Source organism: Haliotis rubra, unplaced genomic scaffold (assembly GCF_003918875.1).
Source record: "Haliotis rubra isolate DU_JTF1 unplaced genomic scaffold, ASM391887v1 Scf614, whole genome shotgun sequence".
Taxonomy (NCBI): domain Eukaryota; kingdom Metazoa; phylum Mollusca; class Gastropoda; order Lepetellida; family Haliotidae; genus Haliotis; species Haliotis rubra.
Window position 1 is genome coordinate 370919 of NW_025767318.1, and position 72089 is coordinate 443007.

The 72089-nt window shown below is 40.3% G+C and overlaps 5 protein-coding genes across 5 annotated transcripts in view; all 5 read left to right on the forward strand.

The window, feature by feature from the left end:
* The first annotated feature begins 3632 nt into the window (after positions 1 to 3632).
* Positions 3633 to 9355, forward strand: LOC124255966 (nuclear receptor subfamily 2 group E member 1-like). The gene is made up of 6 exons (XM_046689913.1): positions 3633 to 3861; positions 6474 to 6591; positions 6866 to 7245; positions 7526 to 7918; positions 8469 to 8639; positions 9029 to 9355. Exons 1-6 carry the CDS (start codon positions 3633 to 3635, stop codon positions 9268 to 9270), a joined length of 1533 nt encoding a protein of 510 aa, XP_046545869.1. The 3' UTR covers positions 9271 to 9355.
* Positions 9356 to 13138: 3783 nt separating this feature from the next.
* Positions 13139 to 15526, forward strand: LOC124255976. Its single transcript, XM_046689926.1, has 2 exons — positions 13139 to 13594; positions 15451 to 15526. Exons 1-2 carry the CDS (start codon positions 13147 to 13149, stop codon positions 15480 to 15482), a joined length of 480 nt encoding a protein of 159 aa, XP_046545882.1. The 5' UTR covers positions 13139 to 13146; the 3' UTR covers positions 15483 to 15526.
* Positions 15527 to 19422: 3896 nt separating this feature from the next.
* LOC124255972 lies at positions 19423 to 34847 on the forward strand. The gene is made up of 3 exons (XM_046689922.1): positions 19423 to 19657; positions 32276 to 32790; positions 34590 to 34847. Exons 2-3 carry the CDS (start codon positions 32321 to 32323, stop codon positions 34786 to 34788), a joined length of 669 nt encoding a protein of 222 aa, XP_046545878.1. The 5' UTR covers positions 19423 to 19657; positions 32276 to 32320; the 3' UTR covers positions 34789 to 34847.
* Positions 34848 to 45063: 10216 nt separating this feature from the next.
* On the forward strand, positions 45064 to 48155 carry LOC124255959. The gene is made up of 2 exons (XM_046689907.1): positions 45064 to 45526; positions 47271 to 48155. The coding sequence occupies exons 1-2, from the start codon at positions 45138 to 45140 to the stop codon at positions 47467 to 47469; spliced, it is 588 nt and encodes a 195-aa protein (XP_046545863.1). The 5' UTR covers positions 45064 to 45137; the 3' UTR covers positions 47470 to 48155.
* An 8095-nt stretch (positions 48156 to 56250) lies between these two features.
* LOC124255967 (ATP-dependent RNA helicase A protein-like) overlaps positions 56251 to 72089 on the forward strand; it is a 33069-nt gene continuing 17230 nt past the window's right edge. The window contains 15 exon segments of the mRNA XM_046689914.1: positions 56251 to 56441; positions 57561 to 57687; positions 58328 to 58462; positions 59089 to 59187; positions 60310 to 60356; positions 60359 to 60422; positions 60610 to 60749; positions 65334 to 65380; positions 66832 to 66968; positions 67136 to 67225; positions 67940 to 68128; positions 68468 to 68545; positions 68781 to 68900; positions 69403 to 69616; positions 71936 to 72018. Coding sequence (XP_046545870.1) covers positions 57577 to 57687; positions 58328 to 58462; positions 59089 to 59187; positions 60310 to 60356; positions 60359 to 60422; positions 60610 to 60749; positions 65334 to 65380; positions 66832 to 66968; positions 67136 to 67225; positions 67940 to 68128; positions 68468 to 68545; positions 68781 to 68900; positions 69403 to 69616; positions 71936 to 72018 — 1554 coding nt within the window. The 5' untranslated portion in view covers positions 56251 to 56441; positions 57561 to 57576.

Consider the following 72089-nt stretch of genomic DNA (forward strand, 5'->3'; position numbering starts at 1 on the left):
ATTGGACACCGGTGGTACGGCGAAGAACGTAAATTGGTCCTGAATGAAACCGCTTTGCTGGGGGCGTGTCGACCAATCGGATCGCTCCATTTCTTTGTCGTCCCCATCTGCAAATTCCCAGGAGTTGGTGGTATAAGGGTGGGCTGAAGCGATGATCAGTCATTCTTAACCCAGGCTGGAACGTCAGCGTCTTGACAAGACATTACCATTGGGATCAAAGATATATTCAAACTGAAATACAATCCGCTCGGAATCTGTCCGTCGTTTTTTCAACCAATTGAGAAGTTGAGCAATGAGTGCAATTGTTGGTACGGAGAGTTTAGGTAAGTTTATTAATATATTCTTTGAAAAATTAATATCAAGGATGCTTAAGGTTTCAAAAAAAAAATTAATTTAATTCGTTTGCGAAATGATTGCATAATTCGTTTAGTTAATGTATACAAACTGCATCTGCAAACACATCTTACTTTTATATTTCAATTTTATTTATTAGAAAGTATCAACTAATATTTTTTTTTAAATTAATGCATATTACTAAACACCTGGTCTATTTGAACCAAAAACGTTTATGTGATCGAAATGAAAAATACTAGTTATTTAGAAAAAATATTTTTTTTAAAATAATAACAGTTTTGTGTTTGCGTTTAAACTAGCATCTCTTTAAGTAAACTTAAATCATTCATATATGAAGTATGGGTAAATGCCAGCTTTAAATATATTACTTTGGAAGGTTCTGATGGGAAGTCTATCAATTTCCATTGAATTAATTTAATTCAATAATATTTTCCCCGCAATACTGTACAGCCAATGTTTGCAGATATTTTTCCAGTTTAATTCAAACATGAAATTTGATAAATAAGTATATATTTCGTTAATTTGATTTCGTTTAAGACATAATAATTTTTCAAAATGCAATTTCTAAAATTAATATTTATTGTGCACTGTCATGAATACTTAAATCTTTAAAAAATGATGTCACTAAGTGATTGAAAACTTAGAGTCTTTTTAGTCAGAATTTACTTACCCTATTCGCCAACACCTGGTGTCATCAGTGAGTTTCCCGGATACATGTATATCCAAATATCTACTGCTTTTACTTCACGCCAAGTGAATATGTTTCGTCCAGTAAACGACACTGATTAATCTCTGGCGTCAACGTTTCACACCCATGTAGTCTGAAATGTTTCTCCGATCCTAACTATTGGATATTCTTAGACATCCCAGTGGTGTATATCTTAAATCTATCTCTACAAATGTTTAATTTATCTCTACAAATGTAGACGATATATATTTGAAGGGAGGTGGGCTATTTGTAAGTAAGAATTTATGGGTATCCCTTCTAAATGTCAATTTTGCAAGACTTATACATGCGGTATATATTTTGTAAATATAAAATGATAAAAAAGAGCTATGAAATATATACGGTATATATTTTGTAAATATAAAATGATAAAAAAAGAGCTATGAAATATATACGGTATATATTTTGCAAATATAAAATGATAAAAAAAGAGCTATGAAATATATACGGTATAAATTTGGTAAATATAAAATGATAAAAAAGAGCTATGAAATATATACGGTATATATTTTGTATAACACTGTTCTTTAAAATGTTTAACAAGAGCCGTGAAATATACCTAAAAGTTTTGCGGAACAGCTTCTGTAGACCTGAAACATAATTAACTGCCTGTAAACCTGTTAAAACCAGGTAACGCCTCGTACAACAACATCAGCACATGTGTGTTTACAATCACACCTGAAACTAAAATCATTAAAACAATGGATTAATCGCTTCTCTAAACGCTGAGTTAATAAAACACTCTCGCCCCTTTCCCGGTCGGGGTTGATAAGCTCGACGAATTAACAAACCGAATTAAGAAAAACACACGTGCACTTGAGAAACAATAGCCTGCCCCGAAACCTTAATTGAAATGTAAGCTGACGATCAGTCGAGCAGCGAAAGTGACTCTCTCCATCAAACAGTCTTTGGATGCAACCTGTGTTGTTTGAGTAAATTGCCGCGGGATTAGATCATCATATCCCCAAGACGCGAGGGGGCTTAACGCGGGTGTATGTATAATACAGCTACCTACTTCATTTAGGTATCGTTCACCTTACGTTCAGGTAAAAAACACATCGGCGTTGTCTTTGATGTTGTAAGTGCAGGTGTGACTATCAAGTACGTATGATACCTGGCGTGATAAGTTTAATCCTCTATATTGTTATATCAATGAGGTGGCTTTTTACTTAACGAACTGTCCATTCACATTGCAAATGGCTAGCGTTTCAGCGAAACGTTACACTATGATTTAACTGCATAATAACTGTGGACTAGGTCCATGGAATATTTCTTTGAGACCACCCATCTACCTTTGAAATTAGTTGTATAATTTTTTTAAGATTTCAGGAAATGTATAGTCACGTGACAGGGCGATGATGATAATAGAAACCCATTAATAATACGTTTTGAATTTATTTTTGGAGCCGTTAAAACATTTAACATTCGTATAAGAATCCTGATTTTGTCTGCACTTTTCAATTTATTGAAATGTGAAACATAGTTAAGTTGTCTTTAAATATTATAAAATACATTGCACTGAAGTCCTTTGGTAATTTAATCATAAAGATAGCCAAACTTTTACGAACGTAGCCATGAGTATCCGGCGAGTATTGTTATATTTTGTACAGTTATCCTCACACAAAATTGTTCTGTGTGTATGAATACATGTATCAAAATACACACATCGAAATTTCAAAATAACAATTCTGATAAGAATGCGAGAGTGTTACAAAGCAGGTAGTCAAGATTAAGGCTTAATATATTAATTGGTATTTACAACCACATGAGACCAATTCTCAAAAAACCAAAGGATCACGTTGTCAAAGATTACTGCATATATATATTGAAAATATGAATGCTAATCAACTGGCGTAGCTTAAACCGTAATGAGATAACGCTAAATACCGCCCGGTCTGGCTTCTCTACATTGTATTGTAGTAATCAGTTACGGCACCGCACGAAAAGAAATAACTGGTTCAGTTTATTATAACAATGTAAGTCATCAGCCCTCAATTGAACGCAATGTTACCTAAGGATAGCGAGATTACAGCACGTTAAGGGTATTGTTCAGGGTTCTGCTACCCAGGGAGATTAAGGCGAAACATTTGTGGATGGTTGAGACCTGCTCGGGTCAGTCTGAGGGGTGACAGGTGGAAGTGAAAGCTGTAACTTGGATCGGCTTGGTAAAAATATTTTTTTTCAAATTATAGGTTCTGTCCTGATCTTGATGCTATTATCAATATGGACGCAAGTATTGACTATGTGTATGTATTTATGCGTGTGTATATCTGGGTGTGCGTGTGTGTGTTTGTGGAGGTGGGGAACGGGGATTGGTTAATTTGATCTTGGACAAGTAAGGAAGAAAGGAGTCCAGTCTAAATATTGACGATTAATTATCATACCTGCATATGCAGGTAGTATAATTAGTATGCATAATAGAATTTTCTTTCCTTTTTTCATGACATATGCATCAGTGTATGTTATACAGTCGAAGATCACATTCAATCAAATATATGTACAATAGTCAACATATATCGCTTTTCACACAGTGGACAGCAGTAGCCTCAGCATGAAGAAGCCCGACGCCCTGTGTCTTGTGTGTGGTGACAAGGCCTCTGGCAAACACTATGGAGTACAAAGTTGCGACGGTTGCCGTGGTTTCTTCAAACGCAGCATCCGCAGGAACCTCGACTACGTCTGCAAAGAAAATGGCAACTGCATCGTAGACGTCGCTCGCAGGAACCAGTGTCAAGCATGCCGCTTCAAGAAGTGCTTGGAGGTCAAGATGAACAGGGATGGTAAGTAATTTTGAGAATTCAACATTAAATATTATTGAAATGATTAAAGTGATTTTTTAGGAGAAATACTTGTTTTATATTATGTTGACCTCTGCGAAAACATCAACAGCCCATTCAACAACCCTATTCTGGTTTCTCACTGTTTAGAATTAACGAGGAAAATTTCTTTTTAGACGTCTTTAGAAAAAGGGGGGGGGGGCGAAAGCGTCTGGTTTATAATATATTATCACATGCTCGCATCTTCTTGGATGGCTTATAGGCTATAGGATTATGTGTGATTATCTGTGGGTTCGAACTTAACAAGCAAAATCATCACCGTTCAAACTTGAAAGCCCGTAAAACAGAAAGCTACCTGTTTAAATCCTAATCTTCCGGAGTGGCAAATCACAATACTGGCTTTTGTATGAAACACGGGCAATAATAGTTAAAGTAATCGGTGTTTATTTCATATGTGTTTGCAGCAGTATGTGCGTGCGTGTGCGTGCGTGCGTGCGTGCGTGCGTGCGTGCGTGTATGTATGTATGTATGTATGTATGTATGTATGTATGTATGTATGTATGTATGTATGTATGTATTTATATACCGTGCATGTACACATCACCAGAAGGTCTGAACTCAAATGTTACGACATACTGTTACCTCCATGTATTGTGGCGATACAGCGTGAGATGTGATGTGTCGATGAGGAGCGTGCGGTCGGGACGTTCAGAGATACTCGAGATAGCAATATCTCAAAGAAATAGCCCGTCGTTCAATATATCGATGGTTGTGTTTCAACAATCACTTCCACGCTGTTTGTTCATCTAACTAAGAGAGCCATTATCCCAATTAAACAATTGTCACGTCCGTCTTTCTGAGCCGCCGAACACACAGAGGATTGGTTTCAGTCACAAAGTTCAGTAATCATGTTTGGGGGGGTCAAAACCACGAATTGGAATGCAAACATCTGGTTTTATTTCTCGGATATGAATGCAAGTTCTGGTTTTCGATTTTGTATCAGTTTTGATGAAGTTCCCCGGTATTATCACCTGATCATTCTCAGGGGTCCCGGTTTCCGATTTCTCTTGCACGAGCCATTCGATCTTGCACGTGACTTGACACTCTCGCGGGATCTCCGTGAAGTCACGTCAAATAGCTGTTCGTTCTCACTATACGATTATCGTCTGTGGATGAATTAGAAATTCAAACAAATAATTATATTCAAAACAGAATAAACATCATTAGACTATTGACCTCGCATCCATGACCTAGGAATAATTTCCAGACGGCGGTTGGTTGATTCTAAGTATGATGGAAATATGATTAAGTGAATAAGCCAGTAATTCCCTTTGTTGCCTGAAGTACATCTGTCAGGAGCTTATGCCTGTCTCAAAACTCATCGCTTAACTCAGTAATCATATGACACTTCCATGCGCGCGCATCCACGTTCTGCTCTCGCCCGGTGCGAGACTTACACGCGTTTGTATTTACCAGACAGATTAATGCATCATAACCACTTTCCCTCAACCCACAGGTAAACTCAGTCGATTCACTTAGCGTCTAAAGTTACCTCCCTTTGTGCATCTAAACTGCGTAGGGATGATATTATAACGGTAGCCTTCTTCAGGCTTAGAGTCGCACCTGCAGACGGTCACATTCAAAGGAGTCGCGTGTACCGGCAATACGGATAATTGAGAGACAAACACTCGGCGTTAAGAGGCAAATGCCGCAGGACTCAAGAGTTCCCCTCCCCGCCCTCTTTTCCTCCCGGCCCGTCGATCAATCCGGAACGTTACTCCGATTCAAAGGCGGCGCTCACTAACGATACTTGGAGTAGTCTCCTGTCACCGCGTTTACAACACGTGACTTCCGTCAGATATCGAAAATTAGAGATTGGGGCAAGCGAAACGAACTATGTGAGAACTTCAAGGGCCGTCAATGACTATGATTCAATTTTATTGAATATTATCGTCGTCAATTACCTTTGGCTGTTTATTATATGAAGAGGTGGTTTGATATTTATCTGAGAGAAATGTTTGCATCGAGGCATGGAGCAGCGTTCATATGACCGCCATTCCTGTCGTTGGGAGCTGGGAACATGACAGCGTGCCTTGTTTGCTTTCAATTCATCTCACTCCGCGCTCTCTACCCGATCCAAGTTTTGTAAAGAACCTATTGATTCTCTTGCCAGCTTCCTGACTATAGCGCAAGAACGTATGAAATCAGAGCCGCCTTAAAGGCCACTCCAACTTTTGCTTCAACTCCTAGGCTACCTGATATATTGAACATTTGCATTTCATTTGTAAGTCAATTAGACTCAATCAAAACCAACAAGACAGTCTATGAGAATATAAATAATTAATCGGTTAAACAGGCTGCGGCTGGTATTGATCAGCGGTAGCTCCAGAAAACCAGATTAGAACCAGCTTATATTCCTGCCCTATCATTTTTCACGTGCCCAACCATCAGGGAAGAAATGCAAATACACAAAGCGAAGACATCGAGTTAAAACGCAAGAAATTTTTAATTATTTTTTTGTACGTAATTATGGAATTTATGAGATCAATGACATGTATGGAGTTGTGTCCACAGCTGTATTGTGGTATTGTTATCTTATTGTCGCTATGTTCCAGCTGTCCAGCACGAACGCGCCCCCCGATGCTATCAGTACAAGAGAGACAGCCCCGACAATATCAGATTAGACGAGAAGCAAGCTTACGCCCCGCTAACTGACTTCATGGACCGCAGCAGGTAACTGACTCACTCATCTGAAGACTGTACAAATCTGTTAGTGATTGTTAATTGTCACTGCTGTACATCGCTGAGAAGGACACCATGACATCATGTTGAAAATCGAACTCGGCATGACAAGAAGAATCCCTTACCTGAGCCTCTTTCGGTTGTTCGTAATTTATACGTGTCAGCTTAGTCCATCATTTACCTATATTGCCGCATTCGTTTATAAATTACTACTTCTAAATAGGAAGGATTGATGTGTATTAACTGTCGAATTGATTGTTTACAGATTTGAGTACCCCCAGTATCCCCAATACAGCTCTCCCGTTGCTATGGCACCTGAGTATGGTTACCCAGCATTCTCCCAGCTTCATCTCCAGATGGCAGAACAGCAGAGACGGAACAGTCTATTGGCTGGCGCTGGCCTGACGCCACCTACACTGCCAAGCAACATGGTGCACATGGCCGGACTAGCCAATGGGATTCCTTCACACATTCCTCCAATGCCATCCATGAACGAGAGCATCAGCAGCAGTAACAGTAGTCACGCAGAGAGCGACGATGACGTCAAGAAAACGTCATCGAAGGTGAAGGACACACCGTCACCAGCGATAAGCAAAGGGAGGTCACCCAGTCCCAATAAGTCAAGTTCTGATGACAGTATGAAAGGTAATAAAACAGTAACTATGATAATGATATTGCTCTTTGCTTCATTCCTCTATTTAAATCTGTAGAACGTAATGGTGAATCCAAATATAACGCTTTGGTATCCACACCTAGGTATGCCAAATAAGGCACACGATAGAGCGGTAATTTCATAAAGGATACCCTGAATGTCATATACGAATATCAAAAAATTGCTGCTTTAAATATTATTTTATCTTCTTCGACTTCAAAAGTCACATACATAGAATTATACATGCTCTTCAACGACGTGTATTTATTTCAGATTCGCCATCATCCAACCGTTCATCTGATACATCCATGCCCTCTGTCTCCATGGTAACGCCAAACTCATCTACATCATCAAACTCCTCTTTCCACGCCCCCTACAGCATGAAGACCTCTACCCCCGGGGGCGCCGCCCCTCCCCCTCCTCCACAGTTCCCCACCCATCTCCATCTTCTTCAAACAAACGCTGATCACGGAGCGTACGTTAATGCGGCTGCCGAGAATACTTACGAAACTGCGGCTCGTCTCTTGTTTATGTCTGTGAAGTGGGCGCGAAATATCCCATCATTCCTGCACCTTCCGTTCCGGGATCAGGCCATCTTACTGGAGGAGTCATGGAATGAACTGTTCGTTCTCAGTGCAGCTCAGTGGGCTTTGCCTATAGATGCAGGTATATACAACAAATACTTCTTCTGAAGGATAAGCTCATTGTTTCGCAAACAGGCGCGTAGCAAGCCATTTTTCTCGTGTAAGCCCAATAGGTTGCTAAGCTTTATAATTTACATAGTATTGAGAGCTTGCCCAACTATAATAGCAAATATCATGTGTGAGCCCGGGCTCTTTTAATAATGGTAGCTACGCCCCTGGCAAAACAATGTTGTCAGTATTATTTGACAGTTATACAGAATTACATGTATTTTATATTCGGAATCGTTCAATGGACTGCTTTTGGCAGATATTTGAAGGGGTCTTGTATCTTTTCAAATTTAAAGAAAATATTGCTCCTCTATTTAATATTGTATGACCAGTAAATGTGCAGTTTCATTTAATCCCGCGATCAAGTCTGAACTAATTCTCCGGATACGTTGTTATTTTCCAAGCGCTCGAACGAAAAGTATTCGTAAAAAGTCACATTTGCTACAATCCGATGAACCAATAAAATATTATGTTATTGGCTGAGAGAAATTATAGATTATCAAGTTTCTTGATCTTGTTTTCAGCCTCTCTCCTGTCTGCTGGTGGCATGACGACGGAGACTCAGACGTCGGACAAGTCGTCGACAGTGTACACGCAGATTCGGCTGTTACAGGACGTCATCGCGAGATTTAACAACCTCCGAGTAGATGCTACAGAATATGCCTGTCTTAAAGCAATCGTCCTTTTTAAGAGTGGTGAGTAGTTTTTATCCTTGCACAAATCATCCATACCATATTTTACCATTTGAAATACTATCTTATGTCTGTGATAGCATATAAATAAATGAAATTCACATAATTATATATCACAGCTCATAAAAGCTGAAGACAGGTAGCGATTCAGGACATGGGTACAATGTATGAATTCCATTCTGGTTATCCCGTCCCTGATATTGCGGGAATGTTGCCAAAAATGCTGTGTAAAATCATATTCAGTCTTGAATACATACCATTGGACAAATGCATAGCATATATTTTTACCAAGACTCCCGGAGTAATTATATATTTGTTTATAAATCCAAAACTCAACCAACCATCCATCTTGATACTTGCAACAAACTGACCACACGTGTTTCCTGTTCCAGAGACCCGTGGTTTGCGAGATTCCCTCCAGGTGGAGACACTACAGGACCAGGCCACACTCATGCTGAGCGAATACACCTTCACGCAGCATCCCGCCAGTAAGATGAGGTTCGGAAAGCTGCTTCTTCTCCTTCCGGCGCTGAGAACAATTAGTTCCAGAACAATCGAGGAAATATTCTTCCGCCGAACGATCGGCAGCATTCCCATCGAGAGACTTTTGTGTGATATGTTCAAGTCAAGCTAAACCATCTTGATAAAACCGACATTGTGGTTGTGGACAATAGTGCAGACAATATATTGTTGAGTTTGACTGCGCATGCGTTGTTGGGAACGAGTCAAGGTTCATGTCATGGCGGAGAAATGTTGATCAGGACAGCCATGTTGAAATGGACATAAGTCACGCGTGAAACACGCGAAGAAGTGCAATTTATCCATCTAGTCATTTGAATCATAATATATTTAAGTCTTTGTCGTATGTTATTGATTATGTTTCAATGTCCGGTCATGAACCATCGATATTGAGATTGTTGTTGATATCGTGATGAGTGTCTGTTTGTTAATGATAAGTTGTTATTGGCAACGTGACGTGTACAATGTATGTGTTGTATGTTGTCGTGTATATAGCTTGTATATAGCCAGTTTTGTGTATTGATGTGTATCATGAACAGTTGTATATAACATGTATATAGCACATGTGATATGTATCACGTGGTCAGTGTGGTCTAATATAGTGCAATAAACACACAAGTATGAACAAGATACTGTTTTCGTCTGAGAAGTTGCCTGATGTTTATTATACAATATCAAAACTTAATCCTAAGCAGTTATTGAGTGGTATGTCTTCCAATCTGTTGTGTTTGTATTTCGTAAACATTCAACTAAAACTTATGCGTGGCTTCAAATCCAAACAAACCATTACATAACTTCATGCATTACATTTTGTCCTGCCACACAATTTAGTATTAAACTCCAGTAAGTATTCATTCCTAGACTAATACTAGCGTCATGTACAATATTCCGTTATACTGTTACACATATGCCTGATCGTGACAGCACGAAGGACAGTAGGTCAGTAGACCATTACACGCGACCTCGGCGTGTGAGCTCGCCCTCCGCTGTTCCTCCGTAGATGACGAAACGCAACACCTTCACACGTCCTTTCCATTCATAGATTGCCGTAGGTCGAGTATTTTATCACTATTGCATCACAACCGACGGAGGCCCAACATTTGGACGTTTAAGTATTGACACATGTTGAAAATCGAACCCGTTCCCTAGGAGGACCACCGAACGCTTCAAAACCCTCAGCTAGCCAACCTACCCCCTCCCAAGAAGCACACGCAGATCAACGGAGAATACGTCCACACTTACATTTGTTTGTTTGTTTGTTTATTGTTTTGTTTGTTGTTAAACGCCGCAATATTCAAGGTATATCGAGTTGGTCTGTAAATAATCGCATCGGGACCTGACAAATCCAGTGATTGATATCATGAGCGTCAATCCAAGCAATTGGGATACGATGGAACTCAGTGAACCAAGTCGTCAAGCCTGGCCACCTGAATCCCTTACGTCACGTGATTGGGTTGTACCTCTTTACGGGAGGGACGGGGGGACACCCACGTGGTCAACGTGTGGAACTCCATCACACTTCCACCACACGTCTTGCTTTCCTCCTACCAGGCGCTTTGCGAGGCAATTGTTTCGTGTAAGCCCGATATGTTGCAGAGCTTTATATACTCTTCCAAAAAAGAAACTTGACATGTTGTTTTGGAGTATATTTACTGAGAGCATATAACTGATTCAAACATGACATCATTGCTCAATTAGAGTAACATCATCTCTTTACAAATTTCCAAAACATGATTATCCAGAAAGTGTTTGGTAAAACCACAGGGGGCTATTAAAGCCACTTGGTCAGAGTAAAATGTCAGTATCTGGTATGACCACCATGAGCATCGATAACAGCTTGGCAGCAGCGGCCCATAGAAGACAGGAGATGCCGGATTACGATGGCGCAAGCGTCGATCAAGAGTATCCCATAGATGTTCAATGGGGGACAAATCGGGTGATCAAAATGGCCATGGTAACAGATGAACGTTGTTTTGCTGGCGGAAGTCCTGGCAAACACGAGCGTTGTCATGCTGGAAAGACTGACTGACTGACTGAGTATGGTTTTACGCCGTTTTTAGCAATATTCCAGCAATATCACGGCGGGGGACACCAGAAATGGACTTCACAAATTGTACCCATGTGGGGAATCGAACCCGGGCCTTCGGCGTGACGAGCGAACGCTTTAGCCACTAGGCTACCCCACCGCCCCTCATGCTGGAAAGATCCACCGTTGACGTTGATGAAGGGAACGACGTGACGTTGCAAAATCTCGTCTCTATAGCGAACGCCATTCAATGCACCTGCCACGTGCACAAGAGCTGTCCGGCCATTATGATGGATACCTGCTCACACCACTACACTTTCACAACCAAATCTATTGACCTGCCGTACTGCAAGTTATCGGCGTAACGTTCGTTCCGCCGTCTGTATGCACGTGAACGTCCATCCGCACTTCTGAGAAGAAACCGAGACAAAATTGTCCTCCATCTCACTCGTTGTCTGCACCATTGTAGAGGTTCAGCCCGGTGACGTTTTGTCAAGACGTTACATCTTCTGGCAAAATGCCCTGCTTCCCGTAGCCGATTGCGCAATGTCTGGTCGGTGATTCAGCGCAGTCCAGGGATATGGGTTGTTGTGGATGATGCGGTCGTGGTGCGTGAACGAAGATGTCTCAACCGGATGTTCCGATCCTAGGCGGCGGTGGTAACTCTAGGTCGACCTGGCCTGTGTCTGTCATTAACACTCCCAGTTTTTGTTGTATGGGGTCCATAGGTTTGAGATGGTCTGTCTGGACACGCCGAAGTATCTTGCCACCTCATGCTGCGATGCCAGTCCCTGTAAATGGCCGATGACGTTGTGTCGTTGATCTTCTGTCAGTCTTGGCAGTCTTTTCATAGTGGCTTTTATCTATAGTGGCTTAAATCAATGCATGTGGAGTACCGTTGATGTGGCTTACAGTCGTAGGCTTCAGCTCGAGGTGATACACAATTTCATGATGTCCGTGCATTTCATGTAGGGTGCGTTTTAGTGATTCACTACAAATGTGAGTGTAACGTTACGTTTTCGGTCAACGTTTCTTTTTGTAAATGTTTTATCGTCGGCAACCATGCTTCCACATGTTGGGATTCAGCATGGATTTGTTTGTGTCAAATATTTTCCAAAAGTTCAAATTGTTCCTATGTCCTACGTTTCTTTTTTTCTTCGAAGAGTACATATTTAGATAGTATTGAGGGCTTGCCCAACCGTTATAGCAACAATCCCCCTGACACTATCGCACACTGTGTTTGCACATTGTAAACCACCTATCAGTGGTACGCACATAGCCAGAATGTACATGGGAACTACCAGGTCTAGAAGTGTGCCTGATTTCATCATCTCCAGATCGTATGATGAAAGACACTTTAAGTTGACCTCAATCTCCTGACCTCCAAGGTCTCCTTGATCTGGCACATACTGCATGATGATGCAAGACGCTCTGTAAGAAGGTAGTGAGTCTATGAAACTGCCGATAAACCCAAATGGTGATTTTAGGAAAACCTACATTACAATTGCTCTCAGGTTCTAATACCCCATATGGAAATCAATACACTTTCAAATGCTACAGTGTCTGTGACATTAGTTTTATGTAACCAGTTGTATCACATTATGTAGTCAAACCAACAAATCCATTTGGTAATGTGTCTATTGATCTATTTATTCAGTTACCCTATGACAGATCGTCATACCGGCCCCATTTGACGCTACTTTTAGTATTCTGTAAGGATAGTTCTGTATTTCTCCACACTGTATTTCAAACCCCCGTCTCTCTCGTTTACTTAATTGCCTAGATATGGTTAATGTGTGGCACCAGCTGGCACGGTACTTTCTATTGGTACTTCGGGCTATTTTTCTTGTTACATATGATTAGAACAACACGCTGTGCCTTCTCACGCACAAACCTGTATATAAACACACGGGGAAGATGAATGAACCGTTGCTGGACACCATGTCTGAGATGAGCAGTGTACAAATGTTTAGAGATGACTTCAGCTTTCTCAAGCTGTGCCTTGATTTCTTGAACCAGGAAGTAGAGAACATTGATGACGTGAATGACTATGACAACAGGTGCATGCGGGGGTACTTCTCGCACCTGCAGAACGGCTGTGAGGCGAAGCTCATCCTGCCCCAAGGAGTACGACCTGTGCAACAGTTGCGGGAGGAGGCGCGGTCTGGGGGTAATGTCCTGTATTTTGTAGGCTTCATCGGGAACCGGTGGAAAGACGTTGGTGAGAGTAGTTTGAAGGATCTGTGGGAGATGGACGACTGTTTATTGGGTCAGCTGAGGAACCACGAGGACATCGTAGCGGTGAGCAGTGGCGAGCGAACCCCCGGGGTGACTGGGGAAACCTGGTCATTTTCCGCGACCCTTCGGCGGTGGAGAAATGGCGCAATGCCAAGTTTCACGATAAAGCAGTCAGGTAAGCATCATGGGAATGCGTAGCTATGGTTATCCAACTTCCTCATCAATTCAACAGAGATGATACTATGGAAACAGAACTTCTATATTACCATGAACGTGACGTTTCGGTTAAGACATTTACGCCTTTATTCAGAACAACTGAGATATTTCTATGGATACAGAACTGTTTTATTCAACAAATGCGGCGTTTTCGTGTAGAAATATCTCAGTTGTTCATCCCACTATTTACTTTCAAAAGGGTATTAATATTCCTCATCCGTTCATCATTTTATACCAGTTTGTATATAAGTGAGTTGTGTTTTACGCCGTTTCATGCAGTATTTCGGCTATAGCACAGCGGAGAAAGAGCAGAGGGAGTGGCCACGTGTTACTAACGTGAAGCGACCAACCCAGGTCGAAGTATGTGTTACAACGGTTGCCAAGGATTGTTTCATTCCGCTAGGGGAATGGCAGCAAAAGCGAACAACAACAGCAGCAATTCCATGACCGCAGAGCATTTCTGCCCATACAGCATGACAGATACTTCCATGCAGATAATGGACTCGTAGATCTCCATTTCTCTATCGGGAACACAAAGGTGTTTTAATACACGGCTTTGATTTTGGTACCAAGTGCATTCCCGGCACTCTGTGTTTCCTGGTCCTCATTGATGATCTTTTCCAGGCCTCCAATAATTTCAATTAGTCTAAATAAATATATACTCCTAGACATAGTTTAAAGAACCAGCTTCGACACATTCCACTGAGCGTAAAAGACAAAATAGTCGTAAGAATAATATATAAATGGATCACCGCAATATCAGTGGTAACACCGGGTGTGCGTGAACAGTATGGGTATGTTCTGCTATGCCGGTACCAAAATACATTAACAGATATAATTGGTAATTTATGTTTAATAACTTTATATCCAATATTTTCTGCAAACCAAAGACAGTATAGTCAACAGCATCGATACAAAGCATAATAACAGTTCAGTAAAATCTGTACCTGCAAATATTCCGATCAAACAGGAATAGTCTTGAAATACAACCTTGTCTAACTCCAAATATACTTTAACGTACAACTGCTCCTTTAAATGTAAGACAATTCTAAACAAAACTTTAGTTAGATATATCTTGTTTGTGAAAATAGTCTATCCGGTGTAAGATTATTCTTAATGGTATCTCACAATGAGAGGGATATATTGATAAATACAGTCACGTTTGTGTTGTATCACAAGCTGGCAGTAACTTTAGCATTATTGGAAAATACTATTGCTGTTTGCTGTGCAACAACCTCTCCTTGAAATTCAGAGAAATATCACAAGTGTCCATAAATGATATTTCTCTGTTTATGTTTATTGCTTTCCTTAGGTTTTGCTGTGGACTTTGTCCAGGTCGAATCCGTTGTTTAGTTCAACACTGTGGGTGATGGATGTGGTCCGTGTAGATGTATTTTACGACTTCGCTATAGTATCTCTTCATCTGAAGTGCCTTCTTCGTCATTAATACCGCCGTGATGTTGCTGGAATATTGCTAAAGCGGCGTAAAACCAAACTCAGTCAGTCAGTCGTCATTAATACATGACACGTTTTATGGATAAGAACTTCTTTTTATTCTTTATACGACGTCTCAGAGCTAATCCTTGCTCCTTCCTCAGGTGAATGATGAATGATGCAGAAGCAAGAACTAGCTCTGAAACAGACACACCTAGCTCGGAATGGACCCATACATATAAGGTTTAACATTTTCTTCAAGTCTTTACTGAATATCATGTACTCTGTGTATGTGGCTCATACTCTCAATCACTGGTTCTATCAAGCAAACACTTGTAGCCCGGGTCAGGTGAATGTGATGTCCTTTTCCCCATTTTTTAGAGACATTTCCCCACAAATCTACACATCTGTGAGGATACACCGGGGAGCGTTACCCCACGGACTCGCTTCAGACAGGTTCAGAGTGGAAAGGACGCTGTTCCTCAACTACGACAACATCGCCCGCACAGTACAACGTCGTCACATCCAGATGTGGAAGTCAACACTCACAGATATACCGACGTCGCCTTGTTATGCTTTATAATTTGAAGTTTGTTGATATGTCTTGTTTCAAAATATTAAACTAAGTGTACAGCCTCCTCCTTGTTTACGTTCTAATAAGGTTGCAGGGCATTTATAAGCTTGCGGTCTAATTCGAATCAAGATTCGGTGTGGGCGGTGGGATAGCCTAGTAGTTAAAGCGTTCGCTCGTCACACCGAAGACCCAGGTTTGATTCCCCTGCCGTTATATTGCTGGAATATTGCTAAAAGCGGCATAAAACAGTACTCACTCAAGATTCGGTGTACAAAATGACGTCCTGTAGCAGCCTAAATGGAATGGTAGTGGGTTCGAATCCCACAGTCTCCCCGATTATTATCCTTGGTCTTTTAGCAACATACTGACGTTCGTGGGCCTAACCACAGTAGCAGACATATGTTTAATGTTTCCAGTGATTCTCCCACGTTGGTAAATGCTCAGTGGCGTTGTGTTTCTCGTGGAGAAAACATTGGATAGAGACGTCACGCATTGACGGCGTTCTCAGTCATGGACAAAACATGTACAGTGACGTTACACCGTGACAATATTCTCCGTCGCGGACTACTCATTGTAAAGTGACGTCACGCAGAGGCAAGGTTCACCCACGTTGACAAATGCTGAGTACACTGAGGTCACGCACGCCTAACAACCTTCTGCGTCGTAGACATCACGCAGGGACCAGCTTCTCCGTCGTAGACAAAATATTGTACAACCACATCTCGTAGTCACAAGGTTGTCAGTCGTCGACGCTACATTTCAGGATTCATAACGTTCATCAGCTAACGTCACCAAATTCCATGACGCGTGGAGCAATGGCGAGCAGACATCAGAATGCGTCTCTGTTAACATAGTTCAGTTACAATGGCGATGTAGATAGTAGATGCTAGACATTTACTGACGCGAAAATATTCTGCTTTGTGTCACTTCATTAACATCGGCAGAAGGTAAAGTGAACATGAAGACAATGGTTTGGGAAATATAGAATATGTATGTTGCGGTAGCGACAGCTTCAACGTAGATGGTTTTGAGAGTATCCAAATGCTGTTTTCATTTGACTAATCACTGCTTGTTCGGATAGAAATTTCTTTTTGGCATCAAGCAGGGCCCCGTTTTACAAGCTATCGTAGCGCTACGAGTGTCGTACCTCCTGTACTGTAACACAGACTTACGACAGGTCGTATGGATACGACAACTTTGTGAAACGGGGCCCAGGTTGGAAACCATCTTGCGGGGATACCGCACTAAACCGCAGAAATACACGCTGTCCTCGTGGATGATGAACCCGGCTTCAAACACAGCATACATCTCTACCAGACTTGTTGTTTCATGCCGTCATCCACAGTCTTCTCAACTCGCGCCTTTCCCGCTTGTTCAGTCTTCTGGACCTGTCGAAAATTGTCAGTTCCGGAAGTGATTCTGCGACTGGCTATGACTAAAACTACGGGAAGTAACTCTAAATTACTAGCTGTCAAGACCGCTAGCAAAAGGCTACTGTTGCCTCAGTTCAACTGCTGCCACTCACAATCAACACAACTGCAACACATCCACCGCCACTTGCTACCCTTCCTATAGTCCCGGGATCGGGTGGTCAGGCTCACTGACTTGGTTGACACATGTCATCGGTTCCCAATTCCGCAGATCAATGCTCATGCTGTTGATCACTGGATTGCCTGGTCCAGACTTGATTATTTACAGACCGCCGCCATATAGCTGGAATATTGGACTGACTGACTGACTTTGGTTTTACGCCGCTTTTAGCAATATTCCGGGGGCGGTGGGGTAGCCCAGTGGTTAAAGCGTTGGCTCGTCAAGCCGAAGACCCGGGTTCGAATCCCCACATGGGTACAATTTGTGAAGCCCATTTCTGGTGTCCCCCGCCGTGATGTTGCTGGAATATTGCTAAAAGCGGCGTAAAACCAAACTCAGTCAGTCAGTCAGTCAGCAATATTCCAGCAACATCACGGCGGGGAATATTGGAGTAAAACTAAACTCACTCACTCACTCCAACCTATATCCCAGCATCCCTTTTAACGAGAAACTCTACTCTTGCCTGATTGTCACTGACCATGCGTTTCAGTTACTGAAGCATTGTCGCGTCATCTTGCTGGGAAAAATATACAACGTCTATATGTTCCTGGGTCTTCACAGCGTTAAAAATCTTCAGTGAACCAGCTGATACTTAGAGGATATGAAACAAGCTTCTAATTCATATCAATGTCCTTTCACGATTGCAATGCGTGTCCCAAGTTTTATCAAAAGGACGCTTCACTTCATATGATGTAAATGGCACATGTTTTGTATCCTGTGTATTAGGGCTGCGCTATATAACCGGTTTACCGGTATTTACCGGTTCAGACATGAAAACGGTATGTATTGCGATACGCTGATCGAAAACCGGTATTTTGACATGCATTCGGAAAACTTCGTAACAATCGGAAATCTTCGGATATTTCCGTTTTTTAATTGTTCCTTTCCCTGTTTCATTAGTGCCAAATGTTACTTTCATTTTCATTTTGTCATGATTAAAAGTTTTTATTAAAGGTTAATCAACCATAGTGATTATGTTGTGTTTATAAATAGTTTTTGTTAAAAAAATAATTCTTGCAATATATTGCAATACATATCGCAATATATGCTTCCGCATCGCAATATATCGCAATATGAAAATTCTCTGCAATACCCACCCCTACTGTGTATTATCAAGAAAAGAGCTTAACCGAATTACGCAATGACCACACTGGATTCTGCGTTGGATATTGTCAACACAGAGCCGTATAACTTGGGAGCTAAATATAGAAAGTCGCATCACAGCCAACTACACTGTCGTCCTTTTTGTGGCATGTACTCGTGTTACGTTGACTTCCCTGAATTAATGTGCTTGGTTGCACCTGTATGTAAACAGATATCAGTTGTTGAGTATGTGAGCTCAGGTAGCCAGACCGCATGCTTGTATTTACGTTGGTATTGGATGCACTCTCTCGTCAGTATCGATAAGTTAGCTTAGCCATAGCTTATTGTTACAAACATACACAAAACGCTGACAGGGTGTAGACGAGTTCTAGTCTGACTGACAAAAAACTTGTACATATGGGTTATCGAGTTGAGAATAGAACCTATAAACGTGTACGGACATTACAAAGATAACATAGAACTAAAGTACTGTCGGAATTAGAAAAAAACTGTGTTTAGGCTGTTACTCTGTATCCCTAACATTTACACAATTGCAAATAGCATATGTCGAAATAACCCACTTCGGCCTAACTGGGCGTTCAGTGGGATGCGTAATACGATATCCAGAAAAGCATGTTTACTCGTCAAATTGGGCAAAGCTTAGATAAAAATACGAATAGTTGCTGAAAACAATAGATCAGACTATAGATGACAATTAGGTCGCTCAGCCAGGTATGACGACGGACCGTCGACTCACCTGGCATGGAATGCACGTGCTGCTTACAGCCACAAGTGGTCATCTCAAAGATATTTTGTGCTTTTTCATGTGTGTTGACTATGTCTCATCCATTGATTAACATCTTACAGACTGTACGTGTCTTTCTTTCATAAAGTTTATGTTGAGATATGTAAAAGAGTATGATACCTGATAACCATAGAAACTCATCGTAGTATATAGGTGGCATGACCATCCGAAGATCGACAGGACTGGATATTATTTGTAAATTGTTTTGACGTGCCGTGTACCTCCTAGGGGTGGGTATTGCAGAGAATTTTCATAATGCGATATATTGCGATGCGGAAGCATATATTGCGATATGTGTCGCAGGCTAATATCTGTCACTAACACTGCACCATACTTTCCAGCACTCTCACTGATGTTGGTGTAAACAGCCCACCTTACTTGTGGTCTGACTGGAACATCCTGGGTTTGGCACATGCAGTCCCTGCAAATGTTGCAGAGGCAGGTCACATGACTGCTCTCTATAAAAACTACATGTGTCAGAGGCCCAGCACACACCATGTCAGGCAGCAACTTTAACATGTTGTTGTGACCCACAGGTATGTTGTGAATTTGGAATGATTGTTTTAATTCATTATGCAAAAGGTATTTATTTCTCAGGTATGAAGTATATTCAACATGATTTTAAACAATGTTATGGGGAAATTGCCAGTGATAACATTAATTGTTTAAAATACAATTAATTCCATAGAATATATTTTGAGTATTTAATAATTGATAAACATTTATATTATCTGTGTAATGACACACACCATGTCAGGCAGCAACTTTAACACCCACAGGTTTCGTGCATACAATAAATATCATCAGCCAGAATGGACTTTGTAGTTCCTGCGACATATGTATTGCAATATATTGCAAAAATTATTGCCCTAGTACCTCCCCAGTATAATTGCCCTAAAGGATTATCTCATCTTAGCTGATATCTCTATCCCCCAGCCCGACCCCAGGGTTTTGCTTTTGAGACGACCCCTCCTATCTGTTTCTTTTTATAGTGACAGTGAGACTGCATGGTATCTACATTCTTAATAGTTTCAGCATAAAAGTTATTATTTTTTACGTCAGCTATCGTTTATAACGAATCCACGTCTAATTTCAAATTGGGCATTTAAAAGTGTCCTTTGTAATACAATATCGTCGCACACTAATTTGCATAAAGCCATGCTCAGTTCTGCACTAATTTCCCCTCAGTAAAGTCCCTTTTCTCCGTTTCCTATCTCTCTACCACTGAGACTGTAGTTAGGCCGAACATAGTTTAACAGATATTTCACACTTTCACATATCAACTAAATAAATTGTAGAGATAAATGAGAAAATACAGGTTTTTTTCTATTTCCGACAGTACTTTTTTTTTTTTTTTTAGCATATTGACTTTGATGAAGAAAGATCGTTTAAATGAGGCCCAGAAGAGCCAAGCTGTGAATACCGTGTAAACAAAGCATGAAACCCGTGGCAAGTGATTCGTGTTTAGATACGAGCGATCTTCCTTCTATTGTGTCGGAAAATTTGAATATCGTCAATATGAACACCTCACTACATCCTCAGGGTGGAATTATGCTCCGTTATCATCCCTACAACTGCACGGCCACTCCCAGTACCATGTGTTTACGTTGACACTTGCTCAGGGTATGCATGGGGGGGGGGGCGACTACTCGCCACATACAATTCATGACATCTTGTCAGAAGTGAACTTTATGATAGATAAACATGGTAAACTACACTCTCGAAAAAGCTGTTAATGGAATAAACAACTCGCGTGGTGGTGGAGCTGGCTAAGGCGCCAGGCTAGTGATCCAGCAAGCTTGAGGTGCCGGGATCGAGCCCACCTGTGACCAGGTGTAAAAACCTTGGAGTCAACTTTGTGTGCAGACTCTTTCTGTGTTGTCACAACCCCTAGTGTACAGTACACAACCCTGTGCACTTAAAAGAACCCACCAATCCGTTGGTATATGACCAGATGGTGGCCACATGAATACGTGCAAACACCTAGTTGCGGGTACAGCAACGTGCAGTAAACTTGGACAAAGTACTGTGACTATGTGTCCCAGTCCACCCTGCTGTGGATGGGTACCTCGTAAGGATGGGAAAGCGGCAGTTACTCGGTGCGCCTTGTGGCAGCAAGAGTTGTATGATCCCCAGGTAGTTGAGATAATGCGATGTGTGGTTGAGATTGACATCCAATGATCGAGGGGAAAATACCAGCGCCTTTAGCATGCACTAGTGCGTGGACATGTGCGCTATATAAATATCCAATAAAATAACATATACACTAAACGCCAAAAGAAACGTTACGCTCCTTCCTTAATGACGGAGGTACCTATCTTCAGCTGGCGTTGTGATGCGTAGACGCCCACTTCTTGGTCTGTCTTCGGTGACCCCAGTCTGTCTGAAGCCCTGACGAAATCTTATAACCGTGATACGGTTGCATCCGGGGACTGTGGCAACAGCATTGTATGTCGACCCCATCTGCACCATCCCAACGGCTCTTCAGCTGTTAATCGTGGCATATTTCTCGTACTTGTGTATCATATCATGTATTCTAGGCTCTCTTCATACCCTACAGAATCATTCTACATGTGAAATATTGCTGCGTTTTGGCGATTGATATTGCTATGTGGAAACACAAAATTGAAAAATGTTACTTTGCGAGCAAAAATGTTAAGATAATTTTGTATGTTCCTAAACATTTTTTCACAATATCAAAGACACGTTTTGCTTTTTTCACAATATCAAAGAAACGTTTTACTTCATAGGAATGATTATTTTACAATTTTGCACACTCTTGTTTCTTGTTTTAATAGTTGTAAAATGGTGACTTTAAATGGTTTATCTTTGTCCCATAGCAGAATTCTAACCTTTCTTTTGGACATCTAAATTACTGTTATTGGTTTATGTCGGCATGGACGAAAATAGGACAATTTAACTCTTCTGAAAAAGATGCTTTTCACCTAGATATGAATGCGTCTGAGAATTTGTTTTTCGTGATTTGCATAAGGCTGTGTTGCTAAGCTTTCTTGTAAACTAATATCTTCTAACATATCTTTGATAGTTTTTAAGTAATTCATAAACGTAGGAGGGTAACCTTTCTTTTGGCGTTCAGTGTATCAGTAAACTTAGGCTCAGTATTATTCGTTACACTGCTATACTGAGTCTAACAAACCCTAGTAGAAGGTCGCGTCAGCTAACCTTTGAGCGACCTATGACCGTCACATCAAACGCGAGACGGCCGAACGGATTTAATCAATCAGATAGCGACTACTTGGTAGGGTTCGGCGGGACTTACAAATCAGTTTTTGGATTTTCTCTTCCTTGGTCGCTGACTATGATCTATCAACAAACGAAAATCCGCACAAAACGCAGATATTTGACCTGCAGTATATACGCTTAGGTGTTCCTAATGACATGGTTACTATTAGCTTAAATATATCCTTGAATATTGACAAAAACGCTATTTTCTGCGACTGTTTAATCATTCTGTCCTCCAAGTGTATCACTCAGACGCGATCGTGCGGAAAATAGCATTCGGAATCGTTCGAGTTGTTTAGGTAAAGGTTCAAACGGTATGTGCGAATGTTAACTTTCGCGATTTGGTAAGTTGTGTTCTGATTGGTCAGTCCAAAAGATTAGCTGACGCGACCTTCTACTAGGGTTTGTTAGACTCAGTAGTGTAACGAATAATACTGAGCCTAAGTTTACTTAGACTGTTTAGTGTATATAAGTACCACCCTATTAGATGTGAGTAATAGAATGGAAAACACTGAGGCGCAAGTAAAAGCCTTGCAGGATCGTGTGGAGTTCATGAGTGCACGCGCACGTTACGACGAGGTGTTGAAGGAACAGGTGAGGTGAGGTGAAATTGGGTTGAACGTCGTGCTTGAGAATATTTCGCTCATATGACGACGTGCATGCGTGTGTATGTGTATGTGCGGCTGCTTGTACTAGCCCAGACTTAAGCTGGTTTTATAGTGCTAGCTCACTGAGATACCATGCTGCATTGAAGCATGAATACCCCACTCAGACACAGTATACTGACTCCCGAGCCTACCAGTCCTTGTTGTACCCATTAATGCCGAGCGCCAGGCAGGGACCAACAAGTACCATATTTTAACGTCTTTTGGTATGACGCGGTCGGGGATCGAACCCGCGACGTTCCGCTCTCCGGGGGGATTGAAGGAACAGGCTGTGGCAAATGAAGAGATAGGAGCCATTAAGGACCGGCAGAAAAAAACACTTAAAGACCAAATGACAAAAAACCATCCACTGCATCGAAAGCATGTCAAATGAATTACATGAAGTGTGAGAAGACCTGCTTGAGCAGCTGTGGAGATGGATGCGAAGAAGAGCTGACCTGAGAACGGGTTCACCATAGAGGGCCTCACCGACACGGTAGAACGCGCCCGATTGTAGCACACTTCTTGAAGTACACCCAGCGTAAGACTGTTCGAAGCGCCACTCCATCAATGCTCCGAGGCATTGCGTCCCATCGGGGATTCGAACCCACACCCTCAGAGCCAGGCACCTAATCGCCAGCACACAAATTCCACATAGTGTGGCTGAGCAGGTTAGGCGGCTGACTTTGTGTGCTGGCGAATAGGAGCCTGACTCTGAGGGTGTGGGTTCGAATTCCGGATGAGACTCAATCCAAAAAAGTTCTAGCAATTGTACTTTCCTAAGAAAGTGGAATCCCAAATGTAACATATGTTACATTTGACCACTTTCTAAATGACATTTGTGTATTTAAAACACTGGTGTTTTCCCGAAACCATGGATGTACGGAATAATACACCCTATCTACAAGAATACAGGAAAAACAGATGACCCCGAACTGTTTCCAGCAAATTATTCACCTCTGTACTAGACAACCGACTCACAAAGTATCCAGATTCATCCTACGTAATCTCCGAAGCACACGCTTGATTCAGGAATCACTACTCTGCAAGTGATCACATCTTTAGTCTTAACTGTCTATCGGAATTCTTTGCAGTTTTTATAGATTTCGAAAAAGCATTCGACAGTGTTTGGAGAATAGGACTTTGGAGCAAGTTATTACAGCAATGAATCAACGGACGTTTCTGTAGAATAATCCAAAACATGTATAAATCAATACTATCATGTATCCAGCAATAACATAAAAAGATCTTTCCATGCAATAAAAGGCATCAGGCAAGGTGAAAACTTGACCCATATGCTAATTGCACTATACCTCAATGACCTCGAAGTATATATCTCGAGTAACCTGCGATGAAATATTATATACGTGGATGAAGAAATAAACACTCAGTCAGGCTATGACCTACTATGCAACCAACATCATTATGCATTCATTTATGGCCCGAGTTACAGCAACAACTCGTTGTAATCATCGAATGTCGAACTTAAACTGAAGATTAACGTCAAAAAGATACGCATCTTTTAAAAAATTATACGCATAGATGATTGATTTTGAAACTATTGGACTCATGAAGCTGCGACAAAAACAAAATAACTATGCTAATTCTTTCCAAAACGTCATCTTTGTGTGATTGTAAACAGCTTCAGCGCCAAAACGCGGCAATTTTAACTTTTTCCCTTGTAGAAGTGTTTGAAGAAATATTCGCCAAATCGTCACCGAGAAAAACATGCAAAGCAAAATGCACGTGCAAGTAAGCGGAAAAGCATGCGACATCGATCACTATAAAAAGGTAAACATTGTGTTTAATTTTGCCATTCGTTTTTGCCTGGAAAAGAGGAAATCATCATGTCATGTCTGAGTGCCGCCAATCAAAACATCGCCATAGGCCGCCTTGAAGCTGGGGAGTCGCAGTCTGCAGTTGCCCGACATTTCAACGTTCATCAGAGCACCACATCTCGCCTTTGGGATCGTTTCCTGCAGACCAATTCCGCCCGAGATGGCCCGAGAAGCGGCCGTCCAAGAGTTACCACCCAAGCCCGAGACCGCTACATCCGGTTGCTCACTTGCGTCACCGTCCAAGAAGACCATTTGTTGCCCCTGTTTTGAGAGACTTCGATCGGTGCAATCACTTGCGGTGGTGTCGTGGAGTCCGAAACTGGAAGTCTTCTTCACCGGCGAGGTGGAACACAGCGTGTTTACCGTCAATGAAATTAACGTTTTGCCCATAATTGCATTCGACAGGTCAACAGATTCGGCTGAGACAGTGTCATGGGGTTGGGTAGGATATCCAGTACACAAAGATCTGATTTAGTGGTGGTTCAGGAGAATTTGACAGCAAATCGGTACATCAACGAAGTCAGATGTTTGATAGGCACAAGTTGGTAGGTAATACAACATACTGGTATTGCACTCTTCATGATTTACACACACGATTGTACGCTTATACTTGCCCCTTCATCAGGTTGACAGTGAATGTTACAGAGGTATATATTACAGGAAGCCACAGAGTTGTTTTTACAAATGTATTTATAGTATGTACATGAAGCCACAGAGTTGTCATTACAACAGATTGGTGAGGGGATTAAGTTAAATACATACTGTTTGTACAACATGTTCACATAAGTGATAGAATTGTGTTGAGATAGAATTATGATATTATTTTGGGTTGCATGTGACCTTTAATGCACCAAGCATTGGGAAGGAAGACACCCTGGTCCCTATTCAACTCCGGTTTGGAACGTTTGATGTGGATAGCTTCCATTAATTTTCGTTTACGCCAATTGCTAATGTTGACGGCTAAGATTTCTGTGTGTTGCCAGTTGCTGGTATGGTCAGGATTCTTAACTAAGTGTTCAGAAAGAGCTGATATTAAGTCTGATTTGTTGACAGATGTTTTGTGCTCTTTTATCCGAGTTGCAATAGGTCTGCCAGTCTCATCGATGTTAGTGTCACCACAGTTACATTCCAATTTGTAGACACATCCTGTTGGGTTAGGAGTGATGTTGCAGCTGCCTTTGCCATTGACTTTTAGTAGTCTGCGTTCCGCTCTTGATAGAGAGCTTGTTCTGATGCATCAGGATTTTGTACCGCAGGGTCACTCTTTTTCATCTTATCTAAATAAGAAAACAAAGGACAAATGTAATGAGTTAGAAACTAAAATAAGAGACTGTGAAGATACAATTTTCAAAACGTAGATGAAGCCTTACTATATGAACTTTCTAAATTAAAATCAGAACTACAACAAATTAAGGAAGAAGAGATACGAGGAATTCAACTCAGAAACAGAATTCTTGGTATGAAGAAGGGGAAAACCAACAAAATATTTCTGTCACTTAGAAAATAGGAATTATGTCAGCAAATCAATTAATAAAATTATTACAGATAAGAATGACGAAATTACTGAAAGCGATGCAATCTTAAATGAACTTAAAGAGTTCTATAAAAAAATGTATTCTTCTGCTGAGAACTATGTAAATGATGCCTGTTTAGAAAGAGTGATAACTCCAACCTTGAGTCACCAACAGAGAGACAAATTGGAAAAAGAATTAGACATAAATGAAATATCATTGGCAATAAAAAGTATGAAAAATAACAAAAGCCCCGATATAGATGGATTTCCAATTGATTTCTTTAAATTCTTCTGGAAAGAACTAAAGGTCTGGATTTTCAGATTTACCAAAGATGTATCAAAAGGAAATAAGATGTCTCTTACCATGAAGAGAGGAGCTATGACTTGTATACCTAAAGCTAATAAACATAGGACCTTATTGAAGAACTGGAGACCAATTACTTTATTAAATGCTCTGTATAAATTAATCAGTGCATGTATCTCAAATCAGTTAAAATCTACCCTTGATTCCCTTATACATAACAAGCAGACTGGATTTATACCTGGCAGAACATTAAGTGAAAACACAAGACTATTATATGACATTTTGTTTGAAACTAAGAAAAGAGACATGTCAGGTTTATTATTTTTGATCGATTTCGAAAAAGCATTTGACAAAGTTTCCAAGGATTTTATCAATTCCGTCCAAATAAAATTTGGTTTTGGTCCAAAGATTATACCTTGGATTAATGTCTTAACATATGACACAACTTCATGTGTTATTCAGAATGGGCATCTCTCTGATTTCTTCCCAAATCAACGGGGTTGTAGGCAAGGGGATCCCATATCTCCATATCTATTTCTTTTTGTTGCTGAAATCCTAGGATGTATGATAAGACAACATCAACTATAAAGGGTATTGTAATTGATGATCAAGAATACAAATTAGGTCAATATGCAGATGACACTGAATTATTTTTGGATGGCTCAGATGAAAACTTGTATTCTGCTATAGACACACTTAATACATTTTACAATATGTCAGGACTAAAGATAAACATAGATAAGACTAGAGCAATCTGGATTGGATCAAAGGCTGGTAGCAGGGATATACTATGTCAGGATTTGAATATACAATGGCAAAGAAAACAATTTGAAGTATTAGGAATAAAGTTTACTCCGGATTTGAATGATTTATGGGTTATTAACACAAAGAAAAGACTAGAATAAAATTAATAGATTACTAGCAACTTGGAGAAAAAGACATTTGACGCTGATAGGGAAAATTACTGTTATTAAGACATTGGCTCTTTCAAAATTAGTTCATAGTTTTAACACTTTACCTAACCCTTCAGAGGATTTTATCACCGTGCTTGAGAGAGGTTTTTTTAAATTCATCTGGAATGTCAAAAACGACAAAATCAAACGGAGCACTTTACAAAAAAGATATTAAAACGATTGTTAACGCCATGAAATGGGGCGGGAGGGGGCTTCATTGGATGATTGATACATTGTGTGAAGCCCATTGTTAACGCCATGAAATTGCTAAAAGCGGCGTCTCACACCCAAATTATACTATACTTAAAAACAAATCCTGGTAACCCATGCAACTTTCCTTTTGAGGATATGCTAAAATATGGAGCAAATTTTCAGAATATAGTTGCAGTTGATAATCTTGTATGGAAAGACGTATTAAAGGCATGGAGATTATATTGTATCAAAAATAATATAGATGCAGAGAACTTTAATGAAATCTTATCCCAACCTTTATGGCTGAATAACAATTTCAAAAACTCAAAAAACATAATTTGTCACTGGGCTAAAAGTGGAATCTTGACGATCAAAGATCTTTGTGATGAACATGGGTTTATATCCTTTGATAAAAAGAAGCTTAAATTTGATATAAAAGGTACTCACTTAGATCTTGGATATGTTATATATATTTTACCCGAACCTTGGAAAAAGACTTTAAAGGAATATAGATACATAAACATTAATGGCCTCACAATAACTTCACTCCAAAAGGATTTCATATCCCCAAGAAAAGGTTTAAGATTATTCTATGATAAATTGTTATCTGAAAATGTTAAACCTCACATGTGCCAAAAATGGGAAACATTATTTGACTGTATTGATTTTGATTGGCATTTAATTTTAATGTTTGTACACAGAATTTAGGAGATGTTAAACTGTTAGATTTTCAATATAAATTTCTGCATGGAATTGTTTATATCAAAAATGAACTTTTTAGAATGAATCTGGTGGACAATACAATATGTTCTTTGTGTAATGATTCTGTTGAAACCTTATGCCATGTATATTGGGAATGTGATGAAACCAAAACTTTCTGGAAGAAACTTGAACATCGGATTACGAAACGTATCCAAACACTTAATTTGACAAAATCTTTGATCTGGGTTGGCTTTTTAGGTAAGAATCCATTACTGAACCACATAATCTTATCTACTAAAAGATATATTTACACTTGCTCTTTGAAAAAACAATTCCAAATGTTGATAATTACTTAAGGATATTGAGAGACATATTTACCACTGAATCATTTATCTCCAGAAGAAATAATAATGTTGAAAGCTTTTTAGCCAAATTGTTTCCTCTCATCCCTGACTTTAACCCTGAATGACTATTAAACAGAAACATATCACTGATATTGATATTCAATGTACTTAGTGTACTATATCGCCATTGAGCCCACTAGCAGCTATGTGCACACATTCCTCTATATGCTTGTACTCATCATGTTGGGACCAATAATAATACAAACTATAGGAAAGGGACGTATCCAACCCTCAATTTAACTAAGTCTCTGGATAACTTTACTGTTAAGGAATACTGAAATGACAACTCTAAAAGCAATACGGGAAACGGTAGTTTATTCGGTGAAGCAAACATGACAAAAACTGACTCATTTTGTGGTGCTGATAGCTGTGGTCGTATGACGTTATCAAGCGAGTCTGCCCTACACTCCTCACGAAATCACATAGGTGTCAATAACCGAGAACAATGTCAACATATGGTGTAACCTCCGCCAACTGGGATAACATCCCTGATCATCCTCATCAGTGACTGTATCAGACGTTGAATTTGACGTTGAGGTCGTGCGTTCCGCTCTTGATAGAGAGCTTGTTCTGATGCATCAGGATTTTGTACTGCAGGGTCACTCTGGCGTATTTTGCGACCCATAGTGTCCCAAACATGCTCAATGAGATCTAGACTCCAGGGGGGGCAAGATTGATTTCCTAACGCCCCTTGCCTTATGAAATCACCAATGTCACGTGATGATGTGACCCAGTATTGTTGTCCATGAAGACTGGTCTTGTGTTCCGAGGATGGCCATCGAAATGTGGCACAACAACCCTCTCTAGCTTGTCCGAGATCTACCGCTGTTCATTCCGATATAGTCTGGCCATTACAAGGTCAAGTTTACAGCTTATCATGTGAGAGGCGCCCGTACGATATCAATGAACTGGCTCCTAGATATTTTCTGCGGGGCCAAACACGACCTCGGCCATCAGTCATGACTAATGGACCCTTCTTCCCCATGACGTAACATTCCAGTGACATCGGGCTGGACACTAAGCCAGTCGTGCTGCTTTGTACTCCAGAGATAATTGGGCGGTGGGGTAGCCAAGTAGTTGAGGCGTTTGCTCGTCACGCCGAGGACCCGGGTTCGATTTCCCACATGGGTACAATGTGTGAAGCCCATTTCTGGTGTCCCCCGCCATGATATTGCTGGAATATTGCAAAATGCGGTGTAAATAAATCCACTCACACTCACACTCACACTCACTCACTCACAAGCCCATCACTCTGGAGATAACAACAGACGTTTTATATACATGGCCGATTTTGAGCAATTTCGTACAGTTCTGTTGGCCAAAGGTGGAATCCACTGTTTTTAGTGAGTGAGTGCGTGATATTGCCGCATTCAGCAATATTCCAGCTATATGGCGGCGGTCTGTACATAATCGAGACAATCCAGTGATTAACAACATGTGCATCGATCTATGCAATTGGGAACCGATGACATGTGTCAACCAAGTCAGCAAGCCTGACCACCTGATCCCGTTAATCGACTCTTAGGACAAGCATTGGTTACTGAAGATCAATTCTAACCCGGATCTTCACGGGTCCACTGTTTTTAACATGACATGACATGATTAAGTCTTGTGAGTCTGACTCTCGGTGTTGTCACTCGTATTCGGCCTGAACGCTGAGGGCGGTAGGGTAGCCTAGTGGTTAAAACGTTGGCTCGTCACGCCGAAGACCTGGGTTCGATTCCCCACATGGGCACAATGCGTGAAGCCCATTTCTGGTGTCCCCCGCCGTGATATTGCTGGAATATTGCTAAGAGCGGCGTAAACATAAACTCACTCACTCTGAACGCTGACAGTACTTAACGTGATTAGTTTGCGGAGTTTGTTTCTGGCCAATCGGCTGATAGTCGACGGACGGCAGTTGTCAGTTGTGGAGGCCTCATAATTATTATATGAATATAGATGGATGTATGAGGTTTAAAGATCATAGGTAGCTACACAGTAACATACAGGTTATATTGACACACAGCGTAGTGACGCACTCCCCAGAATACATTATGCCCATGTAACCATGGTGACTTCATCTTTGGGTTCAGAAATCGAACAATATAATATTTAATATCTTTGGCTGTTTCCACGTTAAGGTCAGTTCATCCCTTATGATGCAGTGCCGCCATTATATATGTTGTGAATGTCAAGATAGGCTTTCCAAAGAGACACGAGTGAGGGAGTTTAGTTTTACGCCGCACTCAGCACTATTTCAGCCGTCTGTAAATAATCGAGTCTGGACCAGACAATCCAGTGATCAACAGCATGAGCATCGATCTATGCAATTGGGAACCGATGACATGTGTCAACCAAGTTAGCAAGCCTGACCACCCGATCCCGTTAGTCGCCTTTTGTGGCAAGCATGGGTTGCTGAAGACCTATTCTACCCCGGATCTTCACGGGTCTTCAAAGAGACACGAAGCTTCATTGTCGGTATGTCTGTACGTTGAAGCCGTTAGTGTCGGAATGATTTCAGGCAAATGTTATAGGCCTGCTCTAAGCTGTAGGTTTAATGCTAGTTCTCATACAAAGCTTCAAGACTAGTTCCATCCCCTTCAACAGCTTCAAGACTAGTTTCCCGTCAACAGCTTCAAGGCTAGTTTCCTATCAACAGCTTCAAGGCAAGTTTCCCTTCTACTACCTTCAAGGCTAGTATCCCTTCAGCCGCTTCAATGCTAGTAACCCTTCAACAGCTTCAAAGCTAGTTTCCTATCAACAGCTTCTAGACTAGTTTCATCTTTTTTGTATTTGTCTTTATCATACTTCAACAGCTTCAATCGCGGGCTAGTATCTGTTTACCTTCAACAGCTTCATCTTTTGTATCTGTCTTTATCATACATTTTTTCAATACAACTAGTAATATAGCAATATGAATGTGATAGTCAGTGCTGACACCAAGTTTTTATGAGAAGTATTTAATCTTGACATCACCCGATCCTCCGGTAACACCTGCACATCACTGTGGATCTATATATTTGCATTCCATTACTCTATGTTCGGTGCATTCCATTGATCTATGCACGGAGAGCACATGGCACGGATGCAGGTCGAATTGCCACGCCAGGCTTCATAATAACAATTTCATTAATACTTTCAATTTACTGACATCTGTTCCAATGACACATTATACATGTAATTGTTCACATTGACTGATGGATTTACGTTTTGTTGCCAGTTATCATTTTGCGGACATTTTGTGTTTTACTAACATAGCACAGTGGGTTGTCTGACTTTAAGGTAAGATGTTGGTATGATTATAGTATACATTACGACACCACTGTGTTAGATTCTTTTGTCAAACAACTAAATGAAAGATTTCTTCTATATGTTCCAGTTTCTATCACCACACCAGTTCCATTGATAGCTGAACTACTGGAATATGAACGATGTCAAGAGCTTCGAGAGTTATCAAGACGACGTTACCTTTCTCAAAACATGCCTTTATTTCATCAACAAAGAGATGGACATTGAACTAATGGCCAAGCAAGAAGGCAAAACAATGCTGCAGTACTTGAAACACATGGACAATGGCAATCAGGCAAGAGTAGTGTTTCCCCAAGGGATGAGTGTGGTGCAGGAATATAGAGAAGGGGCAAAGACCGGGGACAGCGTTCTGTACTTTGTGGGATTCATTGGCGAGAAGCTGGACACTGTGGATGAGCACGTTGTACAACAGATCTGGCAGATGGATGCTGTGCTTGTAGCTGAGTTGAACAGCCAGGAAGACATCTTGGTCTATTGCAGTGCAGAGAGAAGTCCTGGGGGTAACTGGGGGAACCTGGTGTTGTTACGACACCCCCGGGCCATACAGAAATGGAATCAACTCAAGATTCACGACCATGCTATAAGGTATTTACTATCTTACCATTCCCCTTACCCAATATAAGGGGCCGCGGGGTAGCCTAGTTATGAAAGCGTTCGCTCGTCACGCCAAAGACCCGGGTTCGAATCCCCACATGGGTACAATGTGTGAAGCCCATTTCTGGTGTCCCAGTGTCCTGTATTGGTAGGGTACTTATTTTTGTAATAAGATTAAATACACAGTAGAGTGAAACGCCCATGTATATACTTAATTGAGGACCCGTGAAGATCCGGGGTAGAATAGGTCTTCAGCAACCCATGCTTGCCACAAAAGGCGACTATGCTTGTCGTAAGAGGCGACTAACGGGATCGGGTGGTCAGGCTCGCTGACTTGGTTGACACATGTCATCGTATCCCAATTGCGCAGATCGATGCTCATGCTGTTGATCACTGGATTGTCTGGTCCAGACTCGATTATTTACAGACCACCGCCATATAGCTGGAATATTGCGGCGTAAAATTAAACTCACTCACTCACTCACTTAATTGAGTTTCAGTGATCAAGGCATGCTTAGTTCATTACTGCAGGAACACGTGAAGGTCCGGGTTTGTTAGCAGCCCATGCTTGTCGTACAAGGCGAGTAACGAGATTGGGTGGTCAGACTAGAGCATTTGTTTGATGCATATTATAGCATCCCACCTGTGTAGATCAATGGTCATAATGTCAAACACTTGATTGTCTGGTACCGTTTCAATCACAGACCGCCGCAATATTAGCTTGAATCTTACTGAGAGAGGCAAGGAACAGCTAACCAACAATCTCTATTTCTGGGTACAAAACTCTTTATCATTAGTTTTCCTTAAATGGACGATATATAGGGCCCGTAAGTAGGTCACGACATAATGCGAGACCTTAGTACTTCCGGTGATAAAAAACGTTTTATGCCTTTTCGAATGGTCTCACGGTTGTCAGCTGACCGTAAGATACAGATAATCAGGAATAACAACTTTCCGATCTAACCATCCCTAAATTACCCAACTATTACGACTGTCAACAGCTGTGGCAGCCAAGCATGGTTGTACACTTGGCCGGTCTAGTAAAGTCATATTTAGCGGTCGCGCAATTTGGAGCTAGAACTTGTTCTTGAATATGTGCTTGTCACCGGAAATTTGGTACCGGAAGTAAGCTGGGCCTCGTCTCGAATATCGCGCAAGTTGGCGCGCGCAAAGGGAGCAGGGAACCAGCTTAGTACCGGAAGTAGCGCCTCGCGAGAAGGACAGACCCTATTCCGAAAGACGTAGCGACCATATTTCATGTAGTTCGTCATATAACCTTATTCATGCTTTACCTCTCTTCATCTATTCCCATGGATGGAAAGAGTGCCTTCGTGTCCAAACTCATTGCCTAATTCCTTATCTCTACGTTTGTTTTGGTGGTAATGTCGAAATGAAAATCAAGGGCGGGTAATCTACGGTCGAGAGAACAACGGGTAACGATCCAGGGTTAGTGTAGATTTATATGGATTCGACAGTGTACGAGGGCAAATTATGGCTGTCAGCATCTGCGGGTATTTTGAGTTTTTGTAAGGTTAATACTGTTCAAGAATTTAAAAATACGTAGAATCTTCTGTCGTTTCTGTTATATCAGCTCTGATAAACGTTTAACACAACTGAAAACCAACATTTGTCCTTTTTATGATTATTTATTCATTGTTCTCATATATTCTACAGGGATATATCTCCTGCCAACTACACGTCTATCAGCTCTGAGAAACGTTTAACACAACTGAAAACCAACATTTGTCCTTTTTATGATTATTTATTCATTGTTCTCATATATTTTCCAGGGATATATCTCCTGCCTACTACACGTCTATAAGGATACATCGAGGAGTGCTGCCCCAGGGACTCGCCTCAGACAGGTTCACTATAGAGAGGACGCTGTTCCTCAACTACGACAACATTAATCGAAGAGTACAACGTCGTCACATCGAGACGTGGCAGTCAACGCTCACAGATACAGCAACGTCGACCCGTTATGCTTAATAATGTTACATATTTTTAAGCGCTCTCATTAAATTGCGATCTTTGTCAGACAGATGCAACAGAAGCTGTTCTTATTCATTTGCTGAACTTAAACAAATGGAAGGCGAAAGTAAGTTTTTTCATGCTTTAAAGTTGGTTTAAAGTCAGTTATTCCCATATTAGGAAATACGTTTATTAGGACAATCAGGAAATTCGCAATTCCCGGCCACACAGGGTTTGACTGTAACATTCTCCGCTCATAAAGACCAAATCTAACCTAGCTGAATAGGGCTGCAATATACTCTATGTACCATCAGGGGTTGGAGGAAGGGTGAGCTGACGTCCTCATTCCGTTGGAATGTATTCTAGATTGGAGGCAGAGGCAGCAAACGGTTATCTGGATTTGAAGGAGACTCTCTCATTAGTACTTATCCACATGATAAAGCGTGTTAAGTTTAAAATCATGAATCATGTTTAAAGTCCGTTACATGGTTACACACTGCTTGAGTGTGTGATACTTTAAAAAACTGTGATTGTCCGTGGGAACATTTTCTTTAAAATATATGACCTTTAACAGGCTTCTTTCTGCTTTCCTAAATAGTTCGTTCGAGAAAGCAGTGAAAATGGCTATTGTGGCTGATCAGGTCACAAATACACATCTCAGTTAGGACCCTGAGAGTTTAAAGATACAGCGGACAATGATTTATGTTTTCAGAAGGATTCAAGGTCATTTGTATTCAGGGCCGTTTATCAGGCGTGGCTGCATATATCTATGTGTGTGCGTGCGTGCGTGCTTGCGTGCGTGCGTGCGTGCGTGCGTGTGTGTGTGTGTGTGTGGTCAGATAAGATATTATTGTCCTGTCCGAAAACAGTATTAACAGGAAACTACCCTGGGAAACCGAAAGCTGGAACGTTCAAGGTCGAAGCTGCATCAAGATCGATCACTGGTTCAGAACAGGCAGTTGCATCTGGGTTAATGAGTATTATCCAACACGTTTTTCATTTGTTGTTGTTGTGGGTAAAATCAGGAAATAGGCAGAACACCGTATGCCCGTGTGAGAAGTCAAATTAGGGACTGAAACCCCTTAGTTTGGCCTACCTCCCGAGTTCTATCCGATGTTGAGCTGCTGTTGCTGATGTTGAGTTGCCGAGCTGTGTATCAGTCAATTGTCAGAAGGTGAGATGCTCTGAAGGAATATAGCACCAGTTGTTTGTCACCTGGCTGGTATTCTACGTTGGCTGCTAGAGCTGGACTGATGCGCCAGACTCGGGTGAGGAATGGTGTTTCTCAGTGTCGTTGCAGATGTGGGACATTTACTGGAGACAAAACATACTGCTTTCTGGATTTTGACGACAGGCAAAACGGGGAATATTGAATGTCGATGTCTGACCGTAGGGAGTGCCACTGCAATGAAAACGATTTGGACAATATCAGTATGTTTCTAATTTAGTCGGATTGACCAAGTGTTGGAAGATGGCAGAAAAGATGGTGTTTTCTTGGAAATATCCCACAAGGTAATGTCGCAATGAAAAGTCGTAGAAGCTGGACTTGTCTCGCTCTTATAAGGTACAGTCACACATCTGGAAACTGCTCCCTGACGGATTTTCTCGAACAGTCAGGATAGTTCCAGACGTGCATCATTACAACAACCATAAAGTACTAGATGTCAAGGTCACTGCCCATTCCTTCCAGGTGATGCAGGATTGTGTTGTCGTCTTGCTCGGAATGTACCATGTTAGTCAGTTGGCAGGGTCATCAGACTCAGTAAGTCAGCTTAGCTGTCATCGTATGGCATGGTGACAATCAAGAATTGTTTGGTGCAGACTCCATTGTTTACACACAACGCACAACTGTACTGTCAACTGCTGAAAACAAATACATACTCCGTAACACTGCTGATGCAACAGCCTCATGATGAGACCAATAACGGAAACAGTATTCCCGGATATGTGTGGAAGGAAACAGAAACTGGAAAATTCGGGACTTGCATATCTTCATCTCTAACTCAACTGAGCGTGGATGCTTCCCGTATGCCAGCTAACGACAACATCGACATTGTAGTTGGTAACCTCACCGACATTATTCAAAGCACTGCTGTGTTGTGTGATTTGGAAAGGAGACCTAAGTATAATAAATCTCATAACTCTACTGTATGGTACGACAGCGAATGTGAACTACTGAAATCACAGAAATTCAAATTATTAGACAATTTTACACTACCTGGAAGTAAAGAGTTATTAAAGGAATATGTTCATGCAAGAAATAATTACAGATATTTATGCAGACAGAAAAAGAGAAAATTTTATACGAACAGTTCCAAATTCACAATTTAGTGGACAGTTCCAAGGACAGCAAAGTATTCTGGCAAAACCTAAATAAGATGACAAACAACAGGAAAAGCACACCCCTAATAAATCAGGAACAGTAGACTGATTATTTTAAAGACACTTTTAACTTCACGGACAATACAGTGGATGAATCAAAACTAGAAGAAGCTGCCCATGCATTAGACAACCACTGTGAACTCGACCACATGACATCATGTATTTACTGAACAGAGACGTATCGCTCCAAGATATTGAAGCAGCCATTAAAGACATGAAATCGGGTAAAGCAGCCGGTCCTCCGGGCGGTATTAAAGCAAAGATGGTGAAATTATGTGCTGATCTCTTAAGTCCATGTCTAGTCATTGTACGTAATATCATCCTAACCAAAGACGAATATCCTATTGAATGGACCAAGGGATCAATAGTACCACTGCTCAAGAAAGGCGACATTAACTCAGTCAACAACTACAGAAGTATCTCACCCGTGGACATTTTCGGAAAGATATTTTGCTTTATTCTAAACAACCGCCTACAAACATTTGCAACACTTTATGGCAAGATTCCAGGAGCTCAAGCAGGATTTTGGAAAAACTGCAACACAACTGATAATATTTTTACGTTACAATGTTTAATCCAGAAATACCCATCAAGGCGAGGTGGCAGATTTTATTCAATATTTGTGTTTGAATTCTATGAAAGAAAACGTCTCTGGTATTCATTATTAAAGAATGATATTCATTGACGAATTCTTTACGTGCTAAAGAACATGTACTCCAAAATCATGTCTGCTGTCCGAATAAGCAACCCCTCAATCTGTTTAAAATATTTATTAATTTTTTTAATGAACGGATTGGTAAACAGGCTATAAGCCTATATAAATACCTCTCCGAATACAATGCGATGGGAAACATTTTACATACATTCATCGTTACAGACAAGAGAACACACCATTTGAAGAGTAAAAGACTTAATGAAAAGACAGTAGTATAATTAATCAATTAGGTAAAAATCGTTTTGTTAAGGTAAAATAGTCATGTACAGATTTTACAATATTTTCATTGATTTCGTCAGAATATGAGTAACTTCCACATAATACAGATTGAATATTCTAACCATTTATGTAATAGAAACACTTCGATCGAATTGTAGTAAACTTTGGACAGATAAATAGAAAATGAATGGCATCTTCATAATGATGGCCACAAGAGCAAGTAGACGTATTTTGAAGAAAACGGTCAAATTTATGTGCATTTAAGTCACTACAGCCAAGTCTTAACTTACAATGAATTATTTGGTTAAATCTAGTTCCAGTGTTTCTGAAGACATGATGTACATTGGATGAGACAGTTCGATCAAAGTGTTTCTTGAACATGGCAACGGAATCTATGTTTCTTATATCATTATCTAACTTGTTCCACTCCATCACAGAGGATGGTAAAAATGATTTTTTTTATGTTTCCGTACGACATAATGGTACTTGGAGTATATTACTAGATCTAGATTCATATGTGGATACAGAGGATATGTTTATTGGAATTAGATCTGATAAATACTTTGGAGTTTTATTATGGAACATTTTATGAAATACACACATTTGGTGATTTTTGCGACGTTCCCTTAATGATGAAAAACCAGTTTCATGATAGATTTTGGAATGGCTGACTCCTCTAACAGATCCACATATCGTTCTTAAAGCATCTAAGTTAAGTTTTTCTAACAATAACTCTTGAGTTTGTGTACAGTTGTTCCAAATATAATCACAATAGTCAAAAAGTGGTAAAACAAATGAACTATACAGGGTTTGGAGGGTTTTCCTCTGAAGGCGGTATTTCAGACTTCTTAAACAATTGATCATAGGACTAACTTTAGAAATAATATCATCTATATGTGTATTCCAGTGGCCATCGCTTTGTAAAGTCAGCCCCAGATGTTTATGAGTGTCAACAGACTTTATCGGTATATCATTCATTATAAGATCTGGCATTGATGTTACTGTTTTCTTTCTAGTAAAAATGATAGATTCAGTTTTATTGGGATTTAAAGTCTACTTTCCATGTCTGGGCCCATTTAGCTATTATTTCTAAATCATCATTTAACATATTGGAAGATAAAATAGGGTCATCAATTATCACATATAAGGATGTATCATCGGCAAATAATTTAATATTACACTGTATATCTTCAACAATATCATTGATATAAACCAAAAAGAGTAAAGGTCCTAGGACTGATCCCTGAGGGACGCCAGCTTCAATTGATTTAACATTTGATTTATACCCACTTATTACTGTAAACTGTTTTCTATTATTTAGATAATTTTCAAACCATAATAAAAGAGATCCGCGGATTCCACTAGCCCATAACTTATGCAAAAGACCCTTGTGCCAAACCCTATCAAACGCTTTGCTTATATCGCAGAATACAGCGCGTACCTCCTTGCCACTATCCATCGCCTTAGCTATATAGTCATACAAATGAGTGAGCTGGTATGATGTAGAATCACCAGTCGTGAAACCTGACTGTAATGAAGTGATAGTTCCATTATCTAGGAAAAGAATTGACACATGTTTAAAAACACACTTCTCAAATACTTTTGAAAGACAACTAGTAAGTGAAACCGGTCGATAATTAGTATAATCATGAACATTATTTTTCTTATAAATTGGAACAACGGATGAACATTTCCATATATCTGGGAACTGAGAAGAGGACAAAGAAATATCAAACAGGTTACAAAGTGGAATGGACAATTCTTCAGCTAAACATTTTAAGACACGATTGCTAAGATGATCTGGACCAGTTGCTTTAGTGACATCAAGCGACAGTAAAATATCCCTTACTTCGTAATTTTATATCAGTGAGACAATGTTTAACATTAATATCAGAATATACATCGACATCATCAGAAGAACTGTTAACCGTTGCCATACTCACAAAGTAGTCATTAAAAATATTTGCTTTGTCAATATCATCTTCATAAACAACATCATTGTGTTCAATGTGTGGAAATATCTTAGCTTTGTCTGTTTTCTTAAGATAATTTTTAACAATCCGCCACCAAGATTTACTACCATGTTCTGCATTGACAACATTATCAAGTCTTTCAACATACAATGACTTACTTTTACGTATCTCTGAGATAAGCTTATTTCGACTTTTTCTAAATTTTCCCCAATCATTAGGCAAGTTACTACGTTTAGCCTTTCTATGAATTCTGTTTTTCTTACACATGAGTTTTCTGATAAATCCGTTCATCCATGGAGCATCATTTGGACGAATCACAACAGTTTTGTTCGGAATATTTGATTTACATAAATCTGTTAATGTATTAACAAATTTGGAAGCAGAGGCATCAACATCATCATTTTGTGTAAGAAAATCCCAATTAACATCAGCCAAATCTGCCGAAAAGAATTTATATCAATATTATCGTAATTATAAATGAATCTTGAAAAGGCTTCTTTCGTCTGTTTAATAGATTTCAGCCACACGCTTACTGAACAATGGTCACTGCAGAATGGGGGAGTAACACCAGAGGATTTTACAATATCAGGACAAGATACAAATATTAGGTCAATAAGTGTCCTCGATTGTTGAGTAATTGTCTTAATATGTTCGATATTAGGATCTACTCTATTCAACAAATTAGCATTGAAATCCCCAAGTACTACAGTCTTAATAATAGTATCTATAGCTAAGCCAATTCATTCTTCAATCAGATTCCAGTAGTGGGAACTTATATTTACACGATAAAATTATTAAACGTACCGACAACATAACTCTTATTTACACGTGATCTGTGCCCACACTGCCTCTAGTCCTGGGAAGTTGTAAGTCAGGCCTATGCTTACAGTAAATAGAGTCTTTCACATAAATTGCAACCCCACCTCCCTTAGTTTGTCTATCATTACGGAATGGCGGATGAAACCCAGGCATTAGAGTGTCATAATTTGAAATACCATCATGCAGCCAAGTTTCTGATATACATATAACATCATGTTCATGAAGTTCTGCGTAAACTAAATAATGTGTAACATGTAATAATGTGTAACATGTAATAATGTGTAACATGTAATAATGTATATCATGTTATAATGTGGAACATGTAATAATGTGGAACATGTAATAATGTATAATATTTCATAATGTATAACATGTAATAATGTGTAACATGTAATAATGTATAACATGTAATAATGTGTAATATGTAATAATGTATAACATGTAATAATGTGTAACATGTAATAATGTATAACATGTAATAATGTGTAACATGTAATCATGTATAACATGTAATAATGTGTAACATGTAATCATGTATAACATGTAATAATGTGTAACATGTAATAATGTGTAACATGTAATAATGTATAACATGTAATAATGTATAACATGTAATAATGTGTAACATGTAATAATGTGTAACATGTAATAATGTATAACATGCATATTGCCTTGTCAACAATGAAATTTTGTATCATGTGATTGTCCATGGACCGATGGCCTACTTACAGAAATAAACACATTCATTTATTCAGACCGCTGACATATAGCTGGAATATTGCTGAGTGCGGAGGTAAACAAGAATCAAACCAACCAGATACTATTCTATATAAGTTGTTTCTCTGTGGTAGAGAAGACATTGACCCTCGTGTAACACATCAAATATGTAAGTATCATGTTAACTATTTCTTCGTCTGGATAAGTGTATTTGTGTCATGTTACATGGAACAATATACATATAGTTTGTAAGATAGTTATAACCTTATTACGCTTAAATTAGTTGTCCATATATTATGTTATCTACCGGGCTCCTACAATAGTTGTAGCTTACTGAATGTTGTAACAGGTAACAAAAGAGGACATCTTACGTGTCATGTGAAACTGATAGGCACTGCTGCGAATTTGATGACTACATTGTGGGTGGGAAAAAAGAACATTATTACCTTCCTACGACCTGTAGTGTTTGCTTGACAAGTTTGCTTTTAATCCCCTGGCCTGCTTCAGCTACAGTATCAATGACACGGGATACACAAATGTGCTTTGACACACATACCGAGATCGTAGCTACATTGTGTCATGTGCCATTGTAGTCTACTGCCATGACTGTGAAAATACAGCGTTGTAACACACCTGTCCAGAATACATAATGACAATGTAACCATGGTGATTTCATCATTATTCAGAAATAGTGCAACGGATATATCGTTTAGATACAATTTTAGTTCGTTGAAAACCTTATGACGTGATGCCGTTATGACTTATTTTGTGTGCCTCAGGGCAGCCTTATTAAGAGACACTGCTGGCGGAGACAAATACCCATTCGGCAGCTTCAAGGTTGTTTCACCTCCAACAGCTTCAAGACCAGTTCCTTTTCAACAGCTTCGAGGTTAGTTTCCCTACAACAGCCTAAAGACTAGTTCCTCTGTCTTCAACAGCTTCAAAATTGGCTCCTCTTCAACAGCTGAACGTCTCCTCTTCAACGGCTGAACGTCAAGTTACCTTCAACAGCTTCTAAAACTAAATAATTTTCAGCAGCTTCAAGACTAGTTCCCTTCAACAGCTCCAAGACTAGTTCCCTTCAATTGCTTCAAGACTAGTTCCCTTCAACAGCTTCAAGACTAGTTCCCTTCAATTGCTTCAAGACTAGTTCCCTTCAACAGTTTCAAGACTACTTCCCTTCAATTGCTTCAAGACTAGTTCCCTTCAACGGTTTCAAGGCTAGTATCACTTCAACAGCTTCAAGGCATGTTTCCTTCAACAGCTTCAAGGTAAGTTCCCCTTCAACAGTTTCATAACTAGATCCCTTTCACCAGCTTCGAGACCAGTTCCCGCTCAACAGCTTGAAGAATAATTTCCTTGAACAGTTTCAGAATTACATCCTCTTTGAAAGAATCAACACAAATTATTTCATCATCTTCAAGAATGCCTCAATTACAACAAACAAAAGGACGTCCAGTGGTATGTAGAAATCTTTATTACTCACCGGTTGAAGATATCACTGTTTAATAAATCTACAATGTTAGTACACAGTGATGCCGAACGTATGACGTCATAATTATTTACAGTTATGACGTCTCATAGCTAATCTTACCTCTGTCACAATGGTATTGGATCTTGCTTGACTCGCGAAATGCTGAGAGTCATCACACTTTAGGCAGTTTCTACCAATTTATGTTTGAGAATAGTAAACAGAATACTCTCAGTTATTTGCCAGGTCCATTTCGGTAAAAGGATGAATATGTATGACAATTGAATGAGTGGGTCATTAAATCAGTGCTGACATCAGGTGTTCACGAAAAGGGTGAGCAGGTTCCGATCAGCTGCCGCCACACACTACAATGGTGCTATACATGGGCTGTCCAAGGCATTCATTAACAGCACATTATACGGATGCAACCATACTGGAGGTTTGGCAAACAACAACATAAAACAGTTGCATGACCAGTATCTATTACAACACCGGCGTGTTGGATTCGTATTTAAACAACAACATGACAGACATGCTCTACATGTTCCAGTGTCAATCACCTCGTCGACACCGGTAGATCTGTATAAAGCTGGAATATGAACAATGTGAAGAGCCTCGAGAGTTATGAAGGCGATTTTGAATTTCTAATAAAATGCCTTGACTTCATCAACACGGAGATTGACATTGGACTAATGGCAAAGCAAGAAGGCAAAACAATGCTGCAGTACTTGAAACACCTGGACAATGACCATCAGGCAAGAGTAGTGTTTCCCCAAGGGATGAGTGTGGTGCAGGAATATAAAGAAAGGGCAAAGACCGGGGACAGCGTTCTGTATTTTGTGGGATTCATTGGCGAGAAGATGGACACTGTTGATGAGCACGTTGTACAACAGATCTGGCAGATGGATGCTGTGCTTGTAGCTGAGTTGAAGAGTCAGGAAGACATCTTGGCCTACTGCAGTGCAGAGAGAAGTCCTGGGGGTAACTGGGGGAACATGGTGTTGTTTCGGCACCCCCGGGCCATACAGAAATGGAATAAACTCAAGAGTCACATACATGCTATAAGGTACTCACCAGCTTTCCCATTTGCTTATTATGTCACTCTTTATGCACTTTATGAATGAACTCTGATTTGTGTAATTTCTAATTTTGACTCATTGACTCTTTCTTAATGAACAGCGGCAAATACAATACCAGCATTACAATGAATTTTCAGACAAATTATTGGAAAATGATTCCTGTTTGTAAAATAATCATCATAAATCTCACATACGTTTTTCTTTCTACTTTTTGGTCAGGTGGAGTCGGTGATAACTTTCGTAAGCCCGGTACTTAAATTATGTATCACAGTGCTACGTACATTCTTTGAAACAAAGAAACGCCAAAGCCAATTTTAGAAGAATTTATTGCGCTAGTTTAAGAGCAGTTATGTCATGTTATTTCAATGGTAAAGAGGTGAAAATGCATACATTCGCCAAAACAACAGCAACCTTTATTGTTTTGTTTCTGTTTACTTGAGTCTACAAGATGGCGCAAAGTCAGTACTTTGTATGGCCCCCATTGGTAGAAATTACTGCTCGGCACCGCCTCGGCACAGAGTGGATAAGTCGACGAAGTCGCTCTTACGGAATTATTCCACACTCTTCCTGCAATGCGATGGCCAGGTTTGGAAGTGTCTGAGGCGTGTTTTGACGTTGACGTACACGTTGATCGAGTTCATCCTCGAGTGACAGACTGGCAGCGTCATTACTTGACCTTCGTGACGTGATTACAGATCTATCATATTTCACTAGACACATGAAATATTATCTATCTATTATCTACAAAGGTAGCACAGTAGGTGAGCTAACAACGAGATAACAGATTTGCTCTGTATGCTCAAGTGTGTTAGGATCATCCCTCACAACTCAAGATAAGAAATTTGCTATATATATATTCCAGTGTCTATGACCATACTAGTGTGTTCGGGTGATCTTGGAAAAACTAGAACATGAACGTTGCAAAAAGCCTCGAGAGTTATGAAGACGATCTTACGTTTCTTAAAACATGCCTTGACTTCATCAACAAAGAGATGGACATTGAACTAATGGCAAAGCAAGAAGGCAAAACAATGCTGCAGTACTTGAAACACATGGACAATGGCAATCAGGCAAGAGTAGTGTTTCCCCAAGGGATGAGTGTGGTGCAGGAATATAGAGAAAGGGCAAAGACCGGGGACAGCGTTCTGTACTTTGTGGGATTCATTGGCGAGAAGCTGGACACTGTGGATGACAGCATGGACAAACAGGCCTGGCAGATGGATGCAGTGCTCATAGCCGAGTTGAAGAGTCAGGAAGACATCTTGGCCTACTGCAGTGCAGAGAGAAGTCCTGGGGGTAACTGGGGGAACCTGGTGTTGTTCCGGCACCCCCGGGCCATACAGAAATGGAGTCAACTCAAGATTCACGACAATGCTATAAGGTACTCACCAGGTTTCCAATCTACTTTTTTTACTGGTGCAGTTTTTCAAGCCTTATTTATATTATATATTTTGATCAGTTTTCGAAATGTACATACGCCAGGGTTTTAATAGTATGATAATAGTGGGAAACACCCACCTAGATACAAAACTGAAGATTTAGTAAGCAATGAAAGGTTGGTTCATTCTAACTGGAATCCATGAGCAGATGGGTTGAAATTGGTCTTCATCATAACATGCTTATCCCCGGTGAACATCCGGGTAAGACGTGGTCTCCAACAACCCAGTCTTCTACCGATGGAACATTCGGGTTAAAACTGGTCTTCAAACCATGCTTGTCCCCTGTGAAGATCAGATGAGAATTGTTCTTCAACAAACCATGCTTGTCGCCCGTTAACATCCGAGTTAGAAATTATCTTCAGCAGCCCATGGGGTCAGACTCACTGCCTATGGTGCATGTCATCGTACCCCAGTTGCTTAGATCGATGCTCCTGCTATCAATCACGTGATTGTCGAGACCAGATTAAGTGCAAACCGCCGTCACATAACAGGAATATTGAGGAGTGTAGCGTTACAAAAAAACCCCGAACAAACAAGCAAACATTCTCGCTGGATGCAATCTTAAACCTCGACGCCATTTCCTGACTATAGTTTGGTCTGAAAAAACTTCCACAAGAATCTGTTTTCGTCAGTGACACAGTTCCGTCTTAATCTATGGAATGCTTTCAGGGTGGACCGCAGTGTCTTATCTATCTAATGTCATCTGTTTGTTTCAGACAGTATCTTAAAGAGAATACACTATGTTATGTCTTGTTTCAATGGTCGCTTGTTTAGCCGAAGTGGCCCCCTGTCAGGGAAGACTATTGCTGAGAAACGCAAAAGACTCTTTCTTCAATCACCGTGTATCGGAATTATACACGAGATTTGATGGAAGAAGTGTCATTAAGTAATTGGGGAGCCACTAAGTCTTCTTATAGATGAAGAAAACATTTCGTTCATATCCACACGCCGAAGACCCGGGTTCGATTCCCCACATGGGTACAATGTGTGAAGCCCCTTTCTGGTGTTCCCCGCCATGATATTGCTGGAATATTGCTAAAACTAAACTAAACTCACTAACTCACTCACTCACTCACTCACTCACTCACTCGTTCATATTCATGATTATTTAACTAATTATTATAATTTTGCGTTTTTTCCATTGGATGAGACACAGCGCATGACAGCGAAATTTAACGACAGTTTTCGTCTTTCATCTATTTTTCACGAAACTGATTTCTTGAAATGACCTTGAAATTCTTGAGAAAGTCCCATTAACGATTAAATACAGAAGTTTTGCCTTTGATCATAAAGACAATTTATCTTAATCTCTGCATTTGAGTATACCATCATAAAGACAACTCAAAGAGTGTGACGAACATCTTCGCTGCGACCCATCCAAATGAACGAATCTAGCACCAACGTCCCTACAGTTTGGCGCTCACATTTGGCAGAATCATACTCAAAAACACTCGAAGTGAAAATCAATTTTAACAATTGTACTTCCTCGCGATGTTCCGTCTCTATAAATACAGTCGTTCTGGTGTAGCATGCAGAGACTACCATTCCCTTAGCAATCATCCAAACACCCACCCGTGCATGTTCCCTGCGCGCACTAGTCTTGTGCATATCCCCTGAACCAAACCACGCATCCGCTTGTGCTTGAGCAGTGTACGAATACATATTGACTTGTCTCATGTTTTCCAGGGATATATCTCCTGCCTACTATACGTCTATAAGGATACATCGTGGAGTGCTACCCCAGGGACTCGCCTCAGACAGGTTCACTGTAGAGAGGACGCTGTTCGTCAACTACGACAACATCACCCATACAGTACAACATCGTCACATCGAGGCGTGGCAGTCCACGCTCACAGATACACCAACGAGGCCCAGTTATGCTTAATGATGTTACATGTTACATTTACTATGGACTTTTGTTACAATATGTGTATGTTCTTGTTGCTTGACTATTTAAGTGCTGCTTCTTGTTATATTTAAGTTTGGTTTGGGAGCTCACATTGGTCACTCCACATAGTTATTCAAAATGACAGATTACATGTACTTAACATATTTGAAAATTCATTTATCCAGAAAAGTCCTTGATAAATCGCATGTGTCGCAATTTCACTCTTTGTCACATTTACCCACTCAACTTTTATCACGACCAAACATAACAGAATAGGTTCTACAGAAAGATAATATATATGGACAAACAACTTCCTTAATACAATAGACAAAAATTCAAAAAGTGCACTGGCGTACCATTCATGTTTAAGATGTGCCACTCAATTTTATTTCATTTTTAAGGTTCAACTCTTACAATCTTACCCTATTGTATAGTCAACTGGCATCTCCAGTTGAAACCCTGAAAACCTAATCCACTGTAAAAACACTTAATCTATATCCCGCGCGTTTGAATCCAATATTCGCCTTATAATGTTTCTTGATCACTTAGCACCACACTAGTATATACCCCATCTCGATCGTCAACTTGTAACATTATAAAATGTGGCGGGTTTTCAACGAGAGAACAGGGAATACATCAAAGCATGATAAAAATGACGATGTGAATAAAATCCATTGATACGACATTGAAGTGTTTTGTCTTATCCTCTGTGCTCTCTGAAGATTGTGGTTTGGAATTTGCTGATACAGCTGAAACTTGAATAGGCAAGTTTCGCTATCAGTGCGCCACGATAACGCATTGTAGAACTGTGAATAACATACTGCGTACTTCCCGGCATGCTGTGCACTCTCCTACCCAGAGTTCCATGCGGCCAGCCAGCATAGTACCTCTGCCACAGGCCAGAAAGACGTTTCGTCACATCTTGCACCGTACATTCAATATAATCTACATATTTCTGAACTCTTTTATTTTTGACGAGTCTACACATCTAATTAAACATCTCTGCTAGAATGGTTTAGTTTCACCGAGAAAATATCCTAAAACTTGTAACACTATTTCGATTTGCGTAGCGATCCTTTGTTTACATACTTTGTACGGCTCCGCGTACTGTCATCGAAGCCGACGGAGAGCAAACGATGCAACCAGTTTGATATCTAAATATGTACTGTCATAAATGTTACTGTCGCAGTTGTGGAAGAATATATATGGTACAATGTAAAATATTGTGAAGAGCGCGCCGAAAAGCTTGCGTAAGGCCAGTCTCTTCTTATTGTGAATATGCGCGTTTGTTTACAAACAAGAGAAAAGTCCGGTCACGTGATATGCAAATTAGCTTGTGGGTGTGATGTTATGCTAAGTCATCACTGCGCCGGAGTGTGCATGCTGTGTGGACTGTTTCTAAAATCAACCAAAGTACACTCACGTACTTGCTGTACCCAATCCACGTCTACTCCGCCCCAGTTGTAAGCTGATGCTGTAAACACACTGAAGGAGGGAATTTGCAGTGTTGCGTTGGCTTCAGACGTGGCCCTTGGACCACGGCATCTCAAGATGTTTACTTTTTGGGGCTGGAACCTCTGAAAATCCAACCAGGATCATCGACGTTGCAAGCGAACGCTTTAACTACTGGGCTATCACGCTGGGCGCGCATTTTCTGACGCGACGTAAAACTACATCAGCAGCCGAAAGGATTCACGGGTGGTGGAGGAAAATATACTTTCGCCTAGATTAAATAATACAGCATAAGTGTCACCTACATTGAAAACACAACGGATGCGTCACAGATTTATTTACATTCAATTTAGAAACAGGTGTGTCACGCAAACACATTTGGCCTCAGTGGAAAAGACAGTAGATGTATGAACTAATTGACAAACACAGTATATGTATGGCCTGAAAGAAAAACACAGTAGAGGTTTGGCGTAAGTGTAAAACACAGGAAATTGTGACCAAAGTATAAAACACAGTAGATTGGTACCAAAGTGTAAAACACAGTAGATTGGTACCAAAGTGTAAAACACAGTAGATTGGTACCAAAGTGTAAAACACAGTAGATTGTGACCAAAGTGTAAAACACAGTAGATTGTGACCAAAGTGTAAAACACAGTAGATTGTGACCAAAGTGTAAAACACAGTAGATTGTGACCAAAGTGTAAAACACAGTAGATTGTGACCAAAGTGTAAAACACAGTACATTGTGACCAAAGTGTAAAACACAGTAGATTGTGACCAAAGTGTAAAACACAGTACATTGTAACCAAAGTGTAAAACACAGTAGATTGTGTAAAAACACAGTAGATTGTGACGAAGTGTAAAAACACAAAGTGTAAAACACAGTAGAGTACCAAAGTGTAAAACACAGTAGATTGTGACCAAAATGTAAAACACAGTAGATTGTGACCAAAGTGTAAAACACAGTAGATTGTGACCAAAGTGTAAAACACACAGTGTTGACCATTGTAAAACACAATTGTGACCAAAGTGTAAAAACACAGTAGATTGTGACCAAAGTGTAAAACACAGTACATTGTGACCAAAGTGTAAAACACAGTAGATTGTGACCAAAGTGTAAAACACAGTACATTGTGACCAAAGTGTAAAACACAGTAGATTGTGACCAAAGTGTAAAACACAGTACATTGTGACCAAAGTGTAAAACACAGTAGATTGTGACCAAAGTGTAAAACACAGTACATTGTGACCAAAGTGTAAAACACAGTAGATTGTGACCAAAGTGTAAAACACAGTACATTGTGACCAAAGTGTAAAACACAGTAGATTGTGACCAAAGTGTAAAACACAGTAGATTGTGACCAAAGTGTAAAACACAGTAGATTGTGACCAAAGTGTAAAACACAGTAGATTGTGACCAAAGTGTAAAACACAGTACATTGTGACCAAAGTGTAAAACACAGTAGATTGTGACCAAAGTGTAAAACACAGTACATTTTGACCAAAGTGTAAAACACAGTAGATTGTGACCAAAGTGTAAAACACAAAACACAGTACATTGTGACCAAAGTGTAAAACACAGTAGATTGTGACCAAAGTGTAAAACACAGTAGATTGTGACCAAAGTGTAAAACACAGTAGATTGTGACCAAAGTGTAAAACACAGTAGATTGTGACCAAAGTGTAAAAAACACAGTACATTGTGACCAAAGTGTAAAACACAGTACATTGTGACCAAAGTGTAAAACACAGTAGATTGTGACCAAAGTGTAAAACCAAAGTGTAAAACACAGTAGATTGTGACCAAAGTGTAAAACACAGTAGATTGTGACCAACAGTAGATTGTGACCAAAGTGTAAAACACAGTACATTGTGACCAAAGTGTAAAACACAGTACATTGTGACCAAAGTGTAAAACACAGTACATTGTGACCAAAGTGTAAAACACAGTACATTGTGACCAAAGTGTAAAACACAGTAGATTGTGACCAAAGTGTAAAACACAGTAAATGTACGGCGTAAGTGTAAAACACAGTAGATGTATGGCCTGAATGTATTGATCGGGAAGCCAGGTTTCGACTCACACGGGGTTTTTTTATTTCTTGTCTATCAATCCCCAAAGTAGGTGACCTTTTATATAGATGACCTTCTACAGCTGGCGGGCCAATACGATTCTTGAAAAAATGAATAATGATAAAGATCCCATATCTATTTTAGCTGAGACGTTTGGGCATTTTGTGAACTTGTAACCGGCAGAAAACACGTGCATGTGGTGTTACCCGGTACAAATTTAGAGTATCCACACTCTCAAACAAAAGGAACCAGCTTTGCGATTCCGGGTTAGAATCGGCACAGGGCAGCCGACACTGGTCTGAAGCGACCAAATAAATCGGGTGTTCAGGCACTTTGTTTGACTGCGAATCAGTGTACATTGACGGCTCACAATATTTACAGTATTATTACGTCTCTTTTGTTTGTGCACCGCTCTCGTCCAGCGATTGGGGCGGTGGTGTAGCCTGTATTGGTTATAAAAGTCTTCGCTCGTCAGGCCGACGACCCGGGTTCAAGTCCCCACGTGGATACAAGGTGTGAAGCCCATTTCTGGTGTCCTCTGCAGTGATAATGTTTGAATATTGCTAAAAGCGGCCCGCAAAAACGTCACTCACTCATCTTGCCAGAATATTGTCATGTGCGTCTTCAAACATCTAACAAACCTGAATGCAACTGTTTGTGAGAGGTAATTTATGAACCAATGACTTTCAAGTCGACCTTGACATTTGACACAATCGTGATGCATGTTAGATTTGATTTGTCTTAATGCATTGCTTTTTTATGAAACAATGATGAATATTGAACCACGTTATAATCTGTGTCGTCTGGTAGCTGTTTCTTATCGTTCTAGTAATAGATAGTCGAGTTATCTTATAAACAAGCATTTATGGCGCTAATCTCACAGTGAGTGGCCTTCACCTTTAATGACGTCAATAATCTTGCGACATTATTAGATGTTTCCAAATTAGGTGGTTATACATCATACTAATAAGACATTACTAATTAAATACAATTGTCCTCGTTTACACAAGCCTCTCAAGGGGCGATGAGGTAGCCCAGTGGTTAAAGCGTCTCACTCGTCACGCCGAAGACCCGGTTTCGATTCCCCACATGTGTACAATATGTGAAGCAATTTTCTGGTGTCCCCCCGCCGTGACATTGCTGGAGAATTGCCAAACACACTCACTTATTGTTCATTCCGAATGCCTCCAAACATTCCAGAGCATACACGTGACGCATTTCAAACTATTGAGGCTCAGGTATCTGTCAGAAGTGGATGGATGGTCAATATCTCAAATTAGTATGGAATCCTAGAAGGGACATTCTCGCGTTGTCGCGTTGTCGCCTTTTCAAAAACAAGCCAAAGAGGCAAAATGAACCAAAGCGCTACTATGCAAAACGGCCATTTTGTCGCGTTTTGAATGATATTTCTCTATTCATGCAAAGGGCGACATAACGACAATTTTCAAAGTCTAAATATGTTGCGTTGTCGCACTGTCGTCCCAACTAAGATGTATTAAAAAAAAGCAAAAAAATGAGCGACAACGCAACAACGCGACATAATGAATATGTCGCATTGTCGCGTTGTCGCCTTTTTCGATTACCGGTGCGCATGTGTAGAAAGTCAACTAAATGCACAAATGGCTAAATTGTTTTGGTTAATTTTGCCTCTTTTTGCTTGTTTTTGAGAGGGTGACATCGCGACATTTCCCTTCTAGGATTCCATAAATCAAAGCCAACATCCGAATATCTCTGCTTGTGATTTTGATCCAAATAAGCTTTCATACATAACACATCATAATTCGGTTACCAGGTCTGAGATTATAACACAGGACACAAGATCCTATCTTGTCTTAGTTCAGGGCGCAGCTTTGACACAATACTTATTACTCCAGGTCACCACTAATATTTCAACAAGTAAATGATCTTGAAAAGCATCAGAATCTAACACAAGTAAGCATCATTATAATGATGTCTGGAAAAAGGAAAGGTGTGGAAACGTCCCTTCATGTTTATACAAGACTAATTTCTGTTGATGGTAAGCAACACTCAGTCGTCGTAAGCTGACGTACAAAGAAAATTACATAAATTATATTTTTAATTGTAAAAACTGTAAAAGAGACCAATCAAAGGCAACCATCGTTTTTGTGTCCAGCCAAAGTATAAAAAACGCGCCATTTTAGCAGCGCCCTTGATATACTTGAATCAAGTGAGTGAGTGAGTTTAGTTTTACGCCGCACTCAGCAATATTCCAGCTATATGGCGGCGGTTTGTAAATAATCGAGTCTGGACCAGACAATCCAGTGATCAACAGCATGAGCATCGATCTGCGCAATTGGGAACCGATGACATGTGTCAACCAAGTCAGCGAGCCTGACCACCCGATCCCGTTAGTCGCCTTTTACGACAAGCATAGTTGCCTTTTATGACAAGAATGGGTTGCTGAAGACCTATTCTACCCCGGATCTTCACGGGTCACTTGAATCACTTCCCGACTGCTCTGCTGGAACATCTCCAAATCAGAAATATAGCCAATAACAAAGTCACTTGTCGTACTTATAATTTATGCGAAGTTTCACAATAACCTACAACAGCTCATAAAGATCGGAGAATGAGCCCTACACGCATTTTAACAAACATAAACTCCGATCTGCTGCCTTGGAAACGCAAAAATAAAAGCATATATAGCGAGAAAGACTTAAAAAGTATGCAAAGTTTAATAACAAATATTTACTTAAATTTCTCCGGAAATTAATCCATCCTTCATTCTCAAACTCCTGTTTATCAGAGGTCATTTTCAGCACTTCACGGTTATACACTGTTTCAAGTGATGGAGGGAACTACTTTTGCGGTGGCAAAAGCTAGTTCAACCGACGCAACTAAGTTACATCGAGAGAGAAATTGAAAACCTTATTAAAAAAAGAAATCTTAATATAAGACGCCTGCCTCGAATAAACGCCAGTACCGATGGCACAACACAACACAAGAACGGTCCTTATTGGTGGATTTATGGACACGTCAGTGGTTAATAGTACGCTGTCTGTGGGTATAGGCGTCGTAAAGCCTCACTCACTCACTCACTCACTCGCAAATAAGGTCGGTGGGGTAGCCTAATGGTTAAAGCAGGTTGCAGGGCATTTATAATCCTGCGGTCTAATTCAAGTCAAGATTAGATGTGGGCGGTGAGGTAGCCTTGTGGCTAAAGCGTCCGCTCGTCACGCCGGAGACCTGGGTTCGATTCCCCACATGGGTACAATGTGTGACACTGCTGGAATATTGCTAAAACCAGCGTAAAACCATACTATAGTCCGTTTGGCTCAAAAGCGGACCGATGAATTGCAATGTAACTCGAAAACTAATAAACATATAATACTCAATGAAAAGCTGATCATAATCAAAACATCAGACCAACTCTGTGAGGTTTTTGCAGAATTTATGTCCTAAAATTAAAAAGTTGTTTAACAAACTATCATTAAAATATTGACAAAGTTCACTATTTCTTACGAGGGGAGGAGTGCAGAGAAAGGGACAGGCAGGTGTTAGAGAAGCACGTGCACCAGTGCCCACCAAGTTATTGATTCATTAACCTGTGCTGTGCCGTCTCCATCCTTTCTCGCACACCTGGCTGTCCCTTTCTCTGCACTCCTCCCTCGTAACAAATAGTAAACTGTGTCCAAATTTTAATGATAGTTTGTTAAACAATTTTTTTTATTTTTTAGGATATAAATAACTCACTCAACTCACGCACTCGCAAATAATCACTGAAGCGTACGTAAAACATCTTCTCTTAGTGGCGTTTAGAATTCCTAATAATATTTGATTGTTTATTATTTAACGCCGCACTCAGCAATATCCCAGCTCTATGGTTGCGATTAAATACTCGGGTCTGGACCAGACAATCCAGTGATCAACAGTATGAGCATCGGTCTAGGCACACTGGCATACGAATGATGAGCAAGGTAGATCTACGTAGAAAATAGCCAGGAAGGAAAACCTTTCTCCTTCTCACTTTGCAGCAAAATGTTTATAACTATTGTGAAATTCGATCAGAGCGTTTTTAAAAATATTGTTCATATGTTTCGCCAGAGACCATATACCGCACATAGATTTAAGTTGTTATATCGCATTTCACGTTTAACCAAACTACACCTTTTAGACAACGCCGGCCGTCGCTTTCCCTGTGATAAAGACAAAGGTTATCGATATATTGGTGACTGTAGTTCTGTGTGACCTCACTGGTGAAGAGTAATTTCATATTTTATCTGAATACTCTTTGTATGCAAGAAAGAAAGAAACATGTAACTAATTCTGTAACAATATGCTAAACCAACAGACATTTGCACACCTTTAAAAACACAACTTACAATTCGCTAGATTCATTCTTAAAAGACAAGCTGTCTAGAGATTTATGACAACTGGGTATAATTGCGTGTAACTCATCTTAACAGACGGCCTGTAGAGCTACATACTGTTTTCTAAAATTGTCACTGTGCCTCTTGGGAACAAATACCAATAAAGGTTTGCATTTTGAAATAATGACATAGCCAGATTTTATATTGCGCTGTTGACAAATGATTTAGCATTTTAAACTGATCTTAAACTAGTTTTAATTAATCTGTGATAATTTAGTTGTTTTGCTGTTCTTCGCTAATAGCATTTTTAAAAAATATAAATACACATATCTATATTTTCAGTATACGGCTCTTTGTCTTCACGATATGGCTGAATATTGACGTAAAATGTTAACTCACTCACTATAAACTCACTTAAAATAATAGCATCCCATTTGAGGACATCCATATGTATGTGTGATGGTGCTACATGAAAAGGCTATCGCTTTACTTATATCAAATTGTTGTTGAATACTATTTTTTTTCATTTTGCAGTTGATGCGAACCGTTATAAAATTCAACCCGTCTACATATGCCGTCTGCACATTCGTGACCAACTCGTGTTATTCCGGGACATGCCGAAGAACGAGGTTACGGAAAGGGGCGAGTGGTGACGAATGGCGTGGTCCCAGACAAAGTCGTTTCCGGAAATTATCTCCCTTTAGCGTCTCTGGCTTTTTTGAGCTGTTGTTGAGCCACTGAGGTAGACTTTCGTGTTTTCTACGAATGCGCTTGACATGTTTTTCATTTTATGTGCATTATTGGTGATGTGAAGTTCAAGGAAGTCTTTTTCATATCAAAACTAGACTTTATACGTGTAGACAAAAGTAGAACATTACATAAACTCCTTTCCATTTGTTTAAGTCATGATGTGTCCGGTTTTCGATCAGTAATCTTTTGTTCTAATTTGGCATTGCTTACAGTCAGTGTGGTTAATTTACAGCAACGCCAGTCTAACATGAACGAGCAGTCCGGTTCAATGTTGGTATTTGTGTTTACAAACGGAACAAACTGAACGTAAGAAGAAACGCACTGAAAGCAGAACCGTTAATTCACAGTGAGACAGTGAACGAGGTGCGTTATCACTGACCATTCTGACGCTGAAGGGGATTTAGTCGGCAAGGGTACTACAGTTATGGGGAGTACTACACTTTACCGGGCGCACTTTTTCAGATTAATTAGCACTGCTGAGATTCCCTAACCCTAAAGATCGTAAAGGGTGCAGCGAAGGCTGCACCCGGTAAAGTGCATTCTAGCCCAGTTATGTACCCAAGTTACATTTCTGTATACAGGTTACTACCCTAGCCAAAATCTGAATACAGAAACGTAGGATGCATTCTGCATTGTGCTGTTTTCTTCATCGGAACTGTCATACTGTTGTAATACATTTGATTACCTTATATAAGAAACGACCATACACAGTATCACATATTTCGCAATGCACAATACCACTCAAAATCAGTTGAACAGGAATAACTACATACAGTTTTGGGTTGCGGAATATGGACTCGTCCGCCGTTTAGGGTGCCGGGAATGTTTACTGTATTTTTATTTTGTTTACACATCTTTAGTACCTGTGCTGACAATGACCCCTTCAGCATCACTGACGGGGTCATGGGTGCCTTCATGCCAGTTTTTTTTGCATTACAAGCCCCTGTACGTTAGGTGATTTGAAATATCACCTCTCAGAATTTACACAGTAAAAAAGTGCATTGAAATGCCAACACCTTATGATGTATTTATTACATGGAAAGTCTGATTGGGGAATTGACAGATTACATTCAGTTTGGTATATACCTCAGTATGCAGTTACACCCAACCTGGTTGTTATCTTGGTACTTTTTACAACTATGCTTGTGAATACCCAAGTTACACCCCACATTGGGAGAGACATCAAGTAATCGTAAATGTTTTAGGGTGGATGCTTTCCCTATCATATCAGCCATTTGACCAAAGTTAGTACAGTTTGTAACACAGATTCGTATTGAGATTGGAGAAAAATCACTTTTAAACTTATAATGGATCAAACAAGGACATTTCGACAACTACTAAATAGATCAATTCCATCCTCATTGGCAAATGTTATTATGACACAATTAGAGTAACTGGTGCTATTAATTAATAAAAATAATGTGGTACTTATATCCTGATTTATGCTTTTGGTATATATCAGTTCTAGTTCCATGGTTTCAGGAGTGAATGAGACAGCATGGGTGACATCAAGCAGTTTCTTTATGCATGGCTGGGGAAGAAGAAGGTCACCCCAGATTATGACTTCAATACAGGGGGACCAAAACATCGTATGAGGTTCAAGTGTGAGGTATGTTCCACAAACAACAGCAGTTTATATAGATCCTGGTAATATCTGCAAGCACTATCACCTTCGAACATCATTTTAGTCAGCTAGTTCAAAACTACTTACTTGTGTGAACAAGTAAACATCCAATGATGGTAGTGATTATAGAGAAGCTGAGAGCTATAAGTCCTAACCTGTTCTCAGTGCTTCAGTTTTGCTAGAATTTACAAATTCATACTGTAACTCTATAGCAGGATATTACCGGTACTGATGTCATCATGTCTCACGAAGTAGAGGGTTTTGTTTTTATCGATACTGTATCAGCATGATCAATACATATCTATGAATATGAAAACTTGATAATTCACTGCCACAGAAGGTATACAAATATTAAGATTATCATTGTTAAGACACACAATGAAAAGTCAAGCACACAATTTATTTTTAATCATATAATGGATCCTCCTAGTTCATTTTAGTGTTGACAGTTGCAGGTCTACAGGTATAGCATCAGGAGGTATAGCTAATGATATTACGACTCGGTATATATCCTGATACTTTTAAGACAATATATCAATACAAAAAATTTCACCTCAATTACACACCTACCTTTCAGAAGGAATTTGGCACCCAAAAAAAGCCTAAATTCTTTATTGTTCACTAGGTTCGTGTTGATGGCTACGACTACGTTGGTGTTGGCAACTCCACCAGCAAGAAGGATGCACAGGCCAACGCTGCCAGGGACTTTTGTCAGTATCTTGTCCGCAAATCAGAAATGCTTGCCAGCGAAATACCTGGGGTGAGTCATAAAATATCTGGCATCATTTGATGACATTCAGACAATCTGGAAGTGCTCTACTGATCCACAAGGGCTCTACTGATTTGTATATATCAACAAGGTGATCAACTAGACAACAGTTGTCAGATTTTTTGTAGTCTGCTTTTGCAGTCTTTGCCGTATTTCACGAATTTCAAGAGTAATAAAAAAACTACTGATCTGATATGATGTGATAGTTTAGTAGGATTCATACAGAATAAACCCGTGAAGATCCGGGTTAGAATTGATCTTCAGTAACCCATGCTTGTCGTAAGAGGTGACTAACAGGATTGGTTGGTCAGGCTCGCTGACTTGGTTGGCACATGTCATCGTATCCGAATTGCGCAGATCAATGCTCATGCTGTTGATCACTGGATTGTCTGGTACAGACTCGATTATTTACAGACCGCCAATATAGCTGGAATATTGCTGAGTGTGGCGTAAAAGTAAAGTCACTCACTCATACAGAATAGTTACAAATCAGATAAGTAATAAGCCTGAAGTAAAATACAACTGAGATAAAAAGCCTGTAAACTGTTTTCAACACATTTTGCAAAGGTGTTACAATGTTTAATGGTGCAAGAGAGTAAACTCACTGTTTCTCACAGCTGGAGCTGACTACAGCGCGCCACCACAGCCAGGGGCAGATACCTTTAGAGAAGGGGCTGGATTACCTGGAGGACGTCTCCCGCCTCACCAGACCCTTGGTATACTATTTCTTCAATTATTGAATTACTGAGAGTCTCTTCACACTGTCTGTATCATTGCCATTGTATTGAAATGTGTTCTATCCACATCTGTTGAAATCACTTTTGGGTAATCGGGGTAATGAACATATTCATGTTCAATTATTTAAACAACTCCTTGAATTTTTAATTGTTTTGCTCAATTCTTTAATTATGCTAAAGTTGTGGGCACAGAACAGTCCTGGTCCTACCTCATTCTGTGGAACAGTTGAACAAAATTCAAACTCATTCACCTGATGAAGGAGTAAGGATATACCCAGAAACATTGTGTTCCTCTTAATAAAGAAGTTGACATCCATAAAAAGTCTCTTCCTTAGTTGAACAAAATGTATGTTAATTTCACATGAAGTCCTCTAATGAATGTTAGTTAGTGTTCAGTCAAATTATTAATTTGATGTCAGCCACAAATGAAGGAGGAAAATAGAAGCCAAGAACACCATGCTCTTGTGTCATCATACTTTAAGGCCTCATTCCCCCATTGGGATTCCGCATTGGAATTGTTCTCTAACAACAAGGATGCACGCCACCAAACAGATTGTGTGGGCCGACTCAAGGACTGCGTTGATTGCAAGTTCTCATACCAGTGTTCACTAATAGCGTCTGACCCTCTGACAAATCCGGCAGATTCGCCAACGGTCAGAAAGAAGTCTACAACCCGCCGGCCCCAGTGTCTGACTGTGTATTTCACAATGACTTTGACTGAAGTTGTTTTATGGGACATGTGACACTTGTTTGCTGTTTACAAATCTTATGTTTGTTAATAATTTCAATGTCAATTATAAGAAATATTAAATCTGAAATGTGTGTTTAATTTTATTCCATGGGTCCTGTGCATTTTCAATGGGTCAGACAGACATCTGAAACTTACAGGACCCAATGTCCTGTGACTTTGAAACACCATTCGTGAACACTGTCATACGCTGATGACATGGATCATTGTTCTTATAGCATCACTGGATTGTCTGGTTGAGACTGCTGTAATACGGGTGGAATATTGCTGCGTGTGACATAAAGCAACCAATAAACAAACTATCTACCTTATCTATGTGAAGCTCCTTCATTCACGCTTACCTCCCCTTGCAGGTGGCGCTGACAGCAAACCAATGGGTGCACCCCGCGAGTTTCCCATGTACCAGAGAGGACCACCACAGGCTTATCTCGACAGGCTGGCTGCTGACAAGAGAGTTATGGAAGAGGTACAGTTTACTTCCACCTTCAACAGTAACTTAAATTTTAAACAGTCAGTGATGGATTCCACACCACAGTTGGATTTTCCTATTTAACATCACAATCAAAGGAACTTTTTCTGTCTGGGTTCAAAAGTCAGGACATGACTCACATCTGCTTTGTGCTTGGTAAATAGAAATCTTTTTTGACTTTCAGTCCGAGGATGTAGACTTGAATGCTGATATCCATGGCAACTGGACGCTGGAGAATGCCAAGAGTCGACTTCACCAGTTTCTGCAGCAACATAAAATACATACAGATTACAAGTATTCCATGATGGGACCTGACCACAACCGGTAAGAGTAAGATACACACAGACTACAAGTACAGACACGATACAGACAGACTAAAAGTACACACAAACTACACACAGACACAGACTACAAGTACACAAGATACACACAGTAAGGTACACACAAGATACACACAGACTACAAGTACACACAGACTAAACTATACACACACATACAAGTACACACAAGATACACACAGACTACAAGTACACACAAAGATACACACAGACTACAAGTACACATACACAAGATACACACACAGACTACAAGTACACACAAGATACACACAGACTACATACACACAAGATACACTACACTGCAGGTACACACAAGATACACAACAACGATATACACTACACAAGATACACTACAGATACACACACTACAAGTACACACAAGATACACACACTACAAGTACACACAAGATACACACACTACAAGTACACACAAGATACAGTACACACACGAAGTGCACTACAAAAGTACAGATACACACACTACAAGACACACACACTACAAGTACACATGATACACTACACTACAAGTACACACAATACATGCACACAGACTACAAGTACACACACAGATACACACACTACAAGCAACACACAACGATACACACACTACAAGATACACACACACACTACAGTACACACTACAAGTACACACGACACACAAGATACACAGACTACAAGTACACACGATACACACACTACAAGTACACATACACACAGACGATACAAGTACACGAATGCACAACTACAATACACACGATACACACTACAAGTACACATAACATCCATACTACACTACAAGTATATACACACGGACTACAAGTACACACGATACACAATACACTACAAGTACAGATACAAGTACACACGATACACACACTACAAGTACACACAAGATACACACACTACAAGTGCACACACGACGATACACACACTACAAGTACACACACGATACACGGACTACAAGTACACACATACACACTACAACTACATGTACACAAGATACACACACTACAAGTACACACGATACACACACTACAAGTACATGGACACACACACACACACTACAAGTACACAGTAATACACACACACACTACAAGTACACACAAGACACACTACAGTACACACAACGATACACACACTACAATGTAATACACACACACACTACACACAAGATACACACTACAAGTACACGATACACAACTACAGTACAAGTACACACAAGATAGTACAGCCTCGGACTACAAGTACACACACGATACACACACACTACAGTACACACACACACAATACACACACGAGGATTACAAGTACACACATATACAGTACACTACAAGATACACACACAAATACACACACACAGGGACACAACAAATACACACACTACAATACACACAATACTACAATTACAACACACAATACACACAGACTACACAACACAACTAAGAACACACACAGTACACACATACACACAATAATACATACAAGTACACACAGATGCACACAGTACAAATAGATGGCTTAGTGGTAGAGTCCCAGAGATAGCGGAAGGTCGGCGGGTTCGATCCCTGACCCCTCATACCAAAAGATGTTAAATATGGTACTTGTTGGTCCCTGCCTGGTGCTCGGCATTAATGGGTGTATAATGTGTTTTGAGTGGGGTATTCATGCTTCACTGCGCGCATGGTATCTCAGTGATCTAGCACTATAAAACCAGCTTAAGTCTGGGCTAGTACAAGCAGCCGCACGTACATCACACAGTACAAGTAACATGCACGATACAATCATATGAGATACACAAATATTCTCAAGAACACACAGTACGACTACATTAAACACCAATTTCACTTCACCTCACAGTACTTACAGTACAAGTACACACAGTACAAGTACATACTACATACAAGATACACACAGTACAAGTACATACAAGATACACACAGTACAAGTACACACAAGATACACACAGACTGTAAGTACACACAAGATACACACACACTATCAGTACACAGGCCACAACCCGTGAATGACCAAGGGTCACACACAATAAAAGAGTCACAATATTAAAGACAAGATATGCATTAGGACTATAAGTCCTAAGCCAGCAGTGAGTGTTAAACACAGTTTGCTAGACTGCCAAGACACAATCCAGTGCCAGATGAGACTGGTGGCACCAGATTGTGGACAAACATCTGTTATCAGCATCATGGTCATGTAACCTTTGTGCTGATGGGTCAGTTCACTATGGCAACAGCTTGATAGACTGGCAAACAGTTTGGGATTCATACAAAATGATGCACATTTTGGCTGGAGGTATTCTGTCTGATGATAGAAGTCATTCATTCAAGTCATATTGCAATAATATCAAGATGTTACCATGTGATGGGAAAGTAGCATTGCTGGCGTACTCATCCCTGATAATCCAGTGTATCATATCTCCATTCCATTATGACAATCAGGATCCAATTGCTACCATGTCTTTAACTTCTTGGAGTGGCAATTTCAAAGTTTGGAAGTACAATATTGACAAACTTTATGGATAACAACTTCTATGTCCTGAATGTGATGTTTCGATACAGATTCTGCTGTCAAGCAGGACTGCAAGAATGCTTGACAACAGTCCAAGAATCTGTATCGAAACTCAGGAAATAGGAAGTGTTGTTGCCTTTAAAGTTTGTTAATATTGTACCATTTACCATTTTTGTTTGGAGGAAGTGACGTCCACATCTGTACTCAAAGCTATGGTAGCAAATGGTTCCATGACTGTAGAAATCCCCGCACTGTTAGAATGTGGAAATGATGCACTGAATCCTCAAGAATGGGCAGCGTAGTGGTTTGTTGAAACAACCTTCATCACTGTCAAGTGAGGGCCATGTTCTACATGACTTGTGGGGATCGTGGAGAAACAACCTTCATCATTTGTGGCACTGTTGCTGATAGAGAATCAGCTGTGTACCACGCAGTGGGCATGTTCAGCAGTACACCAGTCAAATTACTAAACACATCTCAAAGTATCGAGAAAACTCCAGAAAGGTATCCAATGTAGGAAGATATAATTATTTATATCATTTATTTTAATAGTTACCTCAAGATGTTTAAAGATTTTGATATATTAGATGATATACAAAATTTGATAAATTAGTATACAAAATTTAATGCAAACAATTGATGCAAACAATTGTGAACAAGCTATGGTTTTGATAATCAGGTGATTCAGGGTATGTTGTGTAATGTTAGGATGTGTAATGTGATGACACAGCTCAGTCAGTGGTGTCACTGGCCGAGCTCTGGATGGAACTCTCTGTCTGGTGTACTGCTCAGCATTCTTGAGGTTGTTTCTCCATGATCTAGGGGCCCGTGGTGGGGAACACTTGGGACCATCTTCTTGAGTCAGGGAGGAAAGTGACAGGTGAGTATCTTGTATAATCAGACATTGTCCGATTTTGAATTCTGAGGTTAGAATAGATCCCCAGTAACTTATGCTTGTTGTAAGAGGCGATTAAACAGATTGGGTGGTCAGACTTGGTGATCTGGTGTATCAATACTATCATTGTAGCAAAATGGCATTGATCGCAGTTCTCAGGGATGGTGGGGTAGTCTAGTGGTTAAAGCGTTTGCTCCTCACTCTGGAGACCCAAGTTCGATTCCTTACCAGGGGTGGAAATAACCCATTGCCCAACGCCCGAGTCCAGTGTTTTTTTCTGTTGGGCAAGCAAATTTGTATATCACACTGTACCGGTGTCCAGTTGACTTTCCAATATTAATTATGTTGTTTATTTAAAAAATCAACAAGAAAACGGCCGGTATAGTGGAAAAGTTATCAGGGCAAGTGATTTTACATGTGCCACTGTACCGGAGTACACTAGCAATTTTAAAGTTATTTCCACCCCTGCTCACATAGGTACAATGTGTGAAGCTCATTTCTGTTGTCCCCCGCCATGATATTGCTGGAATATTGCTAAAAGGGGCATAAAACTATACTCACTCACTCACTCACTCATAATTCTCAGGGGTGGTGGGGTAGCCTACTGGTTAAAGCATTCGCTCGACACGCTGAAGATCCAGGGGTTCGATTCCCCACATGGCCACAATGTGTGAAGCCCGTTTCTAGTGTCCCCTGCCGTGATATTGCTGGAATATTGCTCAAAACAACGTAAAGTCAGTGTTCTATCAGAGACTATTATGTCTCTATTGACTATTTATGATAACCACTGCTGACCTGTCAAGATTGCAGTATATTTCACTATCAGAGACTTTTATGTCTCTATTGACTATTTATGTCTCTATTTTTAATTCTAACCACAGTAAAAGTGATATTGCTATTAATGATGTAAAACATATGTATTGAAACAAGGTTGCTGTTGTTGTGTTGTTGGTTCTTCCAGCAAATATGTCTCTGAGTGCAGAAACTTTTGGTGTGTTAATAAAGTAGTAGATGGCTTCTGTAACAACTGTATGTCCAATTCTGTATGTACAGAACCTACTTTGTATTCAGGGAATGCACTAGTCTGTATGTTACCCATCTTCTTTGTGTAGGGGAAATAAACTGACTGTTTGTGTGCTTGTGTTCCAGGAGCTTCATGGCCGAGATGAATTTCTATGTAAAGAAATTGAACCAAAGTAAGTAGCTGGCAATTACAGCAATAATTTGTGAGACCTATTCATGTATAAAATATTATGATGTTAAGTATTTCTGTACACAGATTAAACAGGAAATGTTATAGAATTATGGTGGGAAAATTCTGAAGTCTCATAAGAAATATGAAATTGTTAAAATGCGAAATTTTCCTTTAATTGTGGACTTTCCCATAATATAAAACAGGAAATAATGGAATGTTAAATTGCTTTATTACCCATGTATGGGTAGTTGCATACTGATCTCGTACGTCACACAAGTGTCGTATCGGGTTGACCTGTGTCGTAACGACTTGACCTGAGATTCTAGCGATTTGATTGGATAACCGATGACCTCTCAATTAGGTCACGTTGTGACGGAACTACTTTTTCATTCATAACAAACACGTGAATTCATTCATTCTAAAACTTATGCATTGTGGGAAGGTAAACATTGCAAATGTTGCCGTATCGCTGTTTAATTGTGAGTCGAACTGAGACATTATATGCGTCCAAAAACATAAACTCAAAGTTTCCACCAGTGAGGTTAGCCGTGTGAAGTAACTGCAAACTAAGAAACGGGGTGCTATGGAGTAGTTTGATGTAGGAGGCTGTACGAGGCGATGACAACTGACATGCATCCTGACGTCAGTTGCCAAGGGGGCAGACGAGCAAGGTGCAGTGACGTCATTACAGTGTGACGTCATGCAAAAACTTCACTACAGAGCAACAATCTTCCACAACCTCTTTATGAAACCGGTTTCGGTTTGAAACCATAAAAATAACAAAAATACACTATTTAGTCAATTTAATGCATGTAAGACGTGGGTAATAAATAAAATACCACACTTGGTCTCATAACATACCAATTATACGAAAATTTCGCTCGGTCAGATACCATAGGAAGGACACTCGTTTCATATAATTTGTATGTAATGAGACCTCGTGTAGTATTCTCTATGTATTGGTTCGATGTTATAGGAAAGATTTGATTCATTGACCCTCATGGGTACAGGAGGTGAAGCTGGTTTCTGGTAGACCATCGGTGGTACCCTGATTGTTTGACACATGTCATCGGTTCCGCAATTGGCGCAGGATCGGAATGCTGTTGATCACTGGATTGTCTGGTCCAGTTCGATTTACAGACCGCCCACATAGGGAATACAATGTGTTAAAACTCAACTCACTCTTTAATAGGAAAGATATGTCCCCATCAGGGGTGGAATTAACTTTAATATTGCTAATAACAGTGGCACATGCTTGCCCTGATAAACCATAACGATTTCCTTGTTGATTTTTTTAAATAAACAACATAATTAACACTCACTGGACTCTACCCCCTCATGGGATTGTGAAGCTGGTTTCTGGCACCATCTACCCTGATTGTTGCGGAAATGTTGCTGTGATGGCTAAGAATGCCAAGCATTCTAAATTCACACGACTTTCAATGTTCTCAGACATCCATGCACAAGAACACGGATCCAACAAGCAGGTAGCCTCCAAGTCCTGTGCTCTGTCCCTCGTCAGACAACTCTTTCACATGAACGTTATCGAGCCCTACACAGGTTTGAAGAAGAAGAAGGATTCCGAACAGGTGTGTATTGGAAGTCTTTCCAGTCAGTGACAGTACTGACACCTCTTGACCAAATGTATAGATGTAAAACAGAATACCTTAAACTAAAAGAATATTTACGGAGTATAGTTTGGTACTGTGGAAGTAACTATTGAGTGCATACACATTTAATGTGTTTGTTGCTGTAGTTGGCGCCGTACGACGTTGCTGTCAGCCCTGACTTACAGAACCAGATCCTGCAGGTTTTGGACAAGTGGGGTATTGATCCCGTGCCCAAGGTACGTGTGGCTTCAACAGAGCAGCCTTGTTGCTGAGAGTGGTTATCTTATGTCATTTCTAATTCAATTAGGGGCAGTCGGGTGGCCTTGTGGTTAAAACGTTCACTTATCGCACCGAAGACCCGGGTTCGATTCCCCATATGGGTACAATGTGTGAAAGGATGGAGGGGTAGCCTAGTGGTTAAAGTGTTTGCTCGTCACGCCGAAGACCCAGGTTCGATTACCCACATGGGCACAAGTCCATTTCTGGTGTCCCCCGCCAAGCTATTGCTAGAATATAGCTAAAAGCGGCGTAAAACTAAACTTCACTCAGTCACTAACTCACAATGTGTGAAGCCTATTTCCTTTGCCCTCCATTGTGATACTGATATTTCTGGAGTACTGCAAAAAGCAACATAAAACTATACTCACATTTCTCAAAATGAATCACTTCAGTTACTGAATCTAAAGCTTTACCGAAAGCTTCATCAATCAGAAGTGAACATGCTGTGTTTGATAGAATTGATTTTGTTCCTTCATTTGTTTAAAAGATTCAATCAGGCTTGGCCTAAATACAGATAGATACACCTTGTATGTATTGATATGTTCACAGGACACACTGTCAGTACATACTTTAAGAGGTCACTGCCTGAAAGTGTTTCCTTTTGTTATTAGCCAGATGTTTAGTAGTCCAACTTTTCGTATTTACTGATGTTTTGATTCTAATTTTGTCAGCCTCATGGCCCCCCTCAACCAGTAGAAGATGGCTCAATACCTCCCACATCCCTCCTCACTAATGTGTCACTGGATGAGTTCGAGCCCGCCCCCAAGAGGAACACCCCTGGGGTTGTGCCATGGTCCCCGCCCCAGCCAAACTGGAACCCCTGGATCAACTGCAACATAGACGAGGGACCACTGGCAATGGTGAGACTCTACTTGAATACAAGTAGCAAGTCAAGAGGTCTCTGTACCCATCTGCGATGAATGTTTGTAAAACTAATCAGATTACAGGTCCATTTGGTCAGACTCTTGGACTTGGTTGATGCATGTCATCCTATCAAAATTTAGTTAGTTGATGCTCATGATTTCAGTCACTAGATTATTACAGACTACAATCCCAGCCACCTGTATATTTCAGTTGAAATATGGGGAAGGAATGGTTATAACAAACTAAATAAAGCGGTCCCTTTGAGTTGCTTATAAGCCTAGGTTACTGTGTCTTAAAGCCAGCTATATAAATGTTGAGTGTATATTTGCCAACAGGCCAGTCTGGAGCAGGTGAGCCAGGATCTGTTCAACAGCTTGGACGACCAGCGAAACCGTGACGAGGAACTTCAGAGGGTACGTACACTCAGTATTTTTTACCAAAGAAAGCAGCACCTGGAGTGGTGATCGATTCAAGGCTGCATCAAATAAAAAGATCATATTTATTGCTACTTTGCCTGGCTGTGTAATATCTGAAAGGGGCACCTGTTATATTCTGCCAGACTTAATAGCTTAGTTAACATATGAAGTTTTGACTGAATAATTTGATCATCTGAGATGTTGATGACTTGTTTGTGGACATGTTTTGTAGATGACAAACGAGCGGTCCAAGTTGCCGGTGTTCGAGTCCCATGACTACATCCTTCAAACGATACAGCAAAGCCCTGTGACCCTCATCCGTGGGGAGACAGGGTGTGGTAAAACGACACAGGTGGGTAGAGATGATAGTAGACTTTTGGGGTGGGGGTGGGGGCATTGAGATGGGTTTTGGGTGGGGTGGTAAAACGACACAAGCAGCCAGTGCCAGCTGTAAGTGGCATCCATAAGGATAAGGTGGACAGACTCACTGACTATGTTATTAGAGTGTGTTACCATACCCTGCTGGGGGAGAGTGTAACGGGTGGGTAAAGATGATAGTAGACTTCTGGGGAGAGGGGTGTGGTAAAACTACACAGGTGGGTAGAGATGATGAGTAGACTTCTGGGGGAGACAGGGTGTGGTAAACTGCTACACGTGTTTTAAAAGCGACACAGCTGGGTAGAGATGATAGTGTGGGGCAGAATATAAGTACATTCACCATAACTTCACTTTATCTGATATATGACCAGTGTCTAACAATATATCATAATTATTCCAGCAAACCCTTGCTCTAAAAGAGTTATATCATATGGTCCTTAACTCACTCACTCAAACATATAATGGTCACTTTTCAGGTGCCACAGTTCATCTTGGACCAGATGGTGAATGAGGGTCGAGGTGCTGATTGTGGCATCATCTGCACACAGCCCAGGAGGCTGAGCGCTGTGTCTATTGCTGAGCGGGTCGCTGTTGAGAGATGTGAAAACCTGGGCATGTCTGTTGGATACAGTGTCAGATTTGAGTCGGTCTTGCCTAGACCGTACGGAGCTCTGCTGTACTGTACTGTCGGTGAGTGTCCATTATACACCACATACACATATACATACAAGCTGGGTGTTCCTGGGTCACTGGAGTAGCCCTGTGGTCAATGTGCTTGCTTATCACAGCAAAAGTCCAGGTTCAATTCCTCACATGGGTGACCGCCTCCGTGGTGTAGTGGTTAGAGCGTCCGCCCGGAGAGCGGAAGGTCGCAGGTTCGATCCCCCACCGCGTCATACCAAAAGACGTTAAAATGTGGTACTTGTTGGTCCCTGCCTGGCGCTCAGCATTAATGGGTACAACAAGGACTGGTCGGCTCGGAGTCAGTATACTGTGTCTGAGTGGGGTATTCATGCTTCACTGCGGCATGGTATCTCAGTGAACTAGCACTATAAAACCAGCACAAACACATACACACGCATGCACGTCGTCATATGAGCGAAATATTCTCAAGCACGACGTTAAACCCAATTTCACCTCACCTCACCTCACATGGGTACAATGTGTGAAAAACATTTCTGGTGTCCCCTACCTTAATATTGCTGGAATATTGCTAAAGATGGCATAGAATCATAATCACTCACACACTCCGCCGTTTTGAATATAGATAGAAGCTGATCTCCAATTCAGTGAGCCATTTTGATACCTGAGAAAAGTTTTGGGCATTGTGCATGTTTTGTGTAATTTTAGTACAGGAGAAAAGGAGACTGTCACTTGTGCCACAAATAGGTAGTGTTTGGGCCCATGGTATGTAGCATCAGGGAGTGGGATATGATACACTGGGTGATACAGAATACTATAGTGCGTTTGGCTCAAAAGCGGACCAATGAATTGCAATCTAACTCGAAAACTAATAAACATATAATACTCAATGAAACGCTGATTATAATCAAAACATCAGACCAACGCTGTGATTTGTTTGCAGAATTGATGTCCTAAAGTTAAAAAAGTTGTTTAACAACCTATCATTAAAACATTGACACTGTGAGTTCTTAAATTATCTCGCTGTTGGGGGTAGAGGATGTAAAAGTTTTAACTCAGTCCAGTGATTTCAAAACGTCCTTTAATCTCAAGTTCCAAGCTTTCTTATTTCACTTCTTCTAAATACAATCCACACAATGACAGAATAACAGTACCTAAACATTAATTTTGACAGTAAGTAAAACATGTCTAAACAATGAATGGACAGTGGCTGCACGGTGGCTGGACAGTGGCTGGACAGGTTGAAAAACCGTATGTCCTCTTAGCCCACAACACACAATCCTACAATTCTCTCTCAGAAACTTAAAAACATGTCTTACTTCTTCGGTATCTTAAAGCTCTCTGTTCCTTTCTCACACTCTTTCATTCCACATGTGTCACTTAAATTCTTGGTCGGCCACTTATCGTGGTTGATCAGGTCAGAACCCATAGGACCCCTCAAAGACAATTAGTCTATGAGTCTTAGTTGCAGTGGTAAATCACAGCTGCCACCAGTCCTGTGAATGTAGCCTCGGACATTTGCTGGCAGCAGGGGCTGGCAGATTCTTATGTCTCGACTAATATCTATATACTAAGCACATGCAGCCTCTCACACACAAACCCTAACAAAGTTACAAATATAATATTTTGCATGTACAGCAAATGCCTAAAATTCGGCTCTAACAGACACAGTTCACTATTTGTTACGAGGGAGGAGTGCATAGAAAGGGACAGCCAGGTGTTCGAGAAGCACGTGCACAAGTACCGACAAAGTTATTGATTCATCAACCTGTGCTGTGCCATCTCCATCTGTTCTCGAACACCTGGCTGTCCCTTTCTCTGCACTCCTCCCTCGTAACAAATAGTGAACTGTGTCAATATTTTAATGATTGTTTGTAAGACAACTTTTTTATTTTTAGGACATAAATTCTGCAAAAATGGTAGAAATGAAAAACTATCGATGCATCGATAGTATGTGTGACTATTGATAGTTTAGTAATTGACTTCCGTTGGTAAATGCGCAGTGCAAAAAACATTATGTTTGGGTGCAGATTTGCAGCTTCATTGAGTTTGTTTTAACTGTTTACTTGATTTGGGTTTCAAGTTTCTTGTTAGTTATTAAAAGAGGCTGAAACTACTTCAACCTGTTTCTATGTCATAAAAACTATACATTCATTTGGGAAATGACTTCAAATGAGACAATTAAAGGAGAAAAAAACTGTTGCAACATTATTGCAATAGTTGGTGGCAATAGACTATTGTTATCGCAATAGTATGTTGCAATAGTCTATTACTTAGTGTCACAATAGTTGTTCCCCCCTCAATAGTCACCCCTAGCAGTCATCCTGTATTATTTGATGTATTCACGACGTTGCTGTTGATGTCCAGGGACGCTGCTGAGGAGGCTGGAAGGAGGGTTGAGAGGAGTGTCTCATGTCATCGTTGATGAAATCCACGAGAGAGATATCAATGTATGTAGCTTCTTGTAACACTTGTTATTTTGCTGTATGTAACACTTATGCATGTAACACTCAGTTTCTTA

Excerpts from the sequence above, each read along its gene's own strand:
- LOC124255959 (XM_046689907.1), top strand. The coding sequence starts at position 45,138 with ATGGACATTGAACTAATGGCAAAGCAAGAAGGCAAAACAATGCTGCAG. Across the intron at positions 45,527-47,270 it reads ATTCACGACAATGCTATAAG|GGATATATCTCCTGCCTACT; the intron begins GTACTCACCAGG and ends CATGTTTTCCAG.
- LOC124255976 (XM_046689926.1), top strand. The coding sequence starts at position 13,147 with ATGTTTAGAGATGACTTCAGCTTTCTCAAGCTGTGCCTTGATTTCTTG. Across the intron at positions 13,595-15,450 it reads TTTCACGATAAAGCAGTCAG|AGACATTTCCCCACAAATCT; the intron begins GTAAGCATCATG and ends CCCATTTTTTAG.
- LOC124255966 (XM_046689913.1), top strand. The coding sequence starts at position 3,633 with ATGAAGAAGCCCGACGCCCTGTGTCTTGTGTGTGGTGACAAGGCCTCT. Across the intron at positions 3,862-6,473 it reads GGTCAAGATGAACAGGGATG|CTGTCCAGCACGAACGCGCC; the intron begins GTAAGTAATTTT and ends GCTATGTTCCAG. Across the intron at positions 7,919-8,468 it reads GGCTTTGCCTATAGATGCAG|CCTCTCTCCTGTCTGCTGGT; the intron begins GTATATACAACA and ends TCTTGTTTTCAG.
- LOC124255972 (XM_046689922.1), top strand. The coding sequence starts at position 32,321 with ATGAACGATGTCAAGAGCTTCGAGAGTTATCAAGACGACGTTACCTTT. Across the intron at positions 32,791-34,589 it reads ATTCACGACCATGCTATAAG|GGATATATCTCCTGCCTACT; the intron begins GTATTTACTATC and ends TATATTTTCCAG.